Source organism: Phyllostomus discolor, chromosome 2 (genome assembly GCF_004126475.2).
Source record: "Phyllostomus discolor isolate MPI-MPIP mPhyDis1 chromosome 2, mPhyDis1.pri.v3, whole genome shotgun sequence".
NCBI classification, from domain to species: domain Eukaryota; kingdom Metazoa; phylum Chordata; class Mammalia; order Chiroptera; family Phyllostomidae; genus Phyllostomus; species Phyllostomus discolor.
The window spans coordinates 27,010,460-27,082,548 of record NC_040904.2 but is presented as its reverse complement, the minus strand read 5'-3'; the positions used below and the strand labels follow the sequence as shown (position 1 = coordinate 27,082,548).

The window sequence follows — 72,089 nt, the reverse complement described above, 5'->3', positions numbered from 1 at the left end:
GTTAGCATTTGCTCAATATATCTAGGTGCTCTGATGATGAATGTATATATACTAATGATTATTACAACTTCTTGATGAATTGACCTCCTTATCATCGTATAATGATATTGCCTCTTGTTACCATTTTTGGCTTAAAGTCTGTTTATTTTTTTTATTTTTTATCCATTCATCCATTCTGTGCCTTTTGATTGGTGAATTCAATTCATTTATACTTAAAGTTATTATTGACAGGTACAGACTTACTAATGCCATCTTATTGCTTTCTGGCTATTTTATAGTTCTAGCATTCCCTTTTTTCTCTCTTTCTGTCTATCTTTGTGAATTTGTGTTTTTGGTTTTTGGTTTTTGTGATGGAATGCTTTGATGCTCTGATCTTTATCTTTTGTGAATCTGCTACAGGTTTTTGCTTCATGGTTACCATGAGGTTTACATAAGATATTCTATAGCTAAAACGGTACATTTTAAGTTGATAGCAACTTCTATTATACACAAAAGCGGTATTCTTTTATGTGTTTGATGTCACAATTTACCTTTTCTTATATTTTGTATTTGTTAACAAACTATAGTAGCTATAGTTATTTTTAACATTCCGGTACTTTAACCTTTATAACCTTTATATTAGAGTTAAGTGGTTAATATTTAACCACCATCTTACAGTATTTGAGTATTCTGAATTTGACTAAACTGTTTCCTTTACCAGTATATTATATATTTTTGTATGCTTTCATGTTATTAATTAGCATCCTTTTGTTTCATCTAGAAGAATCCTTATCAGCATTTCTTCTAAGGCAGATCTAATGGTGATGAATTACCTCAGCTTTCTTTGTCTGGGGAAGCCTTTATGTCCCCATTTCCAAAGGATAACTTTGCCAGATACAGTATTCTTAGTTGGCGGTTTGGGTTTGTTTGTTTTTTAGCACTTTGATATATCATCCCACTCTCTCCTGGCTTGGAAGGTTTATTTTGAGAAATCCACTGTTTCCTTGTAAGTGGCAAGCTTCCTTTCTCCTGCTGCCTTTAAGATTTCTCTTTGTTTTTAATTTTGAGTTTTATTCTAATGTGTCTTGGAGAGAATCTCTTTAAGTAGAATTTGTTTGGTGACTTATGAGATTCATGAACTTGGATACGTAGGTATCACCCCAGATTTAGGGAGCCCTCAGCCATTGTTTCTTAAATAAGCTTTCTGCCCCTTCTTCTTTCTCTTCTCCTTCTGAAACTCCAATAACTTGCAATATTTTTTTCATTGTTCCCTAGGCTTCCTCTTCTCTTTTTCATTATTTTTTCTTTGTTCTCTTCTGACTAGATAATTTCAAAGTTCCTGTCTTTTAAGTCACAGATTTTTTTTTCTTCTGCTTGATCTATTCTGCTTTTGATACTCTTTACTGAAGTTTTCATTTTACGCATTGTATTCTTCAGTTCCAGATTTTCTGTTTGGCTCTTTATGATTTCTCTCTCTTTGTTAAACTTTCATATTGTTCATGTTCATTTTCCTGGTATTTTTGAATTGTCATTCTGCATAATCTTGTAGCTCATTGGGTTTGCTTTAACAGCTATATTGAGTTCTTTATCAGGTAAATTGCAGATCTCTGCATCTTTGAGATTGGTTCCTGGAAGATTATCATGATCCTTTGGTGATTCCATGTTTCCTTGATTCTGCATGTATGTGAAGTTCTGCAGTGCTATATCCTCCTTTGAAGTAGCTGCCTCCTCCTCCAGTCTTTACTAATCTCCATCAGCCCTGCCAGGGACTCTGCGGCATGCTGTGGATGCATCTGCTCCACACTTCTTGCCCTCTTATGGAAGAATTCTTAAGGTTGTATGCCTTCTCTTGATCCTAAAACATATCATGGTGGGTGCTGATAGTTTTGCTTGTTTTTCCAAAGGTGGTGCTAAAGTTCAAGTTTGTGGTCTCTCCCTGGCCCATGGATTAAGGTCAGCTTTCTGTATGTGTTCCCACTGCTGCATGGGAACATGCTCAGGGAGTCACACTGAGTGGAGGGCATGAGGATGATGTATGCAGAGCTCAAGGGGCACCTGTGGGTTTGTTCAGGGATCTACTGGCAAGGTATCCCCAGAGGCTCATGGCCGAGCTCCTTGATAAAGTGTGGGGCACAGTTTGTAGGATCCACATTCTTTTAATGCCCTCTCATATACTTATTATCTGATGCACAGGTGTGTGAGACTCCTACTAGATCCCCTTGGCATATGGTACTGGATCTCACAGCTCCCACAAAGGCACTTTTGTCCATGGATGGCTGCCAAATCATGGTTGTTGGGGGAGGGACTTCTTATTCAGCCATAAGGATGACATCACTCGCCTACCAGCCCAGCCCTGTATCTTTCAGCAAATCAAGCAATTCAGGAAGAGAAAACCCTGGACAACCCAGCTCTTCTTATCACAAAACTCTTGGATCAAGCAACTACCTCTTAATCTCCAGCCCCATTCCTACAATTTCCAGCTTCATCTCTGTCCAGCAGTACCTCTAAACTTTGAACTTTGTCCCCCATTATCCATCCCATGCTTGCTCTTTGGATCTGAAATGGACTTGGCTTCTCTGATTTGATCCCATCCTAACTCCCTGGCTCCGTCCATCCTAGGTATTGGCTCCAGCAGATAAGTCTAGGCTCCCAGCACCCAACCTGGCATTAGTTAGATGCACAAAACTGCCACCGAGCTCAGCTCAAGTTCAGCTTGGGGAGAACAGAGCAACAGTAAGTGATAACTGGACATGTTACAATTATCATGAGAATAATTGGGAGGAGGGCATGATCTTGCCATGCTCTCTGCTGCTTCTACCACCAGCAGCAATGCTGTTCCGTATCTTGGGTGAGCGAGGAGGAGTGGTATGCCTTAGCTTCCCACCATCAGAAAGAAGCAACAACTGATTTATCAGGGACAACAGAAATGAACGTAGAGACCAAGACATGAAAGTAGAGAAGACTACAAGGTCCCTGAAGGTAAGAACTATGGGTGCCTGCTTCATAATTGCCTCTTCAGGGCATGCCAGTACCTAACACATTAGTAGGTTCCCAATAAATTTATTAAAACAGCTAACTAGGAAAAGAGTAGTACTGTTTTTGATTTCCATCTTACTGCCCTTTAGACAAATTTAAGTCAATAAACATACATTGTTCCAATTATGGTGTTAGGCCTTGCAAATATATAGATGAAATGAGTTACAAATAGGTTTTACCCCCAAGAAGTTTACAGCTCCCTTCAAGCATAAGGCACACACTTGAGGGGCCTGTGTGCTACAAGCTTCACTAGAAGCATGGAAAAGCACCATGGGCAGGCCAACAGCACTTTATGGAATGACTTAGACTGTTCAAGTTGGGAGCCCTCAGGGAAAAAAGTGACATTTGATCTGGGCCTTAAAATAGGAAGCAGTATTTCGAGGGAACTTATAATGATGAGAACAAAAGTGACCACACAATTAAGACGTTATGGAGAGCAGCCCAGATGGAGAGCAGAGTGCAGTCCGGGGCTGCCAGTGCCCCTGTGGAGGACAGAGCTAACTGCTGACAGCAGTCTCTGGCACAGAGGGTCCAGGCCACACTGGAGATGTCTTAGAACACAGGGCACATACACTGGGGAGTAGAGGCTCATGACAACGCAGCTGTCCCCCAAGGTGGGCCACATGGCTGATGCCTCAGGTCACACTGGTCAGTTCTAAGGGTCCCTCGGGCCTCAGGGGTTTCTGGGCTGAACTGAGCAGGCCCTGGGAATCTAAGTCTGCCTACATGGGTCAGAGCCAAGATAGACAAGTATGGTGTCTCAGAGAGGCCTTGCAACCTCTTGAGCCACAGGGGTATCCAACCTTTTGGTGTCTCTGCACCACACCGGATGAAAGAGTTGTCTTGGGCCACACATTAAATCATTGTGACACATAATCACAAAAAAAAAAAAACAACCTCATAATGTTTTAAGTAAATTTATGATTTTGTGTTGGGTCACATTCATAGCCACCCTGGACTGCATGCCGCCCACAGGCTGCAGGTTGGACACCCCTGCTTTAGAGCATGGCTAGGTCTCCATGGTCACCCCAAGCAGGCACCTCCCATGGCGGTTTCCCCAGCTCCTGATGTCACCAGAGAACAGAGCCTCTCTGGAGACCTAGACTGGCCTGCACATATGGGGGCAGACATAGAGTGGGGGGCACCCTCTTACCTGCAGCCACCTGTACAATCTACAGGACGTGGGCTGCAACCCAGATACTGAAGCCCACATGGAAAGAAAAAGTCCACGACCACTCAGGATGCTCTGCGGATATTTTAAAATCAGAAATTTGCCTCTCTTGACTATTGAGAAGAGAAAATGGCAACTCCACTGAGAAAGGAGCTAGTTATATACAATTAGAGAGGAACTGAACCCCCAAGCAGTGCTGAATGCAGGTGACCTGAAACCCCAAGGGACGCACCTCAGACTTCTTGCGGGCCCCAGCAGAAGCACAGCTACTGACTGTGGACAGACCACGACATTTCATTGATTAAATAAGCACTACCAATAGAATGTTATCATCACAAAAAAACCCATTGCTAAGGAAAAAGGAGCCTCACTTAAATTATTTGCGTTATAAACTAGAATTAATGAGTGGTGACAATATATGGTAAATGGTACAAAAGTTTCCGGTTTCAAGATCATTTCCCCTTCATCGCTGTGTAGATGCCCACCATTCCTGACGGCACAGGCCCCGGGGCACCAGCAGACACTGAGGCATTCACGGCACCTCCTCGGCTCCTCGGGTTTCACAGTGAAGCAGGAATCAAGCCCAAGAAGGCTGCTTCCAAATTCTGTGGTTTCTCAACCCTGGTCAAGTGTGGCTCCCAGAAAGCCACCGTGATCCACTCATTTAATTTAGCCTTTTCCAGAGTTCATCTGTCAGGAGCTCTCTATCTGAGTATCTCTGGTGACAAATTCCTGTAGCTGACTGTTCACCACTCAAAGCACCTAACTTCTTAGTACCAACTACCTACTTTATGAAAATGTTTTGTAGTAGTGTTTGAAACAAATCGTCCTCATCTTTCTTTTCTGTATGGTACATGTTCCCTTTTGCACATAGTAAGAGGAATGTAAAAAAAATACTAACTTTATGTCTGTCTTGTAAATGTCACTATTTAGATAACTTCATGTATAGGGTAAAAAAAAACATGCTATTAAGGAGTTCTAAGGAACAATTCATCACAACTGAGTTTTAAAAAAATTACCTACTGCCTTATTTTAAAATCTGAATCCAGGAATATGGAAGGTGGCCAGTGAAGTCATTAACCTGTTTGCCGTTGTATTAGAAGTACCCAGTGCCCAACCCTGGGCAAGCAGGCACTCCCTTGGTACCTGACCACTGGTCCCCAGCATTTCCTGGGCTGGTCCCACTGCACCTCATCTCTGGTCAGCCGCATGGTCACCACCACCTCAGGACACAACATGAGTTCCCTTTCTCACCCAACGTTCCACCTGCAGCTTTGCCTGGTCTGAGCGGCAGCTGTAGTCTCCATTATTAGTTAGTGTAACCTTGAAAAGAGGCACTGCCCCACCTGTTGGGTGGGTAATGCATTTACACTAAAATCACAAAGGGACAAATGGAAAACCCAGCATAATAGGTTAGTGAAACTTGGCAGCAAGCATCAAATAAAAATATCCTGCTCTTCTTTTTAAACCTATTCTTTGTAGATATTTGCTGCTCACATAACTTGGATGGAAGCTACAAGCCAAGCCAAAGAAGGGAAGAGGAAAGAACGGGGAAGGAAAGAAGGAAGGAGGTGAGCCCCCCGGAAGGCTCTGTCTCACCTCTTTGGAGCTTTGCTCAAAACTACTAGGTCACTGATACGTGTCTCAAAATTACTCCAATACAGTAGTCTTTTAAGAATACTATATCTTTCCAACAGTTAAACCTGAAGAAAACTCAAAGATACAACACTTTAGGGATAGAATCTAAGAGACTGTGACACCTGAGTGGAGACACTTAGGGGTAAAGAGTTCCTTCTAAGACCTCTAATGCCACGATACCCTTTTAGAGGTCAAAACCAAAGCTCAGACTTGGTTATATCTTCCATCCAAGTTCCCACAACACTCATCCTAAAGGAAAACCACAAGATTCAACTGTCCTGTTCTGAGTATATATTCCAGTCTGTTCTCTTTGGTAATCCATAACCTTTTCTCTGGCGCCAGACTGCCCAGGTTCAAACCTCGGTTCTGCCACTTACTAGGTGTATACACCTTGGGGCAAAATACTGAGCACTTCTCCACCCTTTACGAGCTGTATAACATTTAGTGAGTGATTTAACCCTCTTTTGCCTCAGTGTCCTCATGTGAGTGGAGATAATACTATTACTTACCTCAGAAAAATCTTTGTAAAGATTACACAAATTAATGCACAGAAGACAGTTAGACCATTGCCCAATATGTCATAAGCCCTGCCTGCCGTTACTATTTCCGCTTGAGGATAAAGACATCCTGTGATAGGCCTGTGGTCTCAGCTAGAAGTGGTATTGACCATAAGCCCCAGGAAAAACAGAAGGTAACAGGAAAGCGAAGTAACACAAAGCAATGCCAAATCACAAATGCCACAAATCACCTGGTGGTCTGAACCAGAGTGCAGTTTCACTTTCTCCCCCTTCCCGAGATCACCCTTCTGATCAGAGATACAAGAAAGACAATGAACCGGAAAGGCACGCAGCCAAAGAAGGAATCTGGAAGCGAGAAACTGGTGTGCTTCTGTCTGGACAATCAGCCCTCACTGCGGACTGCTTCACCGCCCAGTGCTGCTCTGATCAAAGGTTCTAGCCCTACCCCACCCACTCCGGGCTGCCACAGGGTGCAGCCACGGAGAGAGGCCTGGCCTAGGACTGGCAAACTTTCAAAGCCACGAGATATAGAAGAAAGGGAAGCAGGCCTCTCATCTGTGGCTCTGCTACAGACCACTGCGTGACCTAGGAAGTCACTCAGTGACCTGAATTCTCCCGTTCCATCCACAGAATGAGAATACCTGTGCTGGGCACTTCATACAATGGTGTTAAAATAAGTTGATATAAGGCATGGGAAAGCCCTTTGAGAAATATCAAGTACTATATAAAGTTTCATTAATGACAGGGTTCACATTCATTTAGCTTTCCTTAAAGTCAACATATATTCCATAAAATATTCTATTATCAAATTAACCTAGCAAATGCTAGGTTAAGAATATTCTCCAGCTTCTGTACTGAGAGCAGGGATTCCCAACCCTACCAGATACATTGTGCCCTTGGTGTAAACATGCATCTTTGTCTCCTTTACCATCCAAAAACAAGTTCACAGACATGTCCTACACAAACATGACATCCAAAAAGGCCACCACCAGCAGCAACACATGCGAATGCTTGGGAATGACTAAACCAAAAGACCTGCGTAGCCAGACGCTCACATCTGTGCAGAGAACCGAGGCGAATGTGGCAGCTACAGGCACAGTCTACAGGGTTGTGCTATGCCAGTGAATCGAATACAACCAGGGGCATTTTCTTGTCATGTGTTTTCCTGAAATAGCAAAAACAATTCTTTGTAAAGCTCCAAGCAAAACAAAATACAACCTGCCCCTCGTTTATATAGTCCCTGTATTCCTAAGACATTCAGTGTCTACAATTATAAAATCACAACTACTTGGTGTTTATACATAGAACAGTTCTGTCCAAAGCTTAATGATAAGCAGATTTTTCAGCTTCATGACTATAGGGACAAGTCCCAGGAGGCCAGGGACAAGTCCCAAGAGGTCAGGGACAAGTCTTGCTTTTATGGGACTGTCTGTGCACTGCAGTCTATCCAGCACCCATGACCCCTGGGCCACCAGAGTGACGACAAAAACACTTTCACAACCATTTTATAAAACGTCCCCAAGGGGTCAGTATCGCTCTCTTAAGAATCACTGCTTCCAGGGCTTCACAACCTTTTTACCATGACAATGAAAAGAGAAAAATAGTTTGCCGATGCTAAACCACAGAACACTTTGTTACCCAAGTAGCTTCTGGAAAAACTATAGTTTCACTAATCACACTTTGGGAAATATTGGTATTAAGCGTTTTTAAAGAGTAGATCAAACAGCAAAAGCACCCTGAGTGCCTGCCTCTGGTGAACAGCAGTGAGAAGGTTGTGGAGATGTTTTCCAGGGATGAAAAAAAGCCTGGTGCTTTGTCGGGTTCTGCGGGTGCAGCAATGATACAGGATGAATAACCTCAGAAGGCAAGAGAGAGGGAGCTCACAGAAACTTTTCTAAGAGGCTCAGGCATCCCAGACACAGAGCCTGACTCATCAGTACGCAGGATAAATAGTTTTAGTTTTAGATTTGGAACCTAGGCTGTTGCTTGGAAGTCACTTCTACGGTCCTTGAACATATCACTTCATAAATTTATTTTTCAAGGGCTGTAAATTTCTCTATGCCATTTTTCCAAAAGGAAAAGGATTTGTAGACCTGTCCAGTGAATGAGGTGGATAATGTTGGCTCTTTTCGTTTTCAATTCAATGTACAAAATTACATAAATAAAGCATTGATTTACATTATTCTCTCAAACATGCAGGTTTTATAAGCACTGAAATAGATTGTTAAATTGGACAGCAAACCTGGCTCTACTCAAACCATAGTGATTATTTTTAGAAAAGAAACAAAAACTCCACCATTCAGGGCCTAGTGAGGCTCAAAATGCCCTGCTTTCTACTTGAGTGAAATAAACTTCAGTAAATAATTATACAGCAATCAGATAAGTGTGTTTAGTTACAGGACCACAGAACCCTAATTACATTGTCAATATGTTTTTATTTTTACAGATTTTAAAGTAAGTGTGAGAATAAATGCTTTATTTTCCTAAGTATTTATCAGGCATTGGCGCCATCTGGTGGAAATTTTTAACTAAAACTAAAATGACAAAAAAATCAGGGGCTTTCTTCCTGTCATTTAAAAAAATAGAAAAGCACATTTTATTTCTCAACATACTCTATCTTACAGTTTATGTAATTTGGGGACCAAATGCATCAGTCCACTCCTGCTAGTTTCTATCAAACTAAGATCACTTACCACACGGCCACACCTCATCTTTACCCAGATTTGTGAATGGACAGTTACCACATTATTTGTAAAATAAGTATTTGACGGTACTTGAAAAATTAGCAATAAAATGAGTGAATATACATTCGATGTCTAAAATTAACAAGGTCTACTTATATAAGGCATTTCTTCAAATCAATACGAGGTAGAAAAAGCAAAAAATATCTATAAGCACTGACCACAATGAGATATGACATACCCCATGTTATTAAAAAAAAATAAAGTGACATCACTTTATACCTATCAGGTTGGCAAAACTTATTTTAAAAGTTTGATATTAGCAAGTGCTAGAGAAAGTGTGTAGAAACAGGAGGCCTCAAGCATCACCGGCAGAAAGGAAACCCAGCAGTGCTCAGTCAAGTATGCACGCATATACCCCACAACCCAAAAATCACAGGCCTAGGTGGATTAGTGACTTATTGCTGTGTCGCAAATTACCCCAAGATTTAGAGGTTTAAAAACATTTTCCTCAAGTTTCTGTGGGTCAGGAATCCAGATGTGGCTCAGCTGGGTGCCTCTGGGTCAGGGTATCTCCAAAGTCTCAGTGGTCAGCAATCACGGCCAGCTGGGACCACAGGGACCTTAGCCTACGTGGGAAACCACCAGTTTCCAAGCTCATTTACAGAGCTGTTGGCAGGCTTCAGGGCCTTGTTGCCTTTAGGTCAGAGAGTGAGTTCCCTGCCACACGGGACTCTCCATAGGGCGGTTCACAACATAGCCCTCTGCTTCCCCCGGAGGAGAGAGAATGAGAAAGAGCAAGACAGAAGTCACGGATGTTTAGTAAACTAATCTCAGAAGTGAGAGCTCATCACATTTGCCATATTGTTTTCATTAGAAGGTAACCACTAGGTCCAACCCACATTAAAGGGACGAGATCAAGCAAGGGCAATCGGCTAGTAACTAAATGCAATGTATGCAAATGTGAATCATTATGTTGTGCACCTGAAACTAATATGATGTATGTCAACTATACTACAGAAGGGGGTGCGTGGGTACAACATGATTATCAGGAGGCAGGGGACACTGGGAGCCACTTGAAAGGCTGCCTACCACACTGGGTATATACCCCAGAAACTCCCAACAGATCGACTAAACAGGGATGAGATTGTTCATTGCGGGATCGCATTGGCATGGGTGACAGAGGAGAAAGGAATGGACATGATGACTTGTACGGACCAGAATCCATGTGCCATGAAATAAGTATAATCAATTCAGTTCTGTGAATCTAAGGGCACTAAAAACAAAGCCCAAAAGACAAAGAGTAAAACCAGTGCATCCTTCCACTGCTGTGCTCTAGCCCCCTTGAGAGTTCTCCTTCCCAGAGACAGCCACAGTTATTGATTGAGGTGTGTGTATGTATAATAAAGTCTTTGCACAAGCTAGTTTTTTCAACCCACCTGCCCTTCTATGTGCTGCTCTCAACATCTGAGACTGGGAGACATCAAACTACATTCCTCAGCTCTCTTACCAGGTGGCAAAAGGGCACTGAGGAAGCTGAAGACTTCAGAAGGAAGGAAGAAGGCTCTGGCTCCCAGTGTGACAGTTGCTGGCATACGTTCTGGCTGCCAAGAGAACGCAGCGATTCCAGATGGGCGGCAGGGGCAGAGGCAGCACCCTTTGGTGGAGTGACACCTCTTCAGCAGACCCAGGCCTGCCTGCAACAGTGAAGCAGCTGGTCCGCCCAGGGCTGCAGCACCTGCAGCTCTGATCTCTGGGTATCACCCCTCCGTCTTCCTTTTTATTGCTCCAGCCCCACTTGTCTTCCTTTCTGCACTTCCTTCTGGTGCTTCATATCAGTACAGAGAAGAAAGACCATCTGAAAAACACTGCTTTTCTATTAACTTCATAACGATAGGACCCCACAATTTTTTAAATAACTAAGTTCCCATTTTACAGATAAAATTATTTAGGTAGGTATTTGCCTTCGGGTCACCGCTGGGATTTGAACCCAGTACATCCAGCTCCTAAGCCTATCACTGAACTCTATTCTATACTTTGTTTCACACACGTGTAAGTAAAATTGTATTCCCCCATGATGTCACATAAAAGAAAGAAATGTGATAGCATGGTAAAGATAGCTAAATAATGTCAGGGACCCTTTCAAGTAAACATTTATTTTGTATCCTCATGCTTTACAAAAAAGAAAATATTAAAAAAGAAAAAACAGTTATACAACAAAGAACATGACCAGCCTCCCTTCCTTCTTGAAGAGCCATTCATATGCTTAGGGTAAAATTATACACAGTTCCATACGTCATACTATAGTCTGACACTCAACTTCCCATGCTCAGGGGGAAGCGCCAGATAAGGGAAAGGTATTATCAGACCTGTAACTCTTTACTCTGTTTTGCACTAAGAACTATTTTTTAAATAACTAAATGAACTTCTAAGACAAGTCATATCACAATTTTAAAACTTTTATAAAAAGGCATTTCTATTATTCTTGCTTACACTGGAAAGTCTCAAATCATAGAACAATGGGGGTAAAATACAGGACACTGACAATGCTACCATAACTGAATTAGGTTAGAGTCCGAAGCGCGGGGCTGTCATGTGATTTTACTCCCCAAATTAGGAAGTCTCCACCCAACCGCCGTGAGCTCCGGTGTATTCCCAAACATCCGACAGTAAAGGAGCATGTTAGAGTGAACATCACGGCTCTGAACACTCCTAACGGAAAGAAACTGCTTGCAATGTCTAACACGGAAGTCTCCCCAGACTGCCAAAACTGAGCATTGCTAGTCCCCTTGTCTTCCCCCTAAAAACCTCACAGAAACTGACCCTCTCTTCTGTTTTCCCTTACCTAGTATCCTCCTCTTCCTGTTTGCTAACATCAGCACTAACAAAAAGAAAAAAAAAATAACCCTTTTGTAGGGAAAAAGGAATAAATGAATTCACATAAACACAAAACCCCAATTGGGTTATGTCAAAAGGAGCCCAGAAGCCAACCAAAAGAGCTCCAATGACCAATAGTAGAACAATTTAAACAGTCAAGTAGTAATAGATAATAACCCAAAGTTTAAAATAAGCATTCATGAGCCCTGGCTGGTATAGCTCAGTGGATGGAGTGTGAGATGGTGAAGCAAAGGGTCACCAGTTCCATTCCCGGTCAGGTCACATGCCTGGGTTGTGGGCGAGGTCCCCAGTACGGGGTGCTCAAGAGACAACCACACTTTGATATTTCTCTCCCTCTTTGTCCTTCCCTTCCCTTTTCAGAAATAGGTATTTTTTTAAAAGCAGTCGAGTCCATATTGCTATAAATGATTGAACAAATTAGTAAATGGGACAAATATCCCAAGCAGAAGAATTCCAAGTAATTTATGCAGATTTCCCAACTCTCAGGAGGGGCAGCATGACTCACTCCTTCTTGGGTACGGGCTGTGCAGAGTGACTTCATTCCAAAGTGTGTTTTACAGAAAGGGGAAACGGAAGAATTACTTTACAGGGGAGAAACCTGATAATCACTACCTCAGTCAGGTGATCAAAGCCAATGGCAACAGTGTTAAATCATGTTGGTAGTATGTACCCTCGATATAATCACAAAAATGGCACTTCACCTGTGGTCTTCCTCCCAATAACCCATAACCCCAGTCTTATCAGAGAAAAATATCAGACAAATTCCAACAGTGAGCCATCTTACAAAATACCTGACCAGCTCTCCTCAGAACTGTTATCAAAAACAAGGAAAGTCAGAGAAATTGCCACTGCCTAAGGACACATGACAGCTAATTGTAGCATGGCGTCCTGGATGGGATCCTGGGGGGAAATGTACTTTAGGTAAGAGCTAAAGAAATCTAAATAAACTGAACTTTAGTTAATAATGATTTATATCAAGTCGCTCTTTAAGCATAACGAATGCATCATACTCATATAAAATGTTAACGGGAAGTTGAAATATGGGAACCGTCTTATCAATTTTTCTGAAGATCTAAAAAATAATTTTAAAATATTAATAATTCCATTAGAACAGAAAATAAATTCCAAAATGTTGACTGTGACAATCTCCCTAGTGTGGGCACATGGGCAATTTGTGCTTTTGTCTTCACAGTTCTCTGAGACATACACATATTTTCTAGCATGAACTCTCTGCTGCTCTAAAAAGCATATGCATGCAAAATGTTTTTTCTCAACTTGTTTAAATGCTGAGCACTAAATCTATGATTATAATCTTTTAAGGATTTTATTTATTTTTAGAGAAGGAAAGGGAGGGAGAAAGAGAGGGAGAGAAACACTGATGTGAGGGCAACATTGCTTGGTTGCCTTCCGCACATGCCCCAACCAGGGACCGAACCCACAACCCAGGTTATGTGCCCCGACCAGGAAGCGAACCAGCGACCTTTTGCATTGCAGGATGATGCCCAACCAACTGAGCCATGTTGGTCAGGGGTGTGATTATAAATTTTAAATAAATACTATTTACTGAATGATTACAATTTGTTGCATACTGACTATGCTTAAGAATTTTACCAATACTCTGTGTAGTGAGCAGTATTACCCCCTTTTAAAAGATAAAGAATTAAAGTAGAGGTTCGGGAAGTTTAAGTCACATACCTAATAGGTAGCAAGTAAGCTGACTCTAAAGCGTGCTTATACTTCTATATAATACAGCTTCTCTAGAATTACTTGTTCAGCATTTTGTAAACTAGTGCTAGTATATGTATTATTTTAAAGTGCTTTACCACAACACTATGAAGTGGGTTATAAATACCCACACTTAGGTGAAATAGGTTGTGTGACAGGCACCTCTGCAGTGCAAACCCCCCCAAAACAAAACAAAACCTCCATCAAATACAGCAACATAAACAGCACTGCCATGTAACACAGCAGCCAGCAAACCTACTGCTAGTGGATTTTAAACACTATAGAGGTCTTGTTTCACCAGAAGGCACCCTGAATTGTGCCTCGCCCCTAGGCAAACAAGGCAGTCCTTTCACACTGTATAGTCACAGAACTGAAACTGAGCATTCTCCTTACACTATTTTGAAGTTCAAAGAGATCATGTAGATGGACTCCTTGCCTTCAAGGCTCGCCGCCAGGAGGCTCTAGTCAACCCTACACGTGACGGGACAAACGGAGAACGTGTGGCGTCCATCTGTTATCATGATGCCATTCGGTGAGCCCTTCATTCACAGGATGATTTGACTGATGAGGCTGGCCTATTTTTCAGTAAATTGCTCTATTTTAGGTAAATGAGATCCTATCGTGAAAATCAGCCACAGTAGACTGTGTATGGGGCCCGGACGAGGAAAATCCAAACCCTGCCCAGAGACATTACAATATCAGCACCCACGAACAAGAGCAAATACACACAGAAGCACACCTGTCCAAAGGACACAGGAACCAGGTGATAGGGTACCCACCGACCAACTCTGGGACGTGGCAAGCATCAAAATAAAAAATCAACTCATACAAAATAGCCGTGGGATATGAAGTAAAGCACAGGGAATATAGTCAACAACATGCAATACGGTGCACTATGCAAAGTGTATGATTGTCTAACCACTAAGCTGTATACCTAAAATCAATACAAAATAAAATGGAAAGAATACTAAAAAATTAATCTGAAAATAAAAAAGTAGACAAAAGACTTGAGACATTCAGATAATAAGCACATGAAAAGATGCTCAACACAATTAGCCATTAGGAAAAAAAACAAAACTACAAAAATACATCATCATCCACTTACTCAGATAGCTTAAAAAAAAGAAACTGACACCACCAGGTAGCGGTGAGGATGCAGAGTAACTGCAATGTTCATACACAGCTGGTGGGAAGCAAAACGGTACAAACCACTTTGGAAAAGTTTGGCAGATTCTTATAAAGTCACATACATGAGTATATACACTTACAGGACCCGGCAAGTTTTTTATTCACCCAAATAAAATGAAAACCTGTACAGAAATGTTCATAGCAGCTTTACTCCTACTCACAACCTGGAAGTTCAAATGTGCCTCAACAGGAGAACGGAGAAACTGTGGTATGCTACATCCACTTAATGCAGCATCACTCCAAGTACCAAGAACAAGCTCCTGATGCACATGTCTTGGATGAATCTCAAGTACACCATGTTAAGGGGGCAGGGGCGGGAATCATGCTCAAAGGCTACTGTATGATTTCACTTACATATGTTGGAAAAAGCAAATCCTAGGTCAGAAAACAGACCAGAAGCTGCCAGGGTTACGGTGAGGGGAAGGGTTTGAAAACAAAGGAATGGCTAATGAAGTTTTGGGGCATTTGAGGAGAATGACAAAATCGTTCTGTATTTTGATTGTGGTGAGGATAACATGAATCTGTGTTAAAATTCATAGAACTATCAATCAAAGGAGTAAACATCACTGCCTCTAACTTAAAAATGAATTTTTTAAAAAATCAAGTGAAAATAACAATTACACAGGATTAAGACCTTTAATTCCTGAAAACAGAAAACCAGTAACCCGAGCAGGTTTGAGAACGTCTGGACTGACAGCACAGCGCTCCCCACACAACGCACGGAGGATCTGGCGTTTCTTCTGGGGTAGTCCTGCCGAGAGGGCTCAACCCGAATCTGTTAGGAGAAAACATTGGGCAAACCCATACTGAAGTTGGCCTCTTCAAAACTGTCTATTACATAGAACATAAACTCAGTAACTGGCCCAGGTAAAAGTCTGAAAGTCATGAGAACCCAAGGCAAAACACAATCTTAGATTTGTTTTTTCTGTAGAGGACTGCATTTGGAACTGGCAAAATCTCATTATGATTCTCCATTAGATGATAGTATTATGCTGACGTTAATTTTCTGATTTTGATCAATGCACTATGGTTATGTAAGAAAACTCCTTGGGGGAAAAGGAAACAATCAAATATTTACGGTTACTCTTCAATGGTTCAGGAAAAAAATAATTAGAGAGAAAGCAAGCAAATGAGGTAAGTGTTCATATTTGGCAAATTTTAATGAAGGGTACCCAGGAATTCCTTGTACCAATCTTGCAACTTTTCTTTGCCTGAAAATATCAAAATTAAAAATAAATTATTATAAGAAGTAAACATTCTTTGGACTAAAAATACAGATGAAGTAATCTAAAGGATAAAATGAACACATCTATTAAAAGTAAAAGCCCAGAGCAAACTCTGGCCCTGACTCAATGCTGACCAGACAGGTGGGTCCCAGCCTTGAGTTCTGGGTTCGGCCATGGCCAGGAATCAGCCTGATGCTCTGAAACATCTGATTACAACACCAGCAATTCTCCCCCATCTGTTCCCTTGCTCTTTGATTGACTTTTGCCTATAAAACAGCAGCTTCAGGTACAGATCTGGCTCCAAAGACGACAACTGATCATACTGACTTAGAAATTACTCATTTATAAACTGGGTTAAAAAATCAGCTTTCTGTGAATCTGATTAATACCAGCGTTCCCAAATTGTATCAGCTCTGGGACATCCACAAGAGGACTCTGGGGCCCATGAGCCCGAAAACTCTATTCTAAAATGGTGGATTTATCAAGGTATATAACTGTGCAATTCTTACAGCTTTCCTCTTAGCTACATTCCTGCACCTGTCACAGCCTATTTCAACCAACAAGTTTCATTACTCAGAAAGACAACATCCAAAAGACTAAGACGAAATAAGATGAATAGGAGACTATATTTTTCAGTGGGCAAATCACGTGGCAAGTACTTAAACAACATAATTCCAGTTTGGGAAACTGCATGAGATATGTCATTTAAATATGGCACTGATGCAATCAATCACCTCAAGGACACAAAAAATGGAGAAAAAGTTTTTATTTTCATGTTTTTCAAAGTCTTGACATAGAACAGGTAAACACAGGCCACAAGTGGAAACTTTAAATATGCAGACAGAAAAGAAGCCTTACAGAAGGTTCAGGCCTTTATTCATAACTTCAGAATTAAGGAGCCCAGTCTTTAAAAAAAGGAAAATGTTCCATTCAACACTCACTCAATTTCCTTATGTAGTGGTATAAAGTTTTTAAATTAGCTCTTAGTTCTGGCACACATAGTAAGTACAATCTTCTCAGAGAAATACAATCTGACTATTTCATTCTCAAAACACTTCAAGCCCCAAACCAACTTTTTTTTTAAAGGATGTGGAAGGCACTTCTCATTCAAATCTGACAACCACGAAGATCATGTTTACTGCTTCATCATCTACATGCTGGATTCTAATACTCTTTGTGATGGTTGTATTCAATGATAGAAACTTATACAGAGAAAATTCCCTCCTTCTGAATTTGTACACCAAAATTTTAAAAGGAAAATCCTTGAAATGACAGGAAGACGTTTTTTGACATAAGCAGCTACTGCCACAACCTGCTGGCACAGGCAAAAATAACAATGGTATAAATTGTTATTTAACCTTTAAATAAGTAGTCTATGTTTGCTACAAATCCACAAATAATTCAAACATATTTTGTTCTGCAATAAAAATTAAGATAACCCCCAATTTATCAATTTGTAAAGACGTTAACAGCCCCTGGCCAGGTAGCTCAGTTGGTTAGAATGTCATCCCAATATACCAAGGTTCCTGGTTCAATCCCCAGTCAGGGCATATATGAGAAGCAACCAATGAATGCATAAATGAGTGGAACAGCAAATCGATGTCTGTCTCTCTTTCCCTTCCTCTCTCTAAAATCAACAAGTAATTTTTTTTTTTAATTTAAAGATGTTAATAAAAAAGATTAACTTTCCCCCTTAATGTCCAGCGATAAACTGAACTTTAACTTCCTACCTCAAATGAATCAAGGTAACAAGCTTATATTCAAGATTATTCTTCATATGCTTTTTTACTAAAGCAATCAATATAAAAGAATGTAAAATTTTGTTCTATGCTTGCCGATTTAGGTAACGTCCAAGGAATCACAACTTTTAAGCTTTTAAATCCAGCACTAATGTTATGTGAAAATACTTGTGTCTCAGAAAACAGCAAACCAATAAAACCCTATACCTAAAGTGGCCTAAATATGAGTAATAGTAATATTCTCCATAACCTTTGTTATCTAAAATTTAAAAGCCATCAATCTTCAGTACTTTGAGTGAACAATCAAAATAGTCATATTTATTCAGGTTTAAAAATAAACTTCTCCTCTCTGATATGGAGGCATAGGTGAAACAGAAAAGGTGGTTTTCTCCAACATCCCGAGCCTATTATGTCATCATCGAGTCACCTTCTCCACCAGTGGCATCCTGGGAAATGTGAAGGTCTTCAAGCATCTCAGCCAGACTAATTCGAGGTGCTCCTTCATCATCAGTGTCACCTTCCACAGGAATGGTGGAATCTAAGAAAAAATACAAGGAGGATTTCAAATAAACACATATATGGAAATATGCAAACGCCTGCCCCACCATCATTACTATTATTGAACCACTTTATGTCCACAGCTCTTGTATCATATCTACAGTGGGCATTTAAACATCCACTGAATGACTGAACTGCACAGACAGATGAATAAATATCTACCGGTGTAGGGGTCCAGAACTTGAGGGATCATGCGAAGATGCAAATGATATCAAAATGTGGTAGAGCAAACATTTTATTAAGTTTTACTGTTCTGAAAGATTTTTTAAAATAAATGATTAAGTAGAGTATTTTTTTAAAACATAAGAGCCACTTACAGTACCAAAGTTAAAGATACCAGAATATTCACTGTGGGGGAATACAACTTCAACACTCAAACACCCACCTCTGTAAATGTTGACATTTTTTCTAATTGCCTCATCTTCTTCAAGATCTTCAAGGAAATCTTGGTATTGTCTATAAAAGAATGAAGAAAATTTAAATATTTCACCTTTACCAAGAAGTATGAAGTTAAAAAAAAGTATGAAGTTATCTTTCCTTCATTTTTAGCACTATAAGATGTAAGATTAAAATCTTTAAAATAATATCTGCTTGTCAGCTATGCATGTTAAGTACTCTTAACAATTTTTTTTACATTTTTGCTTTTAAAATTACAGGATAAAATACAAAACTGAACATAGGTGATGTAAATTTAAATACAATACAATGAGAAGGTTCCTTCCCACTTCGCCTTTCCAAAAAAACTCTTATGACCAAGTTGAAATATATACACACTTTTAAGACTAGAGATGCAATAGTCAAAAGTGTACTTACATCTAATTAACATTACATATTTAATACACTTATTTTAAACTACATTATGAGATTATGTTTTAGAAATACGCTGTTCTGCACTGACAGTTAATAACACAATTTTATTTAAAACTTCACTTTTTCAGACATCAGTGTCTTTACCATCATCAGTAAGGCCACTTTACAAATCATCCAGTTCACTTTTCTAGAACACATAAAATCTCCATTTCTCCTTAATTTGAAAAATAACATATTTGATATTAATGAACTATTTTCTTTTCATCCCAAGCCATAAGTATTCATTTGCTATTTGTGATATCCACAAGGTAATTAATTACTTCTTACATTTTGACTTTTCAAATAAACTATTTTCAGTAACACTGCAATTATCAGGTCATGACCCAGGAAATAATAATTAATATGTGTTAAATGTCATAGCCTGTTATACTGATTCTATCAACATATTGATAAAAACACAAAATTAATTCTGAGTTCAAGAATAAATTGTGTGATGGCTACTTCTTTGTAATATAAAAACCATGAAAGGTTTAAAGAAAAGTGGGACCTTTCATCATCTGTATCCATGTTTTCTCTATCTCTTGCAAGCTCTTTCAGTTTCCAGTTTCTACGACGCTGACGTTTCGTACGGTCATAGCTCTTCTTGATTAATACCTACAAGTAACGAATATTTGCAAAGTTACAAAGTTACAAAGTTTCTAAAGATAGAAAATGAAAGGTTATGAGAACGCCAGCAAGTCACCAAACTGATGACAGTGGTTACACCTTCAGGAAAAGGAGGAGGAAGGGATCAAGAGGCAGTGTCAAGAGAACTTTTAATATTTTTCTCCATGTGCTTGCTATTTTATGAGAATGCATTCAGCCATTATTTGCATAATTGTTAAAATTTACTAACTGTAATTTTTAGCAATTTAAAATTGTTTTTCCTTTATTCTCAAAGCTTCAGGTGTCTGGTGTGTTTTTCACACCATTGTTCAGTTTTTAGCTACCGTTCACCTAAGTCCTTCTGAAACATTATCATAGACACTTTTTCTCCTTTGTATTCCTACTAATAAGCACTTATAGAACTACATATATATATATATATATATATATATATATATATGTCTTTCACAACTGTATATCCTAGAACAGTTTTAAAAATTGCAGCATGAATAAAGAATTTTACACAAAACAAACTCTTGTAAGACCATCATGATCTCCTATTACAATCTATTTAGAAAGAACTACTTAGACTCACACCTAAGCTGTGCTCTATTTCCTAATTTATTAACTAACTAAAGCACAACTGGGTGGTGAGGAGAGGAGTTCTTCTTACACCATGACTTTATTTTTGTCCACGGCTAAAGAGATCAATGTTTATTTTAAAAGATTAAGGAAGTGGGAGATAGGGTCTTTCACATTCACAGTTGCTCATGACTCTACTTATAAATTCTTGTTAGAATTTAACAGGTTTTTCCAAAAGTCAGATTCTTTCCCTCAGACTTGCTATTATGAAGGTCATTTTCATTGCAATTATATTCAAATTAGAAAAAGAAGTTAACTCTAAATGCCTTCTTAACTGAGCAATACATGAAATAAGCTGAGCCAAAAGAATGAACCTGAATAAATTCTAAAGGTCATCAATTTTAGCTGCAAGTGTATTTTTTTCTCTATGAATAGTATCAAGCATTTTGACAGAATATAAAAACTTGATTATAAAAGCAACAAAAAAACTCTTTAAATCTTGGATTTTCTCCACTAAGAAAAATGATTTAAAATGAAGGCCTCTGCTATTATACCTTAAGTGCAATTTCAAAAGAAATCTCTAAATTAACTTGTTATTTTTAAAAACATGACCTTGTGTATCTTACCCATAAGAGTTACATCAATCCTCTTTAACACAGGATAAAAGGGAAAAACCTAAAGCCTTACCACATCTGGCACTCGATCTGATTTCATTTTGTTGACATGCTCATCATTTAAGTTACAGTTTGCCAAATCAAATCTGAAATAAAAATAATAAAACACTTAATATCAAAAAAAATGTTCCCTTTCCATGTAACTTTTTATTTTATGGATAATCCCCCCCAAGTTCCTTCTAAGATCAAACATGTAATACATTCCCATTTCCAAAGTTTCGGAGTTCACTCTACAGGGAACATGCTTCTACAGGTCACAGTCAAGATGATAACGCACTCTGTCTCTGAGTTTCACACATCCATTATCATCTACCTTACATATATTTATAAAGAAGCAAAACAGACTTACATATCAATCTGAAAGATTCAGTTAGATGGCTCCATTTAGTTCACAATAAACAAAACAAACAAAAACCCCTCATTCTCTAGTAAAGGAACTAAAACCCTAAGAGCGAAAGGAATGTGTAAGACACGATGACGAGCTCGGCACCTGAATGGACTGTCCTATGCCTGTGAAGACCCCTAACATACATGGCTGCCAAAGTGAATTACCTGCGCAGCAGCATATGCTTAATAAAAAACTACCCACTCCCCCAAAGAGCTGTAAAGATGATCTGACCACACAACTTCAGAGTTCAATTACTCAAAATCTTGGAACAAATGACGTTTCAAGATGATGGCCAAAATGGAGTTAAGTATGGGCTTCTGTCCAATCCACAGTTTTAATTTACTTATTAATAGTAAAATGAGCTACAAAGCTCCTGGGAATTCTTTTTGGAATAAACAACTTTAGTATTTTAGAAAGCTTTGCTGGTTCCAGAAGAAAATCTGTGATGCTAATTGACAGTTTAAAATACTATAAAGTAATACAAACCCCAACACCAGGTCTCCAGGATTCAGAAGATGTCCCAAATGAGTGCGACAAAAATACTGTTTATCTGTATTCATTTCAGATGTTTTCTGTACCCAGACTTCCCCAAGGGTATGCTTAACAGGAAAGAAAATGAAACTCAAAAATGCATGTCATAGAAAATTTAAATACAATGCTGATTTTGGTTTTCTAATTTTCATTTTAAAAACAAATTATTTTATTTTTCAGATCTCTGAAACACTGTCAAAATTATCAAATTACTTGAGTATAGAAAAAGATTCACAATTTATTCATAAATATTTTTAAGATTTTCACCAAGACTTTCATAAAACATTAACAAGTCACCTAAAAACAGACACGTAGAATTTTCAGAAGAAATGTTTCCACAGGGAGATGGGCTAATACAGACTGAGCAAAGAGAGCAAGTGAAAAAGTAAAGGAATCTTAAATCCAATCCTAAGCACCCCGTGTGTTTTACAAATAAAGTTAAAAAATTGGGGTTCAGACAAAACAATCTAGCAATCCCACTGGCCCCATTACTACTGGAATTAAATTTTTGGATGTCTATTTTGAGGTACTACACTTAAAGAAAAAAACTATTGCAGAAACAGCATCCCAAGTTTGAAATTTTAAACTAGAAAACCATTCAAGTACCCCTCCAACACAGAATTTTACAAGAAATTTTAACTGGCATTCAGGCCTCTAGACTGAATTGAGTATAGCACATGTCAATACCTTTTACTAACAAAAACAGACCCATTAAGATCAAGAGCAATACTAAGAGTTATAAATAAAACTAAGGAATCTTAAAGAGAGGAAAATAAGAGGTAGGGATAAAAAGAGAGACTGAAATAAAAGGTCTCAGATTTGGGAAAAAAATGATTTTAAAAAAATAAAAAGTGAGTTGCCAAAAGCAGAGAGACTAAATCCTATGTGATAGGATTCACTTTCTAGCTACTAGACTGCTTCTATTTAAAAGAGACTTATGGCCCTGGCTGGCGTAGCTCAGTGGATTCAGCGCGGGCTGCAAACCAAAGTGTCGCAGTTCAATTCCCAGTCAGGGCACATGCCTGGGTTGCAGGCCATGGTCCCCAGCAACCGCACACTGATATTTCTCTCTCTCTCTCTCTCTCTTTCTCCTTCCCTTCCCTCTCTAAAAATAAATAAAAATAAAATAAAAATAAAATCTTTAAAACTTGAAAAAAAGAGACTTATGAACATGTTTTAGCTAAGCGTATTTTCTGAAAACACATATATATATGTTATCCCATTTTATATATGCCTAGGGAAAGGGATATTCTTGTACATTTACTATAAATAATAAAAGTGTATTCTTAACCATATTACTAAATTTTGTATTTTAAATAAAAATGTGAAAAGTAATTTGTCTTAGATTTCTACTGATTTTCCCAAATTATCAGAAGTTATTTTTATCTCAAAACACAATTATTATTACCTCTGTAGAAATGAGCACCACTACTATACAGATAAAGAATCTCTAAATATTAATTCACAGCAAAGGAAATCAGTCTTACATCCTTGAAGAAACACCTGATTTCAGACACAGGTAAGAACTACACAATGTGATTCTCTAACACAATGTAATTCTAAACATTGTGGTGTGGTGCCAGAAACGAAGGATGTTTTCAAAGGCCAGGAAAGTCATGTCAAAAGGACATAGGAATAGAAATATCTATTTAAGAAACTGAATCAACAATAACCTTCTAAAACAGAAAGCACCAGGCCCAGATAGATTTACTGGTGAATTCTGCCAAACATTTAAGGAAGAAATTATACCAATTCTCTACAATCTCTTCCAGAAGATAAAAGAAATAGAATACATCCTCATACATTTACAAAGCCAGCATCACCCTAATACCAAATCCAAACAAAGACATTACCTGGCAAGCAAACTACAGACCAATGTTCTCTCATGAACATAGACACACAAAAATCCTCAACAAACTATAAAACAATTGTACACCATGACTAAGTGGGATTTACCCCACGTGTGCAAGGCTGGTTCAACATTTGAAAATTACTTAATATAATCATCAATCACATCAATAGGATAAAAAAAAAGTCGTATGATAGTATAAATACAAAAAAGCATTTGACAAAATTCAACACACACCATTCGTGTTAAAAACTCTTAGTAAAATAGGAACAGAGGGGAACCTCTTCAATCGATAAAGAATATATACAAAAAACCTACAGCTAACATTATACTTAATGGTAAGAAACTCAAAAGATTTCCCTCTAAGATCAGATACAAGGCAAGGATGTCCTTCTTACCACTGATTTTCAATAACCTATTAGAAATCCTAGCCAATGAAAAGAAAATGAAATCTATACAGATTGGGAAGGAAAAAATAAAACTATCTTTGTTTGTAGATGACATGATTGTATGTGTAGAAAATCTGAATGAACAAAGAAACTCCCAGAATATAGCAAGGTTACAGGATACAAGGTTATAAACAAAAGTCAATCACTTTCCTATATATCAACATGAACATGTAGAATTTAAAATTAAAAACACAATACCATTTATATTAGCACCCCCAAAAATGATCTTTACGAGATCTTTATGAGAAAAACTACAAAACTCTGAAGAACAAAATTTTTAAAAATCCTAAGTAAACAGAGAGAAATTCAATGCTCACGGCTAGGAAGACTCTGTTGGGGGGATATTAATAATGGAGAAGGCTATCCATGTATAGAGTCCAGGGGTATACGGGAAATTTCTTATCTCCTCTTAATTTGCTAAAAATGCTCTAAAAAAGTAAAAGTCACTTATAAAAAAATGTTTAAAGACATAGAAATGATTCTGTAAGGGTTCCCAGTGACTAAATTTGGGGCAATGTAGGCGGAAAGAAGGAAGGAAGGAAGGCAGGGAGGGAGGGAGGGAGGGGAGAGAGGGGAGGGGGGGAAAGGGTGAAGTAAGTCAGACCAACAGGCTAGTAAAGGGAACAAATCATTATAGAGAGATTCACTATCAGTGAACTAGCCAAACGTTACTTGTCTCTTGATACACCATAGAAAATACACAGCATCACCAACAAAATGTTCTGGCCAAAAATAATTAACATAAATTTAAGCAAGCCTTTAGATCCACTGCCCAGTTTAATGGAACTACAAGAGATTAAGTAGCAAATTAAATGACATCTTGAGGAAACAATAAAAAAGATCCACAAGACAAATGTCCAAGTTGCCTTAAAAAGTTGTTATGAAAAAAAGGAGAAGGGGGCTATTATTAAATAAAAGATTTAAGAAGTATAATATTCATGTTGGATGTATGATCTCCAAATGGACTGAATAATCCACAAAAGATAATCTGGGACAAATGAGGAAATGTGAATAGACATGACAATGTTTATATATATAATACTTTGATCATATAGAAAATGTTCTGATGTTTTAGAGATGCAAACTAATGTATTCAGTACTTAGTATAATACAGCTTATATTTGATTCAAATGTTTGAAAATTTTTAAAAAGTCAAAAAAGGTGAGCTGATCATTTGGCCCTCCTGTACAAAAGTAAAGCAAGGAAATGCTTTTTCATAATAAACAACATTTAAAAAAATGTTCTCACATTAAACGAAAGAATAAACTTATCAGACAGTGTTAAGTCTGATCATTTTCACCACAATGACTATGTTAAAAGCAAACAACATATAAATATAGAATGCATCTTTAACCTAGTGTGGTTCTAGCTTTATTCATAAACACATTTTAGAATTACCTGGATCAATACAGTTAGGCGAGAAAAAAAAAGGTGTGCAGGATGAAACTTACCTTTTTTGATACCATTCCAGCACCTGCTTTGCGTTTTAGATCTCGAACTATGCTGCATTCCATCACAATAAACTCCTCCAGTTGTTTGGGATGGCATAAACTATTGAAAGGGTGACTCCAGAAAGTATTCCCATCTACATCTGCAACTAAGAATAAGCATAGACTATTAAAGAAGAGAAAGGAAGTACATTAAAGGTCAACAAATGTTATACATAACTCGGGAGAAGCTGGTGCAGACAAACTGGGAAGCATCAAGTCAACAGGACCCACAGTGGCAATCCACTCTCTAGAGTCATCATTTACTCCTACAAATCAGTCCAAACTTCTCACAACACGAGAGAAATACCAGGTGCTGAACATACCTTAAGTCGTTACTATCATCAGAACACCACAGAGCTCAGTGCCTTTAATGTAAGGTCAGAGCCAATCAGTTGTACAGTTTTCACGTGCTAGCACTACACTTAGAAACACTGTCAGTCATCTTAGGTACTTTTAGAGAAAATAAAGTTTTACCTGACAGATGTTCATCCAATACCGTACAAAAAACCTTTCTGACTGATGAATTCTAATCTATCTTGACAAAGATAACAAATGACTTTCTGGAGAAGAGCAAAATAAACTCAATTTTTAAATAACAAAACTTACATTACAGGAAATAGAAAGTGAAAAAGATAAAAAATTAAGAGATGCAAAGCCCTGGCTGGCGTAGCTCAGTAGATTGAGCACGGGCTGCAAACCAAAGCATCGCAAGTTCGATTCCCAGTCAGGGCACATGCCTGGGTTGCGAGCCAGGCCCCCAATAGGGAGCATACAAGAAGCAACTACACATTGATGTTTCTCTCCCTCTCTTTCTCCTTCCCTTCTCCTCTGTCTAAAAATAAATAAATAAAACCTTTAAAAAAGGGTTTTTTAACAGACTGTTAAAAATTATGTACAGAAATGATGAAATGAGTTAAAATTCATATTTAAACTAAGTGTTCTACTCGATTACAAAAAAGTTAAATGTTCCAAATTTTAAAATATTTGCTATATGCTAAAATTTGGCAATGAACTTAAATAATTAGTCACAAAAGTAAACTGAGGTAAATAAGTCAATTTCCATAAAAAAATGGCATAAAACTAGTAAATTTTTGAAAGTTCACAGAATTATCTCTTCAAGTGAAAAATACAAGGGTGGCCCTGGCCAAGTTGCTCCTTTGGTTGGAGCATCATCCATGCACCAAAAGGTGGCAGGTTTGATCCCCATTCAGGGCACATACAGGAGGCAACCAATCGATGTTTCTCTCTCTCTTTCTCTCTCCTCTAAAATCAGTAAGTACATCCTCCAGTAAAAATTTAAAAAAACAAAAAACAAGAGTAACTTATCAAAAGCTTTAATATTACAGTGTTTTATAAGAATTAAATAATAAAAATGCTAAGTAGTTTTTCATAACAATATTATTAAAAATGTTTGATAAATTACAACATAAATTATTAGAACTTGCTAGACAGAACTGTCAAGGCAAACAGCTCCTAAAACTTACCTTGCAAGGTGTTTGGGTCTATGAGATGGATGGCGCTGGTTACACGAATACACACACAAATCTGGTTCATATTTCCCAGGCTTTGTGCCAGTTTTGGAGACAGACAGACAACATTATCCTGGACATAAGAACTAACATTTAGGGTGAAGCAAATACTAAGTTAACAGTTTCCAAACAACACTCTTCGCTGTAAACTCGATCAAGTGCATTTGCTCAATCCGAAACATTTAATTTTTAATTCTATGTATTGACAACGTACCTAAATGAAAGAATCTTTAGAAAAAGAGAAAATAAGCCATATTTTCTCAAGATGATATTTGTTTTAATAAAAATGCTTTTTTTTCAGATCCTATTCACCAAACTATCGTTATTTCAATTTAGTTTAAGTGTGAATGCTTATTACTCTATGTTAATACTATACATTCTAAGCAAAACATTAATCATCAGAGTGATTTTCTAAATCTACTTGTTACTTCCTTCGATCTCCATAAAACACAAATTTTGGGAGAGCCACATGTTTCTATTTCAAGGCTACACGTAGCAATATGTAACCAAATATTTAATGCCCCAAAAAGCAGACTTCTATGTGTACACTGGGAAATAACACCAGCAATGGAGTTATCTGTTTTTAAACTGTATTAAAACATAAAAGCCCTGGCTGGCGTAGCTCAGTGGATTGAGCGCGGGCTGGGAACCAAAGTGTCCCAGGTTCGATTCCCAGCCAGGGTACATTCCTGGGTTGCAGGCCATGACCACCAGCAACCACACATTGATGTTTCTTTCTCTCTCTCTCCCTCTCTCCCTCTCTCCCTCTCTCTCTCTCTCTCTCTCCCTCCCCCCCCCCCTTCCCTCCCTAAAAATAAATAAACAAAATCTTTAAAAATAATAATAATAATTAAAAAAAAAAAGAAATGATTCTATAAAAAAAAAAATAAAAGAATCCGGGTTACATTTTTAAGCTGTATCTATTCACAATCACAGGCTCCTCCACTGACAAAACATTCTGCACATCCCTAACAGCATCTTGTCCAGTCCCTTCTTCTTAACTTAGTCTCCAAAGATTCATGAAAATACTCCTTTATATTATGTACGCATCCAGGGACTTGTATGAATCACTCACAGCACTTAATAATCAAGGCCTTACATATGCCCTTTCACCTAAATTTATATTTCCCAGGCTCTGCAGCAGTAAAATGTTCAGTTCTAAACCAGGGTTTTGCCAAATATGTCCCTCAGACCAAATTTGGTCCAAGCCCATTTTATAAGGTTTCGCTGGAATACATCCTCAGCTATTCATTTATCTATTATCTATGGCTGCTTTGTACAACAGCAACAGAGCTGAGTAGATGCAAAGGAAAATACATGGCCTGAAGTTGAAAAATATTTACTATCTGGCTTTTTACAGGAAAACTTTGCTGACCCTGTTTTAAGCCATCATTTCATCCCTTGGTAATGTACTCTATCATAAATTAGTGGTGACAGCTTTAAAGCTTAAGGATCACAGACCTAGGTGCAAATCCTAGCTCCATCATTTTGTAGTAATGTAACTTTGGCCAAGTCACCTACCCTCCCCAAGCTTCGATTTCCTCATCTTCAAAATGATAGTACAATTCACCCCAGCTATTATGAGATGTAAAGAGGTGAAATACACTCAAGTACAGTGGTAATTCGGTACTCATTGTTATTTGTTCTGATACTTGTGATGAGTGCCGAAACCAACGAGTACCAAATTATGAAGAATTTTCTCTTGCAGAGCAGCATCAGGACTCATACAAGTTCTGGCAAGTACGGGGAGTCCTGAGCAAATGCCAAGTGCTGAAACATTTTTTTCTCACCAAAATGCATCGAGTACACGGTTTGACAAGTTCTGAAGCCAACAAGTACCCGAGAATATGACTATACTTAGATGTTAACTTATATAAAATGCTCACAGTAAATTATAGCACTTATCATTAGTGATTTAAATATCAATTATAAATTCCTATATGACAGAGACCTCTAGATACATAATCCTTAACACACAGCCTTGTATACAGTACATCCTCAATAATTTGTTGAAATTTTAATACACTTATGCTTTTGAAGCAGGGTTTTACCTTAGTACAATTAAATAAAATGATAAACTACATTTTAAGTGTTATTCAGATTATGTTTTTAAATCACAAAAATGATTCCATGGCTTCATTTCCACAATACTGTTTAGTTTCATCTGGCCAAAATCCAATTTGAACATATTCCAAAGTGGTTCACTGATATTTATTTTAATGTCATTTCCTGTATTCAAAGTTTCATAGCATTGTCACGTGTCCACTAGGATCACAAATTTTAAGGAATAAGGACATTAAAAATTGAAACAAGCTTTTTAATTAGCACACCAAAATAAAGGGTATGCCAATTTTAATTTTAAGCATAATTACTTTTAACACCTTTTTAACATAGCTGAGTGTGTTAGAAATCACTTAAGGAAGTTATTCTAAATTTTTAACCAACCCCAGAAGGAAACCAGGAACTAGTAATTACATATAAACCAATTAATTACTTGCACTTTTTTATAGACATAGATTAATTAAATAAAAGAAAGTACCTTGCATATTGGAACAATTTCCACAGAAAAAGTGCTTTTGTAATTGTATGTGTTATTATGGATATCCTGAGAGATTAGTCTCTGTGAAGCTTTGTACCTACGAAGACAAAAAGTTAATAGTAATAAAAAGACAAATGCCTTATTTGTACAGTCTCGGAATATCAATTTTCACCAAATCAAATCACTGTCAAAGGTCTGAAACAGCATCCTGATGTCTGCTATGGTGAAGCCTAATTTCATCCAGACCTTCATCAATATGACTACACCCTATTTTCAACATATCTACTAAAAATCTCCAAAACGTGCCCTTGCCTCAGCCAATCTAACCTATAAACAGCATCCACTAAAAGCTACACTAATGTCCACAAATTTTTGTTTGGACATCTCATCTCATTTTTCAATGTAAACTCTACCTTTGAAAATTTCCCACTTTAGGAGCTAAAGTCCTTCCTCCTCCATTAAACTTTCCCCAAAGCCCTCTACCCCATCTTTCTTCCCTCTTACTTAAAAACATTCAATCAGTGGTTCGGTACTATAGTGCTTGTTATCACGGGGTGAGGTGTACATCCCCAAAGTGATTCTTACGTGCTCTTGAGCTAATACTTTCCTTAAAGTTACTAAATCCAATAAATGCTTATTAATTGTGTGAGTATCCCCACTACAATTTTAAATGTTTTAACACGAGAGGCTGTCTCAGTCTGAAGAACAGATGTGAATATACCCACTCCCAGCTCCTTGGACTTAATTACATTTAGGTTCAGAACATACCTACAGGGGACTGTACACTGAAGGAACTCTACCATCTTCTGAGCATGCTGCTTTGAAGAATAATAGAAATCCAGTCCATCTTTAAAAAAAAAAAAAAAAGCCACATGAATATAATTCTGCGAAATAAAATTATCTTCTACTAACATGACTATACAACAAATTAAATGTGTGGTAAAAATCAAATTATAAGAAAATATACTATATAACAAATATATTAAATATTTAATATAAATATATTATATACTAACATGACTATATAGCAAATTAAATGTGTACTAAAAATCAAATTATCAGAAAATATATGTATAGGGATATCATATAAGACAAATTATTTAACAAAATCAGACAAATGCTAACAAAAATAAGATTCATAAATTTACTTTCAAACATAATATTTAAGGTCAACAGGAGAGGAGAAAAACACTAAACAGGACATAGAAGGATATTTTATGTAATAAATGGAACAATTTACCAAAACGACAATAGAAATGCACCTAATAACAGCACTGAGATGCAGAAAAAAAAACTATTCAAAAGAAATTAACAAATGTTAACACATGTACAATCATTGTGGGGGACTAGGATAAGACTATCAAAGCCAAAATGACCAAATTAACCAAAAATAGGAAGGATTCATAGAATTGAACCCATAATACAAGGATTTAATAACTAACTTTCAAGATTAATTTAATTGAGATTACAGAACATGGTACCAAGAAATAATACATACAATTTTTAAAAATTCAAAGAACATTCATAAAATAATTCTGTACTAAGATTTTTTTTAACTTCAATACTTCAAATGGTAGAAGTTACTATAGACAACAGTATTTGATCAAAATGCAATAGTATTAAAAATCAGCAACAAAGGGATAACTAAAAGTAAAACTACCTGCTAAGAAATGTTTAGAAATATTCTTCCAAACAACTCAGCTAACTGGGAAACTAAAACAACCCAGAGTGGCTAAAACAATTGTAAAGATAAAGTTATCGGGAACATTATACTTCCCAATTTCACAACCCAGTAACTTGAAGTAATCAAGACAGTGTGGTACTGGCGTGAGGATGGGTATGTACAGCTATGGAACAGACTCAAATTCCCAGAAACAAACCCTTACAGTTATAGTCAATAGATCTTTGACAGAGGATCCAAGGCAATTCATTTGGGAAAGGATAGTCTTTTCCCTGAGAAAGCAGGATATCCATGTGAAAAAGATGAATTTAGACCCTTCTCTCACACCAAGAACAAAAAATAACTCAAAAGCGTTATTAACTTAAAGCCTAAATGTAAGAGCTAAAACTATAAAATACTTGAAGGAAATATAGAAGGAAATCTTGATTAGACAAGAGTTCTTAAACATGACACCAAAAGCACAAGAGATAGAAAAATAAACTGGCAAATTAGACTTCAAAATTTAAAACTTTTGCAATTCAAGACACCATTAAGTAGAGACATCACATTTCTTAATTTCAAAATATATTACAAAGCTACAGAAATCAAAACAGTATGGCATCAACACAGTCCTATAGATGAATGGAACAGAATAGAGGGTCTAGAAATCAAACCACACATATGCAATGAACTGATTTTAAACAAGAGAGCCAAGAATACACGGTGGGGAAAGGACAGTCTCCAATACACGATATTGGGAAAAATGGATATCCATATGTAAAAGAGTAAAATAGACACTTGTCTTATACCATATACAAAAATCAACTCAACTCAAATTGAGACCTGAAACCATAAAACTCCTAGGAGAAAATATAGGGAGGGGAAAAGCTTTATGATATTGGTGTTGGCGATGACTTCAGGGCTATGACACCAAAAGCACAGACAACAAAAACAAAATTAAACAACTGGGAGGAACTACAACAAACTAAAAAGCTTCTGCACAGCCTAAGAAACAATCAACACAGTGAAAAGACAACCTAAAATATAGGAGAAATTCATTGCAAATGGGATATACCTAAAAGGGATTAATCTCCGAAATATATTAGGAACTCCCACTACTCAATAGCAAAAGATCTAATAACCCCATTGCAACATGGGAAGGAGAATGTTGCAATAGACTATATAGATATTTCCCTAAAGAAAACATGAAATAGCCTGCAAGTACATGAAAAACGCTCACTGTCACTAATCAGGGAAATGTAAATCAAAACCACAATAAAATATTTAAAATAAAAACACAATGAGAAATAAAACTATCACTGTTAACAGGTAACTGTTTACCTAAAAATCAAGAGTATCCAACTGTAAACTACTAATGATATTATGAAATTTCAGAAAGATCAACATATAAAATCAATAGCTTTCCAATATGTTAGCAATAATCAATTAGAAAACATAATGAAAAAGTTGCCATCTGCAATAACAAATAGTATAAAATAGCTCAAAACACCAACAAGGAACACTCAAAATCTTTATGAGAAAAACTATAAAATGTCACTGAAGTATAGGAAAAAACTGAGTAAGTAATTATGCATCAAACATGGTTCTTAATGCTTCGTATATTATTTAATCCTCACAGTACTCCTATGAGGGAGATGCTATCATCATCCTATTTTCTTAATAGAAAAACCGAGGCTCAAAGAAGTTAAAGAACTTGCCTAAGGTCAGACAGCAAAAAACTGATGGGACAAAGATTCAAACTGACAAAATCTGGTTCCAGAATCCATGCCCTTACTATCAATGAAGTTTTGCAAAAAAAAAAAAAAAAAATTAGTAAGGTGTAGACATTAAAAAGTACAATTTATATACTGTGGTAGAATCAATAAGGCAAAATTAACCACAAGTGAACCATGCATATAAAGGAATTTAGCATGTAAGAATAAGGAGGTATTTCAAATCAGTGGGGAAAAGACAGACTATTTGGTAGTAGGTTTTAAGACAATACAAGTTAACCTTCTGGGAAAAACTCCTACCAGGTAAGATTAAAGATCCAAAAGTAAAATACAAACTATAATTAACTTTTTAAAAAATAATCTTGAAAGTGCAGCCCGCTGGCTCAGTCAGTAGAGCACAAGACTCTTAAAAAACAACCTTGGGAGTATAGAAAACTTTCCTCTGTAAGACACAAAAGTCATAAGCCATAGCTACATAACTAAGAAGGAAAATTAATAACACATTACACACTGCAAAAAGTATGTGCTCTCTCAGGCTCATGCTCAAACACATGCTCCCAAATGCATCCTCACTCTCTTTATATGCATATACATACACACACACAAGTAATGAGACTGACATCCTGAATAACAACATAAATGAGGAAAATACATATGTGAAGAACAGGCTATTCACATTGGAGAGAAATATAAATGACTAATACACATATGCAAATGTTAACCTTCATTAGTAATGAAGGAAATGCAAAATAAAACAAGATACCATTATTGTCTCCTTTAGAAGAACAAAAATTAGAAGGCTAATACAATCTTATGCAGTGATGGCAAGAGTTTGAGAAAAATGTAAACTCCTAAGTGATGGGACTGTAAAATGGCACTATTTTGGAAGACAATCTAGCAGTACACATAAAATTTAGAATTAGCATACTCATCTAGCGATTTCAACTCTTGAACTCAATGCCACAGAAAAACCACTAAACATACAAACACATGGGCATTTATGTCAGCACTGATTGCTGCAGCAAAAAAGAAAATGAAACATAAGCCAACTACTGTATTTTGCCATGTATAATGTGCACCCATGTTTTTGTGCACATTATACATGGGATTATCATGCCCATGCCATGTAATCATAATACTCAGGTATAATGCACACCCTTACTTCTCCTTCAAAAATTTGGGCAAAAAAGTACACATTATGTATGGCAAAATATATAGTAATAGGATATAATAAATTAAAGACGTTGATTAATAAGCACACACACAAAGTGGTTAAAAATAATGAAATAGAATCATATACAGTGAGATGGAAAGGTTTCCAAATATATAACATAACATGTTAAAGTCACAGAATATTTCAGAATTATCCCACAGGAGAGAAACCAATTTTATCACAATGTACACAGAGAGTACACAGCACACTATCTTGTTTTAAGGGGCTACCTTTAGGAATAACAAGTGGACAAAAGGGACACAGCCATCCTTTATTCATATATACTTCCAAGTTGGAATTTTTATGATTTTAAAAACAGTTACAAATACACAAACAAAACATTCATTTAAATCAAACCAAGAACCACTGTGGGGATGGGCGGGGGCATTAACTCTTCTGGATAAAAAAAAAAAAAAAGGAAGGAGGGGGGATGGTTAAACTTATAATATAATTGGTTTTGAAAGTGACTACAAAGTATGTCCTGAAATGTATCCATGTCTTTTGCTACAAAAAAAAATTCTGTGTGAGAATAATTCTGCCACAGTGATGAACAATAGTTAAGTGTTTACAGCTTCCTTAGCTAGAATATTTGGATCTCCTTACTACCAAGAGTTACTCAAAACAAAGTTACCTGGAACAAAGGTGTGGCTAGCCGCAAATAGTCAGACACTATGTTAAACAGGCAGCAAGGCTTTGTCTCACTGCTCCTACCAGTGTATAAACTATACTTTATAATACGTGCCCCCGTACTAATTGGGGTTTGCTTTTTTTTTTTTTTTGGGAAATCTTCATTGATAGTGAGAATATTTCTAAAACCAGATTCACTAAACCATGCTTCACCAATTTAGACTATTAACCTCAAATCTACTGATAATAAACTCAGGTCAGATACAAAGCCTACAAGATTTTCTTCAGGAGACATAACTGATACTCATTTTTCCTCTCCATTTAAAGACCAAGACCACACTTCTTAGCACTTTTCTCAAGATATACAAGATCAGTGATTAAAGGATTCTGACATCATTTCAAATGCCTTTATGTTTTAACTCACCATGAATCTCTTTGATACGAAGTGTATTCTGATACATTCCATATTTCAAAATTAACTGTTCCAGATAGTAGAAAGTTTTTTTGTGCAAAGTCTAAACATAAATACAATATTAGATTAATAGATGGAATGCAAAGAAAAGTCACCCATAGATATGGCACACTGATTTTTAAAACTAAAATAATTTTTACAGATTATCTACAATGCAATAACAATCTATTTCTCAAGATCCCTGGTGAACACTCCAGGGACCTAGACAATCCCTGGGGCATTAAGAATTTAGAAAAAAGGGATAGGAAAGGAGGTTTTATTAGCTGCTTATAACTGACAAAGAAAAAACACAAGCTGGAGGATTCACTCATCATCTTCCTCTCATCACCTTTTGCCTGACTTGGACCACAGCCTTCCAGAAATCCTTAGCTTCCACTCTATGGCAATCTGCACACATTTGGGGCTGAACAACATAATCCACCACGAACACTTGCTGAAGGATAGCGCCATTCATCACCTGATTTAAAAAAAAAACAATCACACTACTTCATTCTTTCCTTTCTGTTTAATAACAAATATTTTTCTTAAAGAGACACTTCAATGTTTAACTCAAAATATTTGTCCATGAATGCTTTGAGAATATCAACAATAAATCAGTTAAATGTAAAGTCACAAGTTATACTATTTCAAGAGAGACACATAGGTTTAATTCATAATTTACTATATTAACATTTCAAATTTACCTTTAGTTAAAGTGGTTGTGAGGATTTTTTTGCAGAATTTTTATATCTACATATATATATATTTGTGTATGTATGTGTATATATAATTTATCCTTAGAAGAAAAAAATAAGACAAAAAACTATCAAAAAAAGAAAACATTCCTAATTTGTTTCCAAACATAGCCAATCACCTGAAATCACCTCGGGAGCTTTTTACTCGTACACATTCCTGTGTCCCCCACCCAGCTGAACCCACTCTGACTTGGTTACTGTAAGTCACGATAACCAGCCAAGTCTGAGAAGCACTGCCCTGGCTTATGTTTTTACTTCAATTTTTTTCTAATAAAGTAACTTTGAAAAGGTTACCTTAGCCCACTAACCATAAGCAATGGCTGCCATTATGAGTGATCTGATCATCTGTGCCGATGATCCAAAAGAAAACAAAGAGTTAAAATTAAGAGTGTATTCATGTACTTTTAAGCTATCAAGTCACAAAATAACTTACCAACAGCCCCTTCATTTTCACTGCCTACACTTTAACCACACTGAGAAATCATGCACGGCTTACCTCTTTCTGAATAGTCAGTTTAACTTTAAGTCTCTTAGAATGGGGCTCAGTCCAAACAAAGCCTGCATCTACAAGCCGGACCTTCCACAAAACACAAACAGAAAAAACATGAGTTCCCTTATGAGGAGAAAAATATGAAAGAACAATTTGTTAATAAATAAATTTCCTAAGATGTTTAAGGAATCTGTGATTAGTATCACTACCCAACATAACCAGTAAAAAAAAAAGTAAAGTATCATAAAAAGTATGGCAACAAAAACAACAAATAAAAGGATGTAGGAGACTGTTCTGCATGGTGTGGGCCCAGCTCCCACTCGAGATGCAGAGAACCCACGCCCACAGATAGATTCTCCCATGGGGAATCAGACCTGCAATGTGCCTAGGCCACTATGAGTCTTGCTCTTGCTAAAAAAAACTCCTTCACCCTGAATTGAGGACATTTACTGCAAAGCAACTTCCTAAAATCCATGCTAAACCTTCCAAGGATGAGTGTAACAGGTCCAACTGCTTTTGTCTTTTCATTTGCAAATATCCCTCTTCTGTGCTGTGATTAGCAGCATTGGCTCCTTTGTTATCTGAAAAAGGTAACCACCTAAAGCAAACCTGTGCATAGTAAATAAGGACCCATCATGTAATGTGCTGAGAAAACCAACAAAGGCTGGTCAAGAAAAGGGCCAAGGCTTTTGCTCCTCTTGAGAGAAAAGCCATGCTGTCCCTTTTCCTCCACCAGACGCAGTAGTCTGTTGAATGTCTCATTTCATCCATAATGACTCGGACATTGCATCAAAAGGACAATCTAACAACTACATTAGTGCACCAGGTATAATTCAAGTAAAAATGAGATACTACTTGCATAGAACAAAAATAAAAACCTTTTCCCTAAAATAGTATACTATGTCTTGAATGGACTTTTTTTTGGACATTATACTTTTTATAAGAAGCAAAGACGTTGTGACCTCATCATCCACCAGAAATCTCACGAACACAAGTTTCTACTTGGATTATCTCTCTAATATTAAGTGTGTGGCTTTAAAAAAAATAAAGAATAAACATTCATTAGAGAGCATCTCATGCACTGAATATTAAATCCGTAACAGCAGTGCACTGCTAAATAAGTGGGATCAGCAGAGGCCAAGAACAGTTTGCTGTATGTGAGAGGCTGAACAGAGCTCAATATTGCTAATGTGGATGTTTTGAGGAAGGAGGTGAGAGAACAAGAATGGAGGTTATTTCAATAATTTGGGCAGGAGTTATAAGTAAGCTGAACTGGGAGGTACTAAAAATAACAGAAGCAAAAAGATCCAAGAGCTATTTAAGAAATAAAATCTATAGGATTTAATACCCAGATATGGAAGGTGGAAAAGAACAGATTTTATTAGGTTGGCCAAAAAGTCTGTTTAGCTTTTCTGTAAAATAAAAAACACATTTTTCATTTCACCAATAACTTCATTGATTTGGATATTTTGAGTATGTCGCCTATCCCCCGGTCTGGTATGACACTGATTATTCTTAATGTCTCAATTTGATCACTATCAACTTCAACTGGTCTACCTGACCGCGAAGCATCATCCAGCAGAAATCTCCAGCATGAAACTTCACAAACGACTGTTGACACATTCAACCAGTCACAGCACCTTCTCCATACACTGCACAAATCTTTTTTTTGCATTTCAGTTGCACTTGTACCTTTCTTGAAATAATAACGCATAATATGCCAGAAATGCTGCATATGTTCTTTCATCTTCAACATTAAAACGGCTACACAAAAATTCACCAATTTGTTCAGTCTTTTTTAATGTACACTGATATGACAGCTGTCATAATACAGTCTAACAAAATTGTTTCAAATGAAGTTAAAGACAACTAAGCGCTACTAGAGCCATCCTATGGAAAAAAATCAAACAAACTTTTTGGCCAACCCAATAGTATAATGCTCAAGTATCCAGCTTGGGCATCTAGATAATACTATTTTTATGACACAAAGAACAGATTTAATAGGGAAAAGATGCTGCATTTGGTTTCAGACATTTGCATTTAAGAGGATTAATCTATGAGACATCCAAGTGAACAGGTTCAGTACCTAATAAGACATAATATTTAGTCTGGAACTCTACAGAGGAAGCTGAGCTCTAGATAACAGATTTGGGAGATATCAGTGGGCAGGTGATAATTTAATTAAGCCCTGTCTGGTGAGAGCTGGACTAGTGTGGTTGCAGCCCTCCAGGGTAAAACTCTCCTCATACCACTGGCTCCCCAAAGCAAACCCTAGCAGTCAACAAGCCACAGCACACACAGAGGGTGGTAGGCAGCTTCTATTCCTTCAATCTCCATCTGCAGGGGTTGAGAGGATGCCCATGGACACTAAGACTGCCTTTTACTCAGCCCCCAACCTCCATCTGCAGAAATGGAGGAGGACCCTTGACCTCTACTTCACCATTGCCCAACACAGTCTCACCAAACTGTCTGTCCTCAGACAACCAGAACTGGTCAGGTTTACTGGGCCCTTTATCCTTCTTTACCGCAGCCCCAAATACCTCAGTCACCCCTCATCACCCACACTCCAAACTCCATATGGTTCCACATATTCCTTATTCTGTCCCATCTAACACTCTGGAACTCAACAATCACTACCAATGAAACCTCCTGAATCCTCAATCTTTTCACAAAACATTCCCTTCACCTTCTAGATCTCTTGATTATATATGAGGTCTGTTCGGAAAAAGTCCAGCCATTGTTAATATAATGAGAACAGTTTGCACAACATTGGTGTGACCTGGCAGCCAAGGAGAGTGGACTGGAATGTGCATGTGTGAACAATGACAACTTCACTGTACTAGTCAGCGGGGGTGGTAGATGTCACTGAATGGGCACATGTACCGTATGGCCATCACATTCAAAATGACTGAGTGAGTAGAGCAACAACTCTGCATCAAATTTTGTGTTCAGCCTGAAAATTCCTCCATGGAAACAATTCAGATGACTCAGAAGACCACAGCTAAGGGCAACTGGTGATTGGCAGATTCATCACAACAATGTGCCCGCTCATGCATCATGTCTCATGCAGTTTTTTGGGAAAACATCAAATCACCCAGGTGACTCAGACCCCCAACAGCACAGATTTCTTGCCCCAAAACTTCTGCCTTTTCCATAAACTCAAATCACCTTTGAAAGGGAAGAGATTTCAGACCATCAATGAGATTCAGGAAAATACTACAGAGCAGCTGATGGAGACTGGGAGAACTGTGTGAGGTCCCAAGGTGCCTACTTTGAAAGGGACTGCAGCATCATTGTGCTATGTACAATGTTTCTTCTATCCTCTTCAATAAATGTCTCTATTTTTAATATCACATGGCTCAATACCTTCTGGACAGACCTCATACACTGTTCCTCTGCAGCTAACTAAAGTAATGACTGATATTTTTCTCACTTTCCTCCCATTATTGGACCATGAGCCAGAGAGGTAACCTCCTTGTCCTTAAACTGCTTATTCCAAACCATTCTCCCTGCCTCTTCCTTAAATACAGCCAGGTTTGAACCTGAACTCTTGGGACTATGTCACCACCTCTTTTTATTTAGTTTTTAATTTTTTTTAAGATTTTATTTACTTTTTAGAGAGAGGATAAGGAAGGGAGGGAAAGAAACATCTGTCAGTTGCCTCTGACATGTCCCCAGTTGGGGACTTGGCCCACAACCCAGGCACAGGCCCTAGACTGGGAATAGAATGAGCAACCCTTTGGTTCACAGGCCAGTGCTCAATCCACTGAGCCACACCAGCCAGGAATTTATTTATTTATTTATTTATTTAACCACCTCTTTCTTTGTTAGTCATCTGTTAATCCTTGGGTCACTGCTTTCATTTCTCAAAGATTTTTACATCCTGACTCAGTCACTCCTTTCAATAATATTAATACTTAATGGTTTAAATATCCTCAGAAATAATCCCCCAAATGCCTTAGCCTCTCCTTCTTTTTGAGTTCCTCTCCCAAGATCTTGTCCCCACAAGATCTTGTAACTACTTGAATCTCTTACCCGCCCCTCCCCTCTCAATTCCAAACATCTGACTATCATCTACATTTTCAGCTCATTTCTCTCTAGTTCTGGACACTAAAAATCCTTCAATCTACTGAAATCCACAAATTGTTCATCCTACCAGCTTTTCACTATTTCCATCCCTATCTACTCACTTCCATCCTATCCATCCTATCCCAGCTTAATTTCAAGATCAATCATCACTCATTCCCATGTATAGACTCAATTGCCTTGGTCCCTCTCTCACTTTACATTAGTCATCTGGCTTAAATCACGTTGGTTAAACCCAGTGCTCTGCCTGCTCTATGCCTTACCTATGCAGATGATGGGGCTAGAGAAATACACATGCACACCACACTATTCTTTAAGTCTATAACAGTAACTCTCAGCCCTGCCCAGCAACCATCCATCATTCTGGAACACTTTCCCACTTGCCCAGAGGTCTATTTCATATCTTCCCCCCTTCTCAAACACCTGACTACTGCTCATGCATCTGTCTTCACAATTTTAAAAAAGAGAGTCAGAAGAGATTTTCCAGAAGCTCCCACATGCCAACACGTTCTTTTCCATTATCATAAATGAAATGTCTATGCTCCTATTATCAAGACCAACCTCTAGAATGCCCCAATAGAGAGCAGAGATCTTTTTTCTGTTCTGTGAAATATTCCAGGCTCCCAAAATAGGCTGGTAAAGAGTAACTGCTAGCCCTGGCTGGCGTAGCTCAGTGGATTGAGTGCGGGCTGGGAACCAAAGTGTCCCAGGTTCGATTCCCAGCCAGGGTACATGCCTGGGTTGTAGGCCATAACCCCCAGCAACTGCACATTGATGTTTTTCTCTTTCTCTCTCTCTCTCTCTCTCTCTCTCTCTCTCTCTCTCTCTCTCCCTCCCTCCCTCCCTCTCTCTCTCTCTCTCCCTCCCTTCCTCTCTAAAAAGAAAATAAAAGTAAAATAAAATCTTTAAAAAAAAAACCAAACCTTTAAAAAAAAAAAAAAGAGTAACTGCCAAGTATTTGTTGAATGAACAAAGAAAAGTATTCTTCCACTGGTATGCTATATCCTATCACTTTCCTCCTTCTTGAGGACATCTCCCAGACAATTGTTATGTATCTTTGCAGTTTTATAAATGTTTCCCTCTATACCTTATTCCAGGACAGCTTACAAATATACTTAACATCTCTCATCTTAAGAACTGTGTCCTTGCCCTGGCTGGTGTGGCTCAGTTGGTAGAAGCATCATCCTATAAACTAGTCAGGGCATATACTTATGCTGCAAATTCAACCCCCAGTTGGGGTGCATATGAGAGGCAACCAATCAATGTTACTCTCTCACATGGATGTTTCTCTCCCTCTTTATCCCTCTCCCTCCCACTCTCTCTCAAAAAGTCAATTAAGCATGTCTTCATATTAGGGTTAAAAAAGAGAAAAGAATGTGTCCTTTCTTTTGTTAATTTTTACTAACTTTTTTTATTGACACTGTTACAGATGTCCCCCATTTCCACCTTCTTTGCCCCCCTCTACCCAGCCTGGCTCCAGCCATTACCACACTGGGACTCACCAGACATTTGACAAAAGTCTAAAGAATAAGAGCAAAAAGACCAAGTTATACAAAAAACTGACTCCAGAGGAAAAAAAAACAGAGAAAGACAGAGAGAGAAAGACAAATCAGGAAATAGAAATGTTTAAAAAAAACCTATTAACAAACCCTCAGAATACATCAAGACTCTGACACTTAAAAATATTAGTGCTGGGAGAAAAAAATCAATACAAAGACAGGAAGATAAAGTTAAGAAAATTGCCAGGAACACAGAAAAAAGGCAAAATGCTACAAAATAAAGATTTAAAACAATACGAAAGGAAAATGACAAAGTTGAGCAGTAGTTTTATACATATACTTTCCCCCCAAATTATTGCATGTTAAGAGGCTCCTGATAAATGAATGACTAATTTGACTCTATATTAAATCTTTTAAAGCAGACTTCTTTTCATTTCCATAAAAAAAGAATATATTTAACTTTAAAAATGGAAGAACAGCCCTGGCTGGCGTAGCTCAGTGGATTGAGTGCAGGCTGTGAACCAGTGTCGCAGGTTCAATTCCCAGTCAGGGCACATGCCTGGATTGCAGGCCATGACCCCCAGCAACCGCACATTGATGTTTCTCTCTCTCTCTTTCTCCCTCAATTCCCTCTCTAAAAATAAATAAATAAAACTCTTTTTTAAATATATTTTTAAAGATTTTATTTATTTATTTTTAGAGAGGGAAGAGAGAGAGAAAGAGAGAGAGAGAGAGAGAGAGAGAGAGAGAGAGAGAGAGACATCAATGTGCGGTTGCTGGAGGTCATGGCCTGCAACCCAGGCATGTGCCCTGACTGGGAATTGAACCTGCGATGCCTGGTTCACAGCCCACGCTCAATCCATTGAGCTACACCAGCCAAGGCAAATAAAAACCTTTAAAAAAAAATGGAAGAACATTTGTAGTGGAGTGCTTACCAACAGTAACACTTAATAGTAACTTTTGAAAAAATCTACTTATATAAGGATTTACCAAAAATGAGAGATTAAAAAGATTCCTACAAAAAATTTTCAGCTATTTGACCTACCTTACTCAGGGGGGCTTTAATTTTTTTCAAACACAGAGCAAGAAGTTCTCTGGATTCTAATGCACATTGTATCCAAGTTCCTGGTGGCTGGAAATATCTGAGAGAGAAGACAATATACTGAAACCCAGGATCTCGCAAGGAAAAACAAAAATTTCCATCTACATATCAGATATAACACTGATTATTAGCCAAATATAATAACACACAGTTAATCTGAAGCACTTAACCCAAATATATTTTAATAGTTCTAGAAAACTTTCCATTAGGCCAGTAGCTTTACTTAAAAAGGTAAAATTCTGGGTATTTGCAAAAGCTGATCTGCAAGTACCATAAGAATTCTAGCGTGGATGTCAAAAAGACCAAAAGTTCCTTGAATCTATGCTCTGAAAAACAGGTAAAAATCATCTTAAAAGGGCATTAAAATGATTTATAATGTATATCTATAATGCTTAAGAACTGTTTATTTCTCACACACAAAAAAGATAAATTAATACCTCATACTATGTACCAAAACAGTTCAGATTATTCACCTATTTCAATTCCCTTTCCAAATTTTAACTGTAAAATTCAAGTTTTGAAATCTTACATAGCATCTAAGTTAAAACTGAAATCCTTCTTGCATGTGCCCTAAGTTTTTTAGCCCAGCCCACCAGGACTTAGGACAATGCCCAGCACAGAGTAAATGCCCAATAAAGGCTTGTTAAATACACAGTACTTTTAAATGTGTTATGTGAATCCTTTTTCTTTTTTAGCATACTTTTAAAGGTTCACTCAAAAATATTATACAAGTTGCTTTGTTATAAGCATGCCTTTGGAGTTAGAAAGGGCTTCGTACACCATCTAATGAAGCCCCTTAGTCTGATGAGGAAATTAATGCTCAAAGAGGTTAATTGGTCAAGAGTTTAAAAAAGCTAATTTGTGAGAAATCCAAGACAAACTAGGTATCCTGATTCTTTGGCCAGTGTTTTACTCCATCATGCTTTTAAGAATAGAAAATAGTTATAACAGATTAAGCTTCACACTTGCAAAGCTTGCAAAATGTAAACCCCCTGAAACAGCACAAACTTTCAGGTGTTTATATTATATATGAGTATGTACATGTGTTAAGTATTTTTCTGAGGAGATACACTTCTCAAATGTGCAGAAAGATTCACAAAACCCTCCCCCTCCAAAAAAGTTAAGAACTGCTACAATCCATTTGGGAAATCATAGGCATATAATTTTATACAAACGGTTTCATTGGGCAGTGTTGTGTTACTCAATGGTCTACCAGGCAGACATAAGCAGTTTATGGCAGTAACTAAAGTTAACAAATAAGGAATATAAACAATTTCGGAAGGTCTTCTGCCTTCAAATCCAGTCTTTATTTGAGACCAGTACAGATATGTGAGCTTTCTTCCCCCACCAACTATTGTGATTTTAGTTACATGGGAACATGCATAGATATAATTTTTTAAAAGATGTTGCTATATTACTTAAAACATAAGGTGATTTTCTTTATCATTCATAGCTTCTAGTGACTGCGGGGGAAAAAAATCTTTCATAGTAATAACAGATGGATGTCCTTTATAAACTGTTTTCACTCTTAAACACATCAGCTTGTTACCTATTGACTGTATACATCGAACCTATTAGTCTCTTAACAGAAACAGAACAGATTCAAATACCTCTATACCTTCTTCACCAGATTAGCAGGGCAAATGAAAAAGTACACTACAAAATTACAAATTCTAAAATCTTTGGCAACACAAATAAAATTAAATCTCAATTACATGCACTTTTTTCATGTACCTTGGTAACCTCAGCATATCCTATACATGAATCTCAACTGTGAGTAGGATGAACAGTATCATACCATACCTTTGGCATTGTTTGCAGAAGGATATAGAGACCTGTTTCGGAATGCCTTGACTGATGTCTACTTTACTTCGCAAACAGGCCACACAAATATTGGCAGGATTTGGACTAATTGCAACACCACATTCGCAGCACAAGCTTAAATAAATAAAGCATAAAATTTACAAATTAGATTTCATAAATGCACTGGTTAAATTTAAAAACTCTCAAACAAAATCCTTCATGTTAGGGCCATTAATATCTCTGCTCTTAAAGAAGCAAATAGGAAAACAAACAACCTTCAAAGAGGTAGTAGGTAAAGAATCTTAAAACACTGAGATTATAAGAAAGGATGACCAGAATTCCAAAAACCCTCAAGATATGGTTGATGTCCAAAGGGCCTAGAGAGTCTAAATTATTTCTAACAGTAGTCAGGCAGCATTATAGGTCAAAGGCAATTTTTTTAAAGCCTCAGTATAGCACAGGGACTGCCAAAATGTAAACACTTACCCAGAGCAGAAATGTTTAAAGGATGGAAAGAGTATCATGTCTAGTGATTCAGTATAACTGATGGGAGTGTCATGATCCTAGGCATACTGGGGGCAGACAATGCTTAAGAATCACTGATGTTGTCCAAAAGAAATGTTCTATAATCTGTGATGTCCAATATGGTAACTACCAGGCACGCATGGTTACTGAGCATGTGAAATGTGGCTCGCAAGACTGAAGAACTGAATATTTCATTTTATTTCATCGTAAGTACTTTAGCCACATGTGGCTAATGCATATGCTATTCGAGAATGCCAACCTAGAAGAATATATAATGAATACATTCTCTTAAGGGAAATATTTGGAGTAACAAACTTTCCAAGTAAAAATGAATCCTATTTTCCCAGGAAATAAGACTTTTCATTTCTTTCACTTAAGACAAAGAATTCCCCCCTTAGAAACAAAAGCGTCCCCCAAAGTTGGTGGGTTTCAGGCTCACTTTAACATCTTTAAATTTAAAGGGGACAGGAAAGGGGCGTGACTCACATGTGTCCAGGGGTGCGGTCGGTGGATTCTGTCATGTACTCCATTATGCTGTATGCCCTGATTTTAAAAAGAGATTATCGTGGGATTTGTCATTTGCCTACTCACTTCTTTATACAAATCTTTCTTCTGTCTCTCTGAATAAGACAACTAAGCCTCGTAATACAGCAAGTAAGAAAAACCAATTCCATTTGGTAACACAGGATAAATAACTTCTTTAATATCAAAACGAAGCGAATTCCGGCGTCTCCCATCCGCAAGACCCTCTCGAGCAGCAGACCTCAGCTGTCACCCGAGTGCCAGCCCCGGCGGGCCCAGGACGGGGTCAGCGCGGGGGCCGCGCCTACACCCTGGAGCCTGGGACTGGAGCTACAGTAGTCCCTGGAGGGTGTCGCCGCGCCCGCGGGCCACCCACCCGGATCCCGCCTCCCCCTGGTGACACCTCACAGGGACCCCGGACCCGCGGCGCACACGCGGCGCGCACGTGGCCAGAGGCCGGCCCCAGCCCAGAACGTCCGCCCCACTGCCTAATCAGGGACCCCCGCGCGACAGCAGCCCGGGTCCCGGTTCCCAGAACCTACTCAATAGCTCCGGGAAGGACCCAGACTTGCCGAAAAACCGCAACAGAAGTAGACCTATGCCAACGGCCCCTAAAGCCGGCACGCCACTGTGAGGATCTCGCGAGAGGAGAGACCCAAATCTCGCGGCCTGAGAGTTGCGAGTTAAAGGGGTGGATGGGGGCGGAGAGAGGGGAGGGCCCTGGCGAGTGGTGGGGCGGGCCAGAGGCGTGGCGGCTGCGGGGGATGCGGGACAAAAGGTCAGGTTCCCAGGCACGGCGATGCCTGAGACACATGTCCTCCAACTCCTCTGTTGGGTTCTCTTTCTTACCGATATTCTCCGGCCAGTGTTCACTCCAGCCCAGCCTCGCCCACGTTTCGGATATCCTGATTGGGAACTTGGTTCTTGGTGAAATGATTACCTAAAAGTTATCAGTGAACGGTATCACGTTACACGTAGAAATGACAGTAAAGTACATGGAGAGCCCCTTTGTCTCTTTTGTTCACCATAGTATACCTAATGTCTGCCACGTCCTAAATGCTCAAATGCTCCTTTATTCGTTGAACAGATGAAAGAAAAAAATCTAAGGCATAATTATTTGCGAAGAAGTTTATGCTAATTTTAGGCCATTCCAATTGGAATGTGCTTCCTGATAGTAAACGTACTATTTCCTTGTAACTTCATACCTTGAGCATACAGCAGCACAGACCATGTCTAACAACTCTTTCTCAGGACAGAATTTCAAGTATTTGAAGAATACAACCATGTTTTTTCCAAGTGTTCTCACCCAATTTACAAGAAATCAGCAAGGTGATCTTATAGTAGGTGATTGAAGAAGGCCTCGCATCGTTTCTTGCCCAGGGTACGTAAACAGTCTCCCATTCATTTTCCGTAGTTCCAGACTCCAATCCATCCTTTCAAAAGGCAAATCTGATTTTGTCACACCCCCTTGCTTTTAATCTTTCAGAGGTCTCTGGTCACCTCCTGAATTATTTCCAACTATCTGCATGGAAAGAAGGCCCTTCAGGACCTTACCCTGACAATCCCAGCCACATCCCTAAGCACACAGCCCAAATGCACAGTCCTCACGAGAACGACTCTGCTTCTGCTTATGCCTGGGACTCTCCGCCTTAAAGATTAAGCTGGAGCATCTTGTATTCGTTTTCTATTGCTGCCATAACACATATCACAAATTTTGTGGCTTAAAACAACACAAATCTGAGCCCTGGCTAGCGTAGCTCAGTGGATTGGGCGTGGGCTGCCAACCAAAGTGTCGCAGGTTCGATTCCCAGTCAGGGTACATGCCTGGGTTGCAGGCCATAACCCCCAGCAACTGCACATTGATGTTTCTCTCTCTCTCTCTATCTCCCTCCCTTCCCTCTCTAAAAGTAAATAAATAAAAAAAAATTTTAAATATTAAAAAAACACAAATTGATTTTCCTACAGTTCTGGAGGTTATAGGTCAAAAAATAGATGCTCCTTTTTTACATATGGTCCTATAACATCTTGATAGAGATATATGTCACCATAATAGTGCTAACAGCATTAAATTGGATCATAAATGTTCTACGCATGTTTCATGGGTTCAGATTCCTGGGTCTTGTTCTTCTCAGTATTCGCTGCCCCTAGCATGGTGCCTACCACCAAAAACACCCTCAGGGTATCTTGGTAGGTTAATTACCCATTTGCTACTCACAGCAACTCCGAAGAGAAAGTGCTTATCTCCTTATTTTTTTCAACCAAATTGTCATTTCCCTTAAGTCAAATACCACTAGGAAGAGAACTATAAACAGATTGTGTTTATTATTCATTGAAGTGAGTGCAACAAACCATTTGGTATCACAAAGTGTCTTACTAAGAGTGTGTTCAAAGAAAACATCATAGATTTGGCATGGTGACTTGAAGTGACCTGAACTACGTACAGTTTATCTAACTCCATACTCAGGCCCTCAGCACCGTATCAGGCTCCCTGCCCTTCTGTGGCTCAGGCTGTCTGTTCTTGGCCACAGGCTTTTTTAAAAATAAACTGTTCATTTTACATCAACCTTATTTTCATTTTCTGTTTCAGAGTCTGTGGAAAAACAGGTTAAAACCACAGAGTGGTTATTCCTAAGTAAGCAAATTTGGATGTCAGAAAAAAGTATTTTCTAAAATGTCTGGGTGTGTAGCTGATTTACCTCAGGGTCCTTTTCAATGAAGTGAACCATGGCCTTCCAATTAATTGTAAAAATTAGTAATAATGAAGAAATAATCCAATAAATGTTTTTTTTCAGAATGTAAGGACATGAAATTTACAGGTTGAAAGGATGCACCATATTTTCATCAAAATGGATAAAAATAGGCATGCACCAGAGACTGTGATGCTGAGGTCCAGATCACTGGTGATGAAAGTAGGATCCAGGCAGGTGCCAGGAGAAAAAGCCAAGTCACATACAGAGGATTAAAATCAGAATAGTTCCAGCAATACCACAAATAAGCAGGCAATGAAGAAATATTTTGAAAATTCAGAAGAAAAATGATTTCCAGCTTTGAATTCTATTCTAGGCCAAATTATCAGTAAAGTGTGAGCGTAGAATTAAGATGTTTTCTGTTACACCCTTCTAAGGAAGTTACTGACAGATACAAACTAAGAGAAAGGAAGACTCAGGACTCCGGAGATACGGAGATACATTAGGCAAAACCGTAAGGTGACAGCTGTGTACTACACCGAGGAGGCTTCCTTCCAGATCGGAGTGATCACATGTTCTGAGATTTCTACACGGAACTGAAAAGTGATGACATATTCAACGTTTCTGAATACTTTGAAGGTTTAGACAACTGGCAAAGCATTGGATATTGATAAGGGAACACTATGAACAAATTCACACACAAAAATTTGAAAACTTAGAAGAAATAGACCACTTCTTCAAAAAGCACAAACTGCTTAGTCTCACCCAAAATGAAGTAGATAATTTGAATAACCTGATAACTAGTAAGAAAATTAAATTTGTAATTAAACACCCTACCCCCCAAAAACCTACAGGGCCAGATATTTCACTGGAGAATTCTATCACATGTTTAAATAATTAACATCAATTCTATACAGTGTCTTCCAGGAAATAGAAAAGAAGGGAATACTTCCCAGTTTCCTTTATGAAGCCATTACTACCTTGATACTAAAACCAAAGCAAATGCCAAAAAGAAAAAGAAAACTACAGACCAAGATCTTCATAAATACAAATGCGAAATCCATAACAAAACATTAGCAAGTAAAATTCAGCAATATATACAAAGAATTACACACTAGGTCTAAGTGGGGTTTATTTGGGGGATATGAGCCTGGTTCAATACCAGAATATTAATGTAACCCACCACATTAACAGGCTGAAAGGAAAAACTCACACGATCATAAAATTGAAACAGAAGTGTTTGACAAAACTCAACACCCATTCGTAATTTTAAAAATTCTTGGAAAATAAAAATAGAGGGGAATTTCCTCCACTTGATAAAGAACATCAACAAAAACCCTACAGCTAACATTATACTCAATGGTAAGAGATCTAATGCTTTCCCCCCTGAGATTAGGAACAAGGCAAGGATGTTCGCTCTCACCACTCCTACTCAACATTGGGCTGGAAGTTCCATCGAGCTCAATAAGGCAAGAAAAGGAAGTAAGAAGCAGACAGATCAGAAAGGAAGAAATAAAGCTGCCCTTGAATGCAAATAACATGATTGCCTACATGGAAAAATTCCAAGAAATCTACAAAATACCTCCTAGAATTAGTAAGTAAGTTTATCAAGGTCACACATCCAAGATAAACATTAAAAATTAATCATATTTATATACACTAGCAATGAACATGTGGCACTGAAATTAAAAATACAATACCATTCACAATTGCTCAAAAAATGAAAACCTAAGTAGGTCTAACAAAAGATGTACAAACCCACATGCTGACAACTGCAAATGCTGATAAAAGAAATCAAAAAAAGATCTAAAAAGCTGGAAAGACTTGGTAAAGATATTGATTCTCCCCAAATTCACATATAAATTTAATTTAGTTCCTGTCAAGATTCCAATAGGTGATTTTTATATGAAAACAAAGTTATTCTAAAATTTACATGGAAAAGCAAAGGAAATGGAATACCAAAAACAATTTGGGAAAACAACCAAAATGGGAGGGATCTTTTCATTCAATTTCAAGAATTACTATGTAGCTACAGTATCAAGATTGCATGGTATTTGTGGAGAGATAGACACATAGATCATTGAAACAGAATACAGAAACCAAAAATAGACCTCCCACAAATATGCCAAACTGATTTTTGAAAACAGTGCAAGAGAGACTCATTGGAGGAAATGGCCTTTTCAACAAACGGTGCAAGAACAAGTGAACATCCATCCATAAACAAAAAAAATAAACCTTGACTTCAGTCTCACATCTCCTACAAAAATTAACTCAAAATGCATCACTGATTTAAGATAAAATGTAAAACTATAAAACTTTTATAAAAAAGCATGAGAAAATCTTTATGATCTAGGACTAGGGAAAGAATTTCTATATTTGATTCCAAAAGCATAATCTATAAAAGGAAAAATTGGTAAGTTGGACATCATCAAGATTTTAAAACTTGCTCTGTTGAAAGACACTTTATTAAGAGGATAAAAAGACAAGCTACTGAGTGGGAGAAAATATGTGGAAATCGTAACCACCTAATGACTAGCATCTCAAATACATAAAGAACTCTAAAAACTTAACTGTACATGTAGAAAAACATTCTAGTTGGAAAATTGGCAAAAGACGTTAAAGGACATTGCACTGAAGAGAATATTCAGTAGTAAAGTAAGCAGATATGAAGATGTTTCATGTCATTAGCCATTAGGGGTACACCAATTAAAAGCACACTGACACATCACTACCCATTTATCAGAATGGCTAAAGTGAAAAGTAGTGAGAACACCATATGCTGGCAAGGATGCCAACCAACCGGATTGCTCACACACTGCTGATGGGAATGTAAAATGGTGAAGCTACTCTAGAAACAACTTGGCAGTTTTCTTAAAAAACTAAAAGTACTACTACCACACAACCTAGCAATTGTACTCCAAGGCAGTTATCCTAATGAAGTGAAAACTTATGTTCACGTAAAAACACGTACAGAAATGTTTATAGCAGCTTTATTTGTAGTAGCCAAAACATTCCAGATATCTTTCACTGGGTGAATGATTAAACAAACTGTATTATATCCACACAATTCAGCAACAAGAAGAAATTGACTACAGTATTGTAATGGGGGTAGATCAGGGGTCAGAAAAAAGTCCTCAAAACCCTCCCCATAAACCAGGCTTGGTGAGTGGGGAAGCAGAGCACAGTGATGGGGAGATTTTGCATATCTATGACAACTTGGCTTGCTTCATAATTATGTTAAAAAGCTATGTGTGCCCCACTGGCAAATGATGGGGTCCAGGGAAATGGGCATGACTTTAATCCATGATGTAACAGGGAGTTTCCTGCATCTGTGAGAGTTTGGAGGCAGTGCAAGGGCCACACTGCCCAGACTGACAATGGCAACCAGAGAAAGGCAGAAGATATGCGGAACTGGCAGATGTAGCCCCTTGTAGGGGAAGTCCAACACGGGATTGTGGAAGCTCCAGGCTGGATTTAAACTAAGCACGGCAGCCATTCACTCTCTTGACCATGCAGTTTGAAAGGGAGCAGTGAGAAGGGAGAAGTAAGCAAGCAGCTCTGTGGTTTACAGTGAGGAAGGAGGCCATGCAGGAGGCTGGACTGATGAGAAAGGAGATGCTGCTGCTGTGATCGTGCCTGCTCCAGCTGACTCTGGAGCTGCAAAACACGTCCTTACAAGATCCTGATCTGCTGCACCTGGATATTACCTGGACTTTTAAGATCTGTGCCTTTCCTGAGTTTCACCATGATCTGGAGTAACATGACACATGCTTTTCTGAACTATTACACGGAGGCTGATAACAACATGTTCCAGATCCTGCACAGATGAGGACATGGGGAACTTTGGGGATGTTTTTCACTAGTAGCCTGGTGGGGAGCATGGGAAGTGCTGGGTCTCATAGGAAAGGAGAGCTCTGAGCTGAGGTGCTCTAAGCTTTCCTAAGGTTGGAATGTTGTAAATAAAGACCTGCTCCTCCCAGCATTAACTATTGGGTCATTGACCAAGGCACCATGTCGATGCGTCCTGGTCTGCTCAGTAACAGTATTGTACAAACAACAACCTGCCTGACTCTCCGAAGAATCGTGCTGAGTGGAAAGAGAAAAAAAAAGCCAATTCTAAAAGGTTACACGCTGTATCTCCATAGATATAAATAATATCCTTGAAATGACCAAACTAAAGAGCTGGAGAACAGATTAATGGTTGCCAGAAATGAAAAAGAGGCAAATGAAGAAAGGGCAGAAAGGAGTGGGTGCAGCTGTAAAAAGACGACATGAAGAATCCCAGTGGTCATGGAAACGTTCAGTGTTTTGACTGCATCCATGTCAATATCCCAGGTGTGATACTACACTTATGCAGGAGGTCGCCATTGGAGGGAACAGAGGAAAAGGGTCAGAGGTCTCTCTGTTTTGTTTCTTACAACTGTAAGCAGATCTACAACTATCACAAAGTTTTTAAAAGTTTGGTTTTTAAAGATATAGTGTAAGGTTTTCCATTTAAGGAAAACAACTCCCTGATTTTACCTTTGGTAATTTTTTTCACAAGGCTTCTGCTCTTTGGTTTTCATCGTTAGTTGGCTGATTAACCCCACCCACATCACACTTCTCCCCGGTCTCCTCACCACTAAGAGCAGCCACGGGGCATCATTCTGACCAGTGGGTTAAAGGGGGACGTCTGTTGGGCAATCTCGCAGGAAAACCTCAGCTTTCTTAATTCAAAGGCACACACTCCGTGGGTGTGCTGCTCTGCCCTCACCCTTCGCGCCTTTGCCCTTCAGTCTACTTCCTGTCTGGAATGCAAATGTGATGTCTGGAGGTGCAGTAGCCATCTCATGACCTTAAGAAAACAAGCAAAAAAGGCAACTGCCACCCTGCTACAGCCGGTGTGCAGGGAGCTAGAAAGAGCTGGCCACTTTAGAGTTCTTTCTAGTTAAGGGAGAAAAAAAGCCACTTTATTTGTTTAAGTCACTATTGGCCAGGTTTTCTATTATTTGTAATGGAACACACTTCTAACAGATTCCTCACTCATAGGAGATTCTCGCTGGGGCTGATATACTTTGCCTACCTTATAAGAGTATCAATCAGAAGGATGAAAAGCATAATAGCTACTTAATATTTTTTGTGTGTTTCAGAAACCAAATTGCTGATACTGTCTTTTTCCTTTCTTCTTTCTCTACAGTATTTTGTATTTCTTATTCTCCTCAGCTTGGCCTGAATTTGTATTATAAGCAGACTTTTGCCAGTCACTCTCCTAATTGAATTGGGCTTTTGTTGTAGCTCGGAAGCTCAGAATTTTTTTAACGGTCTTTCTAAAACATTCCAGCCCAGGGCGGTCGCTCCCTTCTTCGACCTCAGAGTACTTACTGTCTGCCCCTCTGAGTTGCAATTCATCATGCACTGCCCCCTGACGCTTCTCACACAGCTGTCATGGAATAATCGATGTTCAGTGCTGGAAGGGACATTAGAGATGATCTTCTCCAGCCTCCTCCGTGCATGTGAATTGTGACTGAACTCCTGGATTTTTCTTATCTCTTCATGGCTTCACAGCTTACCCATCCAACTAGGTCTTAAGCTCCTAGATTTAAAGAAATATTGATCACTTTTGATTCCACTCAATAAACCAGTCATAGCTTTATATTTCATCTGCCCAAACCCATATTTTCTTCTGAGCCTAGAAGATTTTTAATTTGGAGTTTGAAGCCTTTCAGTTGCATTAACTTTTTGCAGAACTCCCTTAGTGCTTGATCGGCGATTAAAATGCAAGTGTAATTTTCTTTCAGTGCCTTTGTAATTGTTTAGGTAACAAGAAAAATATCGGGTAACTGGCTTTGAAGAGTACAATCCTGCAGCTGCCATCCATCTCTCACATGAACTGCGTTCGATTTTTGAAGTGCGTAGATGCTGTCTTCATTTTTTTAAAGTTTACATTTCAGCATTTCAAAGGGTGCTTGCTCATGATTTTAGATGCATGCTTTTAATTAATGTACTTGTACATGTCACTTTTGGGGACATACCTTTACCTGTATAATCTGAGTTTATTTATAACATTCTAAATATATACTGCTTAAATCTATGAACTCAAGATATGGCAGTGAATATCAGTTTAAAAAAAATACCATAAGCTATGGTAATTGGTTGTACATGCTTAAACTGTTAACAAAAATAAATAAATAACCTAGTAAGTAAATAAATATATATAATAGGTTCCTGTGTATCATGAGGCTACCCAGGTCTCTAGTCATGCAAGTGATTGTACCTATTAACCATAAGTCTCTGAGGGTAGGGACTGTATCTTGCATACTTTGTATCCATCAGGTCTGTTATAGTAGATTCTAATAAGCATTTAAAAGATGAATGAATGAATGCATTCATAGATGAATATATTTCCTTTAAGAAGACTCATACCTCTTTGAGTTTCTCCAAATTGCTAGCTAGCACAATGTTTTGCCCAAAGTAGATAATGTCTACTGACTGTATGAGTGTTAAAAAGAGAAATGGAAAAAGTTTCCTTTGTTCTCTTCACTGGGCTACACTATTATTCGAGGGCTCGTGGAATAGGCATTATTCCTGCCCGCTTGTCGCAGGCACCCGGGTGTGTCGAGGCTTGGCAAACCAGGTGTGCTCTACGCACCAGGCACTCCACCCCTGACCCTTGCCTTTTCTTTGAACCTATAACAATTTGCTAAAGAGTTACTACCTTTTGAAAAAAGATAGGATGATATATTCCTTGGATAATGAGGAGAAAAAAATGAAGAAACCTAATTTGTATGGATTCTGTTCCTATTGCCTTGTCCCTTATTCATTTAGAAAGGAGCTTGTAATATACCAGGGAGGTTTCAAACTGGTGCACCATAACAAATCCAATTTACACACATTTTTGACAGCCTAACACTGGCTTTTTAAAAATGGAATTAATTACTCTACTACATTGTACTCTTAGTGACAAGCTGAAGAAAGTGACTATGGCTAATTTAGCAGAAAGGAATTTGTGAACATGCTCTCGGTCGGTCCCCCGAATCCAAAGGAGGGTGGAGAACCAGACTCAGGGCCCCGCAGCCAGGAACAGCTCCCAGAATCACACAGCAGAGCCAGTGCACCCAGTCAAGGCCACACCTTCACAGGACACATGCTACAGCCTACACCTCAGTCCAGGGCTACTGCTGCTGGGAGCAAAGACCCTGTTTCCCTGGGAACTCCCTATGTGGCCACCATAGGCTTCCCATCAGTCCCTGCTTCTTTGCATCACTAGCTCAGAAGTTCAGGGCTGGCTCCTTTAATCAACAGAGCCCAGATCCTGTGAGTAGATGGAAACTGGGCAGTAACTAGAGGTGGAGGGAGAGTTGAACCCCTAACCTGCTACCTTGCTAATTTTCAAATACTTGCTTCCTACTGCCCCACCTTTGCTCCTTCTGAGTTTAGAATCCCTAAACAAGCTTAGCAATCTGCACATGCATTGACAAAATTAACACAGTTGGAAGCACTAAGTTAGGAAGTCTAATTGCTGGCTGTTCTTGGTAAATATTTATCAGGCCATTTTTAGACAGTGGTAATGCATTCAATTAATATTTATGAATGTAAAATAGAAAGCCCAAATGGTCTAATACAGCCCTAAATGGTCTAATGGTTATGATTGCACTCTTCCAATAGTCCTTTAAAATTCGCAATTAGCTCCTAAATAGAGTCTGCAAGTGCTCTGAGAAACCAATTAAAATCTTAATCCCTACACAGAGTGATTTTCCTTGCCTGCAGTATTGCCCAGGCTCGCCGTTTCCTGGTCCATCCACCACACTGTCAGCTATGGCCCCTCTCCAATCACCTTTAATCCATCTAACACAGTGAGCAATCAAACAGCTCAGTGAAAATTTACTTGAGTTCAACAAATTCTTGGATACACTGATTAATTTTCTCAAAAAGCTTCCAAGAGGGTAAGTCATGGCCCAGAATCTTGTATTTATTCATGAGCTGCTTGGCATGTAGTCACAGCCTTAACTTCACATACAAAGAAATGCTTTTAGCCGCAAGCATTTTAACCTCTGTTCAGAACACAACAAACTCATCCTCTAAAATCCTAACAATGAGTTTATGGCTGAAATTTAGAGGTTTTTCAATAACACTCATCGACAGCAGTAAAAATTATAAACAATAATGTTTATAATGTTTGCAATGTGCTGCATTGCAAAAGACTAACCTGTCAGATTTAGACACAATTTATATTTCCTGAGCATAAACTACACGTGGAAGACTTTTCTATGCAAGGTTTCAAACAGTATCTGAACTACTGCTACAAGCACACGAGGCAGACTGATCCCACCTCACTGAGGAGGAAAGCAAAGCTCAGGGTCTGTGGGACTCCACAGAAATCACCAGGCTTGCAGGTGGTAAAGCTAGTGTTTGAGCCTGGCTTCTGATCCAAATCAATTCTCTGTCTCGTGAGAATGAGACGGGGTGAGTAAGGCTGTCAGTATGAAAGAGTAGTTAAGACCGACCAAGCTTTAAGGAGAGATGTGTGACATCAAGCAACTCTTTCCAGATTAAAATATTATGAAGCCAAATAATGAAGCCAAATTGCTGGGACTTCATTGAGACACCGCAACTTGACATCCTGTCGTTCAAAACTGGGTTGAAAGGAAGGACATGACCAGAGCAGCTGGGTGTTTCAGCTAATGAAAGGCTGTTCCCAAATGAAGGATGGCTGGGTATAGATTTTCTGATATCTCAATGCATAGGTGTAGAAGGCAAAAACAAAGTAAAACAAAACCATCCCTAAATAATGATGCAGAAAAGTTGTCTTGCAGTGCCTAGTGACTACATAACTTGACAGTCTATGACTGGGGCAGATATTTTTTTCCTTCTTCACTCTCATGCTTTCTTGTCAACATAAGTCTGGACTTGTATGTAGATTGGGCCCAAGAGCTGGTCCAGACGTGCATCAGTGTAACTCCCAGTGCTATCTGGGTAACAGATCCTTGCTCTAGCTCCACAGCACGGGGTTCAGGATTATGTCTGGCCCAAGCTGTTTTAGCTTGGAGACACTAAGCCTAACGAATGAGTTTATTTAGGCATATGACTACTGTGTCCTCTACTTCGGCAAACCTAATGTGTCACAGATGAGGCACACCTGGCCAGGGTGTAGTTGTCCTGAACGGCTGTAGCACACTGTGTGTAAGACTGTTTGAAGGAGCAGCTGAGCTTCGAAAGGCCTGATGAGAGCCTCATTTATTCAGGTTTACCCTCCCCCCCCCCCCCCCCCCCGCCAGCTGTATATCTGTGGTGTGACTCTTTTGAGGGATCCTCAAGTGGAAGCACTACTCTCTGTTAAAAGGAACGGACAACTGAATACCCCACCTACTCTGACTACATGCTGCACCTTTAAGTATGTAAACCTTGTTTGACTTACCCAGATGATGTCTTCATGTGGTTGTTTGGTCAAGCTGAGCCTCTTAGTCGCATTCATCAGGTTGGTGAGTGTGCAGAACCAAATGTCTAAAATAGTTCCCAGACCTTTGACTGCTTTTCAAAGGAGATTGGGTAGATTTATTGCAAAACTGATGCTCAGTGATGGTTCTCACCCTTGACCAAAGTGTAAAGCTCGCACAAACCTTCAAGAAATGATTTATTTTTATCACACCCATCCAAACTGATTACTCTTTTAGACATATCACACATTCTTAAACTAAGTTTGGCTAAATAACTCACATAGAAAGGAAAGTCTAGGGCAACACAGGCATAAAAATTTATGAAATGTGAAATGTGCTGCAGCAGCAAAGCTCCTAGAAGGAGGGTCTTAGTGCAGAGAGTTCACTGTCCTTTCGTGCGTTACATTTTCATGTGCTGTGTAAGGAGAAAACCTTCTAAAGGCAGCAACATGAATTTGAAGGTCTAGGTATACAATTTTATCGGAATTACTAATCTCTGGAAAATATTTTTATCTGCAACATATAATGTCGCATTAACATCTCAGCAGAAAGCTGCTCCTTGCCCCCCGCTGCGTTTGTGGTTGACGGAGGCCTCACTCCACTTCCAGCACCCATTCAACCAGCTCCCCGGGTCTTTCAGTAAAAAGCAGTCCTTCGCTTTTCCCTGTATCAGCCTGCAGCTGTTCCCTGTCTGTGGATCCAAGCCATGACGGGGGAGCAAGGTTATTATGTCTTTCAAAACTTTTAAAAAGGTGATTTCAGTCTTATCATTACAGTCATAATTTTAGGGTCCATATAGACTTTTTTAAGATACATTACTCTCTGACATTGTTTAGCTTCATACAGGGTCTAGCTATGTTTAAGGTTAATACAGATATTTGGTAAACTTTTCCTTTCAATCATTTTTTTGATCTGTGTGATCCACCGATATTGCTGTTTTGTAGCAGAAAAGACTGAGTCACAAAGGAATAACATTCCTTTCATGGAGTCTTATGGTGAGATAAGGGACTCCATTACTTAAGCTTCTGGTTTCTACTCCCCTACTCCTTCATAAATAATTAAATTAGCCAACTTACTTTGACCTCGGAATTATGAGTTAGGTCAGTTTATTTACTTTTTAATTCATGAAGTGTGTATTTAAAATGCTTTCCAGTGTACACTATTAAAATGCAACACTTACAGAAGAGCATGCACGTCGTAAATGACACAGTTTGAAACAGTGCCAGCTGAGAAAAAGAGCAGAGACAGGACCCAGAACTCCCCTTGCACTCCAGCCCCACAGGCCACGCTCTGGACTTTCATTCTGTAGAGGACTTGGCCTATTTTCGAGCTTCATGTTAATAAAAACATGCAGCATGTATATCTTTGGCTCTGGCTTCTTTCACTCAACATGATATTTATGAGAATCATCCATGTTGGTACCTGTAACAATGGTTTGTTTATTCTCATTGAATACACCAGAGTTTGTCTGTTTTATTATTGGTGGATGATTGGGTTGATTTTAATTCAGGGCTATTATGAATAGTGCTGCTGTGAACATTCTTGCCCACGTCTTTGGTGAATTCAGGTGTGCATTGCTGTTGGAGATATATCCAGGCCTCGAACTGTCAGGTCACGCACGGAGCCTCCCCTGGTTGGTTCAACAGGATGCTGGCGTTGGCTCTCACTGGCTCTGGGGAGCCAACTATTAACTTTTCAGTACCTCTGAGAACTGGTTCTCAAATACAACCATTATTGAAAATTAAATTGCATAAACTTAAATGAGTTATATTAAAACAAAGGTAATAGGTACTCAGAATTCATTACCTCCTAATTATTTGACTACACTTGACTATCATCTAGGCTATTAAGGTGATTTACATGAATTACTACTGTCTGTGTGTCGGGAACACCACCTACGGCACTGCTGTGCGTCTCTTCAGCAGCACCCTGTGGGGAGTATGAAATTGACCACAGTGGCGTATTTATGCCGTGGAAACTGGGGAATGCTGCTAATCAGGGCTTGATTTATTGCTCAGTTGATTTTTACAGACTTAAGGAAGTAATAGAAAAATATTAATAATACAGATTAAACTCTAAAGTGTCATGCTTATAGCTGATAGGATGTGAATTGTTAAAAAAAAAATGATCAAAGCCTGATTGAAATACAACCTTAGATATGGATACAAGAGTTTAGCACAATTCAACAAAGCGTTCTGTAAGAATCAATTAGCTATATGGAATTTACAATAAAAAGTACATGTTGTATACGTTATTATTATTTGCCAATTTATGATGCATACACATATGTCCTTTTCCACCCTCTGGAAGGCCATTGTCAAACATTCTCTGCCATCTCTGGTTACAATGCTGTCTCACTGTGATTCGAGTTTACTTTCCCTGATGACTGAGGAAGTTGAACACATTTTCATAAGTTTATTCATCACTGGAATATCTTTTGTTCTAAGGTCCCTATTAAGTCTTTTGTCCAGTTTTCTACTGTGTTCTTCGTTATTGATTTGCAGAGATCTTTATATATCCTTGATAAGAGTCCTTTACTGAATATAGAGAGAGCAAATGTCTTCTCTCAGTGTGTGGCTTGCATTTTCACTCTCTAACGATGCTTTCACGAAGAGAAGTTCTTAATTTTCACTTAGCACAATTTATCAACCCTTTCCTTTGTAGTTAGGGCTGCATGTTTCCAGTCTGAAAATATTTGCTATTCCTGAGATGCCCGTGTTTTCTGTAAGAAGCTTTGCTGTTTTACCATTCACATTTATGCAATGCACTTGAAATTGATTTTTCCTACACTAAGATTCATTTTTTGTCGAGATTTACATCTAATTGGCCCGGAACTGTTTGTTGGAAAGACCATCTTTTCAACGTTGTACTTCAGTTTTCTTTTTGTCACAACCAAAGGACTGTGTGTGAGGTTTAGAGGACAATTTTAAATCAATGAAAGAACGGATTTTTGCCTTTTGCAGATATTTTAACACCTTAGTCATTTTAAATAACTTATCCAAAAGAGAAGAGATTTTATTTCAGAGGTTTAGGGAATAACTTGTCTCACCTCAAGTCAATAATGCTTATTGATTTCCACTATGAACAAGACGCTGGGCCAGCCTCTGTGAATACACCTTTCCCTTACACACAAAAAAATCAACTCTATGCACTCAATCCCTTCATCCTTTTCTCTCTTTTCCAAGCACATTGAAACTGAAAGTCGTAAAATACACACTTCTGTCAATGTCTTCCTTTTCTAGGTATTTGTCATTAGAAATTTTGATAACTTTGACATTTTTTTCTTTCACAACATTAAGAAAATTTATTTCATAAAATTAAAGCAAATTCTGAAAACAGATTCTCTTTTGAACACATCAATATTTACTTGTATAATCATATGAGGAAGAGTAAAGTTAGTTGTCAATAAAGAGAAATTGGCTTTTTTTGTATTGATTTTTAGAGAGAAGATAAGGCAGGGAGAGAAGGAGAGAAACATCCCTCTCACTCATCCCCAATGGGGGCACTTGTTCCACAACCCAGGTGTGGACCCTGACAGGGAATCAAACCTGTGACCTTCTGGTTTATAGGCTGGCACTCAGTCCACTGAGCCACACTAGCCAGGGTGTGATTGACTTTTTATCAAAAGGGGAAACAGAAGCCTTCGTTGATAATAACAATTCGATTTTTCCTATTTATAGGGTAATGCACCTTAGTAATAATTTAAATAAATTAAATTCATTTTAAAAGAACATATGAACTGAAATATAATTTCTCATATAAGGGAATTAATTTCTTAGCTCTGTTATTGATTCTATTGTTCGGAGAGAAAGCGAAAGCCCACATGGCAATCGTGTGAGTGGAGCATTTTCTCTTCTTGCAACTCGATTGCAGGAAGGACCTGATCTTCCACTAGAGGGCATCTTTACCCCGGTTGATCTTTTGTAAAAATAAATAATAGCAATTAGTCTTCTGCTTAATGTTGTTATGTTACCTTTCAACTACACCTGACCCTAAGGAGAAAGTCGTGAATGATCCTGATATTAAAAGAGATCTCAGAAACACACACAATCTTTTTCATTAACAGTGCCAGGATTAATAACTTACTCTTATGAAATCATCCTTTGAAACCAATCACCATTCTTCTTTATCCCCTCTCTTTCGCAACAGTAAGGCCCTTTCAATACCAGGAGCCCAATATAATCACAACAGAAGTGTTTAGGCATAATTTATTACATACTCTATGAAACAGACCTTCTAAGTATGCTCTCAATGGAAAAAATTCACAAAAATGGAAATGTGGATGTATCTGAATCAACATAAAATATAAATATGTAAATCTAAGGTAAAAGTATAAACAAAATTGAAATGCAAATAAACTGGAAAAATAATTGTCACTAGTGTGAAAATGGGTTAAAAACATTAATATATATAAACACCAATTCAGATATATAAAACACTAAGCTCTTGATAAAGGTAGACATAATATATAAACAGATTATTTAATAAACACAGTTAAAAATTAATAAACGTATTGACAAATGAAGAAACACAAAAATATAATACACTTTCTAACCTATTATGTTAGAAAGATAACAGACATTACTGAGGATGGCAAGAAGCACAATTTCAGGTGTAAGAAAGTGCTGACTTATAAATGTAAAAAAAATGCTTGAATTGAAAAAAATCTTCAGTTCTTCAGCCCAAACCGCATAGATTGGTTCAGGCAAAAGTCATCAATAAATGCTAAATACAGAGAAAACCTTTTAATGAATAGCAAAATATTTTACATGGTCTCGTGGTTTCTTCCCACTTCAAGGGAGGAAAACTAACTTTCTTTCTACCCTTTTAACTTCTGTGGCCAAGAACCTGCCCCTTAATAAAGGACAGATTGACAAAAGGAAAATAAACAGAAGTTTGTTAACATGTGTGCCTCATATATACATAGGGGACACCCAGGAAAACTGAATAAAGTTCCCCAAACTGTGCCAAGGCACCAACTTAAATACCATCTTCAGCCAAAGAAAACTTGGGGCATGGGGAGGCCGGTTGTAGGAGGTTATCGGGAAAGACATGGTAAACAAGTAAGGTTGTTATGCAGATTGTTATTCACAGTCATCTCTCCCTGGTACAGAGAGGTAAACACTAAACAATGGAGATTTCCCTTTCAAAGGGGTAAATTCAACTCTGTTTGCAGAGCTTCTCCTCTGTCTTAAAACATAATCTCCAAAAAGTTCCAGAGCCCAGAAGCTGAGTTGGCAGATTCCTCCACCTCTTTGAACGAGTCTCTTAGTCCCCATAGCAGGTCAGCTCAGCTCCAGTGTTGTGTCTATTTTGGGAGGCAGTGTGGGAGAGGAAAATAATTTCCTCTACCCTTATAGGTTCTTGGCTGAGACCCACCCTGAAATAAAAAGGCAGATCAATAGGAAAAAAAAATTGTTAATTATGTATGTACATGTGGGAATTCCCTAAAGATAGAAGACTCAAGGATGTAACCAAAGCAGAAAGCTTTTATACATATTAGACAAAGAACCAATACATTCATGGAGAATTAGAAGACAAAGGGATTTAAGCTTGGGGTAATAAAATGGTGAAAAAGTAGCAAGGTTTGGTTATAAATTCTCAGTGGTAAATTTCCTCTCTCTAGTGACAAGAATGCCTTCTACCCACCTGGTCCAGGGAGGGTACCCTTTACATGGGCGGTTTACTTCCAACTTTCAGGGGGACAAAGGAGGGTCAGAGTATCCTTCTGGTACTGGCTGCCTCACAAGGACCGTTAATTCAAAATAATCAGTATGCCACTGCGGCGTGTTTCGGTGTGACCTATTCTGAACCGGCAATGATATAGGGGGACTCCCAAAGTTAACCTTGTATGGTTCAAGCAGTCAGGTATTTAATAAGAGGCATTTCTGTGGAACAAAACTAAAACAAAGGTTAGTAACCAGAGCAGACTATAAACCCGGTTTCTCAGTCCTGAGGACTGCCAGTGATTTCCAGATGCTGGGCTCGAGACATCATCGACAGAAAGAGAAAGAGAAAGAGAGAGAGATCTTATTTCAACTTCCCTCATCTGAAGCAGAGACCCCTGAAAATACCGCTGGTATTAACCCCCCTCCAGGGGAGTTTCCTGTTTAGGAGGAAACAGACTCTTAGGAGGGGGAAATAAGAATTTAGCTGCCAGAAATTCCTCTACTGGGAGTTCCCAACCAGGGAAGACACTGCTGATTGGCTCAGGATGCGAATGCCCAGTAAAATCTGTTCTACTTCCCCATGGAAGCCCTTAACAACTCCCTCACCACACCCTTTCCCCCTATTAAAATGCTAAATAAACTGTTGTAAGTACTCCCACATGGATGTAAATAAACCTTGTCTTCTCTCCTGTGTCTCTGGCTATTGTCAGTTAATTCACAGGCTCCCACCACCACACTCTGACCTAAGCTGGTAGAGAAAAACTACTGTCATCACAAGAGCAAATGCTAAGGCAGAGGAGGCAAGAATAAGTAAGTGATTCCAGGTAGAGGATATATGGGCGTTCTTTGTGTTATTTTGGCAAATTTTCTATGGTCTTGAAATTATTTCCAAATAAAAAGTTTTTTGAAAGAACTGCTATGTAAATGATGTCTATAAAAGCGAAAGAGAAAAATAATTAAACAAACTTTGTGTATCCATTCGATATTATCAGTCATCAAAACCGATGTTTTAAAAATGTTCTATAACATGGAAAAATATTACACAGATGTTCCTTGAAAAAAATAGAAATCAACAATCCATATAAGGTCGATCCCTATTCGGTCAAAAATGAATAGTTTATATGATTGTCCCAGATGTCACCCGCTGTAAGAAGATCCTCATAAAATTAATATGTTGCATTGGGAGGGAAGAGGGTGGGGGAGGGGCTGTTACATTGCTCCTGGTCTTCCCTGGCTCAATACTTTTGCTTTTGAAACATTATTTCTGTGAAGGATGCTCTGCTGTGGATGCCATCTCTCTTCTCTACAGAGAGATCACATCTTTTTCTTGACTTCTTTCTAAAGCACAAAATAAGTGATTTGCGCATGCTGGGGAACTAAAAGTCCTACCAACAAAGCGAGATCCCAGGACATCAACAAGAAAAGAAAACCCCGAGCGCTGAGTAGTCACAGCAGAGTGGTGCACGCACACGGAGAGCCCGTGAGTGACTCTGAAGTCAGGATGAAATTCCACACAGTTAGTTAAGTAAAGCAGAAGAATAATGAAACCTCTCAATTCTTTGAGAGGCAAAGAGTCGCTCAAAATAGATTCACTCCAGAGTTGTGTGAGACATTTCAAGGGGTCGTGAAACATTGAGCTTGGCGACATCTCTGCAAAGGGAAACACGACCTGGGGCTTATCTAGCCCCGGAGAGATTTCTACGTGTTCCAAAAAGCTAGAGTAGAAACTCAGGGCCTGTCCTGTTCCTAGAGAGACCCTTTCAAAAGGAAAGTATGAGGGAACATTCTTCCTTCCCTTTATAGGCAGAATTTTTTTTTTAATTTACCCTCACACATATGCAGCAGCTTTTGGGACTTTTGGAATGAGACGTATGAAGGGTGGGACTGCACGACAGTCGTACCCGGCAAACCACCCAAGCTGCACTTTAGAAGCCCTCCTCGTTGATGTCTCCTGGCCACGCCAGCGGTCTCTGCGGAGGAGGCAGAGAGAAGTGGAGACGTGCTGCGTGACTGCAGATGTGAATCACGGCCTCCTTCCCCTGCACGCTCCGCCCAGGAGGCAGAGATGGCTGCATTCGACCTCGGTCTTAAATTATTATTTTTCTCTGATTTTTCATATTTCTGTGTCCTCAGACATCTATTGTTGTTCAACTCTTATCTAAAAATTCAGGTACACCTTATGTTTGCCATCAAGTGATGAAGTACCACATTGTATGAAATTAGCAAAGTCTTTGGCTTTGCATGACCAGAGAAGTTAAAAACATGTTGTCAGCAATCAGCTGAGTAGTAGGTTGGCATTGATAACCACATTTAAGGTTAAATTTTTACCTAAGTTTGGAGTCCTAATTTTCTTAAATTGTCTTCAAAAACTGTGCACCCAAAGAGCATAGAGACAGAGCTGCAACACTGTTCCTTACGTGAAGTAAATATTAGCAGCTAAGGAATGACCACTCATAAATAAAGCTGTCTTCCTTATTGTCACTAATACAATTGCAAAATGACAGCCTGTCACACGCCAGAACATGCTGTCCAAAGGCTGCAGAAACTGATTATCAGAGGTTTTGGAATAGAACACAGAATGTGCAAGGCGAGGGGAGGCTGGTGGGACTCTGTGCTTCACCGAGGACAGGCACTGAGATATTGACCATCAATCTGTCACATGTCTCATGCTGACAGTTAGGAGAAGCTATTTATCTTCCTTCAAAAAAGAACTCAATTCATCTGAAGAGTTTAACCCAATACATAACATAGTCAAAAACCTGGAATTCCTGATCAGCCTCAAAATAAAACTGTCTGCAACTGTCTACCTGAAGGTTGCCTAAGAAATCACAACCGGGAGCATATATTCTCGACATGACCGTGTGTCCATGATGATGGGCAGAGAATTTTCACATTCAAACATGGAAAAGTCCTGGACTGGAATTTCCATTGCAAGATTGAAAAGAGGTAATTATGTAGGCGCATTGTACTCGTTGGCTCGAGCTGCCATAACATGGTATCGCAGACTGGGGGGCTTGGGCAACAGAAATTTTCTTCAGTTTTGTAGTTGTAGGCTGGAGTCCAAGACCAAGGAATGGGCAGATACGAGTTCTCCCGAGGCTTGTGTCCTTGGTTTGGGGACTGCTGTCTCTCTCGCTGTGTCCTCATATGGCCTTTACTCCGTGTGTGCTCACCTGTGATATCTCTCTGGGTGTCCAAATTGCCTCTTAGAAGGACATCAGTCACAGTGGATTAGGGATCCCCACCCTAACAAACCCATTTTAACTTAACTACCACCATACAAGTCTCATCTCCAAACAGTCAAGTTCATAGGTACTAGGAGTTAGGGCTTCGAAGTATGAATTTTGGAGGGCCACAATTCAACCCCTAATCATGTGTGTGTGAAAGTATGAAAAAATGTAATAAACTATTTCATGTACATAAGAAACTATGTCCATCCCACTTTCCTCCAGTTTTATATAAACTTTTTTTTCTAAAGCCAAAGATGTCACCAACTGTGAAACTTCAAGTTAATTAGTTGGAAGTTAATTATAGAAACTTTGGGAAATAGAGAAAAAAATTAAAGGAGAAAACCCTACTCCATCTCCTTTAAACTTTTCTCTATTTTCTAAAATTTCTATAATGAACATGTATTGATTTTGCAATAAAAATGTCAACTTTTAAAATAAGAAAAATGAATTGTACTTAAGAACTACTCTGTATTTAAAAGGGTAGCCCAAAACAATCATTCTTCTTTTCTTTTGTTTATCCCACTCCCAAAGGAAGTAGAGAAATCTTAGTATTTCAGGATTGCCAAGATTGAAAACAGCATCGTAGAATGAAGAACTGCCTTTAGCATTATGATTTTACTGTTTAACTGCAATAAAATGACTTTCCTATTTTAAGAAACTCTTGCCCAAGAAAATAAATCTGTAAATGTTATTGTTTCTTTCAGGAACTTCCTGAAAGCACTAAACTAATAACAACAATTGGCGCAACCCGGTTTCTCTAAGACTTGCTTTGAGACGCACCCGTCACTGGAGCTGCCAAATGTAAACTACTACTGGGACTTTGCCAGTTTTAATCAAGCCCTCCCCTCCACCCCTACCATCCCCAGGCCCTCTCCATCATCTCCCTGACCCTGTATTAAGGCCCTGCATTCACCCATACCCTAAAAATCTTCAGAAATATCCTTCCTTTGCTCTCCACACTCTGAAACACTGATAAGACTTTTCAAGGCAGCATTCTCCTCTATCACTACAATGAACTCAGCTTTGTTTTATCAACAGGTTATTGTGGTAGTATTTTCAGGGAGCCAGTACTCAACATTTAGGAGATTCTTGAGAAGTTGTTCTGTCCTACTTCCCACCATGCCTGTTAGGGATAACCTCCCTAACAAGTCACATTCTGGTTTCTACTCCAACACTTCCAGGGCCTTGGATCTCACTGTCTTCGACATCACTGGAGTTGTCCAGGTGTTTAGTAGGAGGTCATAATGTGATAGTGATAAATATCATTTGAGGGAGTAGAAGTGTGAATGGTAAAATTCAGGCTTATTTGTACTCCTTCTAGTTAGCTCAGAAAACCATGATTAACAATTTTATGTACATCCTTTCCATCTCTTTTCTTTTTCTATTTTATTTCTTGTCTTCTTCATCTTTGTAAAAAAATTTTTTTTAATTTTTTTGTGTGTGATTAATATATTTTTGTAAAGAACATTTTTGGAAACTTCAAAAAGAAGAGGAAAATAAACCTTTGGAATCTGAAAAACAAAAGCTTAGGTAATAAATACAAGTTTAGAAATATGTTTAACTTTTGAAGTTTTATAATAGATTTCTGGTTTCTTTGTTAAATTCTTTCTAAATTCACTGAGTTAAAGAACTAATAAAACTAGATTGTGAAAAAAGAAAAGGAAAAAATATGAATAGCTCCCTAAAATCTACTAATCAGAAAAAACACAAACTTCTGACACATCAACAATGAGAATAATGACATTGCTGATTGTCACTTTGATGTAGAAATCAGACATTTGCCAAAAGGTCCTGTCAGTAAATCAGCTGAAAATCTTTCTGAATTCTACTTACCAGTGACAATGGTTGTAGGCCGTCATTCACAGGTACGTGTTTACAGACACAGGGGAAATGTCTTTCTTGGAAATTTTAACTAGTTTTCATCTGGATGAATGAGAGCCCTTGAGGAGAAGACTTTAAACACTACGTTTGCCTGAGGGTGCAGCATCAGTGCCAGCCTCTTCACAGAAACCACGCACTGGTTGCCTGACACCTAGAAATGTGCGCAGCACAACCTTCTGAAACTCCCAGGAGGTACAGACTTTGCCCACGGCGTAATTACCACCATACACCCAGCTTCTTGCTCATCTCTTGGTACCTGGGGAACGGCTCTAGTCAACAGACATTTTATTTGACCTGTGTTTTTTTTAAATGATACAATATTTTAAAATAGAAGGTTTTTAAAATTTTAAGTTTAAACAACCCCCCAGGTTTCCATCTTCTCTTGAAACTTGGGAGAATCGGGTAACCCGGCATTCAAATTCCTGCATGAGAACACAGTGGTGAGCTGAGTATTTCAGCCCCCAAAGGACCTGTGCTCCCCATCCAGCTCTCTCCATCCGTTTTCCTGGCCTGCTCAGCCCCCACAGGGATCGTGTTAGGGAGCTCTGGGCCTTATCTGATTAAAATACTACCTGTGAGCATTATCCACCAATATATGTAAAGATGAAGTTGTTATTGATAAGACCCATGGTTTTTAAGAATCAGGCCCAAATACAGGAGATTATAGAAGTAACCAGTCTTTAATTAAACCCTTACAGAGCATATGTAGGTTTTGCTATAGTGACTTTTCAGCATATGAACCAAAAACTAGTTTTTTCCCTATTCATCTATATGAGTATATGCAGGTGTTCAAAGAGCATTGAATACTTTTTCAACATAGTGTATTTTATGTTTATTGTAAGATCTAGAAATTCACTATTTTTGCCAATTATATTCCCAATGTGAAGTGAAAGTAGGAATGTTTCTAACCCCTAACTTAAGAGTGGCAGAAGAATTCAGAGAAGCTAAAAACAAGAGCTAAAAGTTGTCAGAATGACCAAAATTGAACTCATCAACAGAACTATGCAATCCATGTAGAAGAAGTAACTTCCTAACCAGAGTCCTGGCATACCAAACTCATAATGCTACTAAGGATTTACTTGCTCGCATTTAGTCATCAGAATGATCTTAGGATGTAGATTGTGTTTGTTATCTGTTGCTGCATTAAAAATTCCCCCAAAACTTGAGAGGCTTAAAACAAAAAACTTTGGTTTTTGATTAATTCTAAATACGGCTTGTCACCCTAGATAAGTTTATGCACTTACAAAACTAAAGTGCCAATAGGTACATCCCCCACCATTTATCCAGATGTTGGCTTGTACAAAAATCTTCTTCAGCACCTACATACCCGTGAAAAAAATTTACACACGAGACACACTTTTGAATAGTAACACTACACTAGAAAGAGGCAAGTTCTCCAGGCGCATGCTTCCCCCACCAATCACCAATGGCCTGCAGGGGCTGTGGCCCCCAGGGCGAGGCAAGAGCTTCATTGTTCACCTTACCTCCGTTGTATGCCTTTCCTTACCTTTTCTCCTCTATTTCCCTCACTCTCTCTTCAACCAAAACTAATTTTAAAATATTGCTTGAATTTTATGAGCCTAATTTTGCTTTTGGGGTATTCTACATGAATTAGAAAGTAAATGTGTCCCATTTTTATAGCAACGTTTTGGAGGAAATTAAAGTCACCACATTATAACAAAAAAAAAAAAGACCCTGACAAATTGACATTATAGGCTCTCCCATAATGCAAATTATATATTTGTCTGCAGTGCACATAGAACATCTGCTACCCCAAATGAAAATGAACGAGAAACTAAATTAGAATTGCTTTTTCCTTCTAATCATGAAGTCGAAACATATAAGGACCCAGTTATTCTCAGTGCTTTAAGGCATTACCTATCAGTGAGCTAAGTACAGTAAATGGAAGCAATAACCAAGTAGTATCCTGGGGACCCGAAGGAGTTAATGACTGTGTCTGCCTAAGTGCTTAATTAAGTGGGGCACAGCCGCCAGGCAACGTTAATTCAGTCGCACGTAACAAAAGGTATAGATTCGTTCTAAAACCTAAGCCAATATTGACTGTAGTCCTTTTTTGATGAGCTGGACTATTTTATGCTTTCTTGCTTTAATTACCTGTTATTAAATGCATTATCCAATATGCATATTATCAGGGTGATTTCAAACTCATTTTTAAATTCTGAATTCTAGACTCTGGATTACTTCCTAACAAGCAGTAGAAAACAGAATATAACTTTTTAAAAACATCTCATTGTCAAATATTTGAAAATAGTAACGAGAGCCCTGTGGAAAGAGTGCCTGTTTCTTTAAGAAGAACAGCCCGCTGTCAGTGTCTCTTCCCCTTTCCGTGGTCCCCTCCCCCCATCACTCATCTCAGGTAGTCATCCCTGAGGGCGATGATCTTGGCGACCTGACTCTAAAATCTTTTAACAATTCTTCCTTTAAAATATTTTTGACCATTAAAAGAAACACAATAGTCTGGTCCCTTCAGTAGCACATACATCAAAATTGGAGCAAACCCCCCAAAAATAGATTAGTATGACTCCAACTAAAGATGGCACAAAAATTAATAAAGTACTCCACATTTTAACATTGCTAAGAACTAAATATTGAATAAATGGCCTGTGTCCATAGGAATTATTTTCAACTGTATGTAACAAAAAACTTAACTGAACAATTGTTTAAATAAATTGTGGTAGTGGTTTTTCTTGATTCTTCAAAAGAGCCATCAATGATCCTGCTAGTTCTCTGCTCTAACATTTCTAGCACGTATTTTTTGTCCTTGTGAACACCTCACACTACCAAGTTAGCTCTTTTCCTTATGCCTTGCGTCTATATTCCAGAAAGGAAGAATGGAAGGAAGAAACAAAAAAGGGACATGCCTGCTTGGTCAGACCTGA

The 72,089-nt window shown here is 38.3% G+C and overlaps 1 protein-coding gene and 1 long non-coding RNA gene across 5 annotated transcripts; both read right to left on the bottom strand.

Annotated features, from left to right (window-relative positions):
* Positions 1–16,809: 16,809 nt before the first annotated feature.
* NMD3 (NMD3 ribosome export adaptor) lies at positions 16,810–53,638 on the bottom strand. 4 transcript variants are annotated; one of them, XM_036017628.1, is made up of 16 exons: positions 53,616–53,638; positions 46,274–46,330; positions 45,263–45,397; positions 43,403–43,499; positions 36,779–36,859; positions 35,877–36,005; positions 35,501–35,591; positions 30,612–30,690; positions 29,844–29,940; positions 27,260–27,377; positions 25,737–25,882; positions 21,943–22,055; positions 21,082–21,154; positions 19,715–19,821; positions 18,743–18,813; positions 16,810–18,337 (listed from the first exon to the last, which is right to left on the bottom strand). In XM_036017628.1, exons 2-16 carry the CDS (start codon positions 46,315–46,317, stop codon positions 18,207–18,209), a joined length of 1,512 nt encoding a protein of 503 aa, XP_035873521.1. In that variant the 5' UTR covers positions 46,318–46,330; positions 53,616–53,638; the 3' UTR covers positions 16,810–18,206. The 4 variants fall into 4 exon arrangements, with proteins under 4 accessions (XP_035873521.1, XP_028360666.1, XP_035873519.1 ...); XM_028504865.2 differs by lacking the exon at positions 53,616–53,638 and adding an exon at positions 46,852–46,969; XM_036017626.1 differs by lacking the exon at positions 53,616–53,638 and adding an exon at positions 46,852–46,954 and having other exon boundaries at positions 46,274–46,334.
* Positions 40,580–42,086, bottom strand: LOC118498798. The gene is made up of 2 exons (XR_004901263.1): positions 41,807–42,086; positions 40,580–41,508 (listed from the first exon to the last, which is right to left on the bottom strand). It is a non-coding gene; the product is annotated as an uncharacterized LOC118498798 (long non-coding RNA).
* Positions 53,639–72,089: the final 18,451 nt, after the last annotated feature.

What these genes read in the sequence shown, in the direction of transcription:
- NMD3 (XM_036017628.1), bottom strand. Translation starts at nt 46,317, where the DNA reads ATGGAGTACATGACAGAATCCACCGACCGCACCCCTGGACACAT. An exon ending in TCGTATCAAAGAGATTCATG is followed by an intron (nt 30,691 to 35,500) that starts GTGAGTTAAAAC and finishes TTTTTTTTAAAG; the next exon opens with ATGGACTGGATTTCTATTAT. An exon ending in AGACCCAAACACCTTGCAAG is followed by an intron (nt 25,883 to 27,259) that starts GTAAGTTTTAGG and finishes GCTTATTCTTAG; the next exon opens with TTGCAGATGTAGATGGGAAT.